Raw genomic sequence first — 72,089 nt, 5'->3', positions numbered from 1 at the left:
AAAAAAGAAATTGAAGAAGATGTCAGAAAATGCTCATGGATAGGCAGGATTAACATAGTAAAAATGGTGATGTTACCAAAAGCAATCTACAGATTCAATGCACTCCCCATCAAAATACCAACACAATTCTTCACAGACTTGGAAAGAATAATTCTCAACTTCATATGGAAAAACAAAAAACCCAGGATAGTCAAAAGAATCCTGTACAATAAAATAACCTCTGGAGGCATCATGATGCCAGACCTCAAGCACTACTATAGAGCTACAGTAATAAAAAAATAGTTTGTACTGGCATAAAACCTGACATGTGTACCAATGGAATTGAATTGAAGACCCTGATATTAATCCACATACATATTAACATATAATTTTTGACAAAGAAGCCAAAACTGTACAATGGAAAAAAGAAAGCATCTTCAACAAATGGTGCTGGCATAACTGAATGTCAGTGTGTAGAAGGCTGCAAATAGACCCATATCTGTCACCATGCACAAAACTTAAGTCCAAGTGGATCAAAGACCTCAACATAAATCCAGTTACTCTGAACCTGATAGAAGAGAAAGTACGAAGTTGTCTTAACGCATTAGCATAGGAGATCACTTCTTAAATATAACACCAGTAGCACCAACACTGAAAGAAACAATCAATGGGACCTGTTGAAACTGAGAAGCTTTTGTAGAGCAAAGGACATGGTCAACAAGATAAAGCTACAGCATGCAGAATGGGAAAAGATCTTCACTAACCCCACATCTATCAGAGGGCTGATATCCAGAATATATAAAGAACTCAAGAAATTACACATGAAATTGCCCAACAGTCCAATTATGAAATGGACTATAGTGCTAAACAGTGAATTCTCAACAGAGGAAGTTCAAATGGCTGAAAGACATTTAAGGAATTGTTCAACATTCCTAATCATCGGGGAAGTGCAAATCAAAGTGACTCTTTGATACCATCTTACACTTGTCAGAATAGCTGAGATAAAACACACTGAAGACAGCTGGATGTGGGATGTGGAGAAAGGGGCACTCTCCTCCACTACTGGTGGGATTGCAAGCTTGTACAGCCACTTTGGAAATCAATATAGCCCTTTTTTAGAAAAATAGGAATCCATCTCCCCCAAGACCCAGCTATACTACTCTTGGGCATATACCCAAGGAATACTCAATCATACCACAAGGGCACATGCTCAGCTATATTCAAAGCAGCATTGTTTGTAATAGCCAGAACCTGGAAACAACCTAGATGCCCTTCAACTGAAGAATGGATAAAGAAAATATGGTATATATACACAATGGAGCACTACACAGCAGAGAAAAACAATGACATCATGTGGTTTGCAGGCAAATGGATTGATCTAGAAAAAATCATCCTAAGTGAGGTAACCCAGACTCAGAAAGACAAACATGGTTTGTACTCACTCATAGGAGGATACTAGATGTAAAACATAGATGACTAGACTGCTGCTCACAATTCCAGGGAAGCTACCTAGAAAACAAGGCCCTAAGAAAGACCCAGGGAGTACTCAATGACAGAGAAATGGATGAGATCTACATGAGCAAACTGGACAACAGTGGGGGTAATGAAGGGCAAGGGTCGAGGGAAAGAGAGCTTAAGGGAGCAGGAGATCCCAGCTGGATCAATAGCAGAAAGGGAGAACAAGGAATAAGAGACCATGATAAATGAAGACCACATGAGAGCAGGAAAAAGCAAAGTGCTAGAGAGGTCCCCAGAAATCCACAAATATACCTTCAAAACAGACTACTGGCAATGGTCAAGAGAAAGCCCATACTGACCTACTCTGGTGATAAGATGGCCAAACACCCTACCTATTGTGCTAGAAATCTCATTCAATGATTGAGGTAAGTGGATGCAGAGATCCATGGCCAGGCCCCAGGTGGAGCTCCAGTAGTCCAATTGTAGAGAATGAGGAGGGATTGTGTGAGCGATAATTGTTGAGACCAAGATTGGAAAAAGCACAGGGACAAATAGCCAAACTAATGCAAACACATGAACTATGAACCAATAGCTGAGGAGCCCCCAACTGGATCAGGCCCTCTGGATAATTGAGACAATTGAATAGCTTGAACTGTTTGGGAGGCATCCAGGCAGTGAGACCAGGACCTATCCTTAGTGCTTAAGATGACTGTTTGGAACCTGGCACCTATGCGGGGACACTTTGCTCAGCCTGGGAGGAAGGGACTGGACTTGCCTGGACTGAATCTATCAGGTTGAGCTGAATCTCCAGGGGAGTCTTTGCCCTGGAGGAGATGGGAATGGGGAGTGGTCTGGGGGGAAGGCGGTGGGAGTGTTGCAGGAGTGTGGAGGACAGGGGAATATATGACTGATATGTAAAATTAAATTATAAAATAAAATAAATATTACAAAAGTCGCCGTGCACTTTGTATAGCTAATGTATTATTTATCATTACTATGCTGTGATAAGCTTATGGAATTGTTCTTCTCCTTTGAAATTAACAGGGAAAAAAATGTAGTACATGTTCACATAGTTTTCACTGCACTGTCCCTCAATGCTCCCAGTAGAAGAGTCAAACACTAAGGCAAGAAGGAAAGCCAAACTTAGCAATGCCCTGGGTTGTTGATGACTTTAAGGATATTGGCCGCATGAGTCCAGGGGCGATTTCTGTCTTTCTTTAGGTCTGTCCTAAGTACTGTCCTAAGACTACTGTCTCATCTCCCCCCACGAAAATAAAATAAAGAGTGCTGGCTTTCGACTCAGAGTCACACACCTGAGGTTTCACATTGGCTCTGCACATCCCACTTCTAGAATCTGACTTTAACATACATAAGATTAATGAGTTATGAGGTGATGGCTGTAGCTTTTTCCCGCTCCGACATCCTCTCCTCCCAGGCTTTCCACTCTGAATGGGGCTCTCTGAGCCTCTCTGTAGCTGGTTTGTCCTTCTCTCATTGCTGTCATCCCCTCAGGATGGGGCATCATCTCTGGCTGTCAAAGGGGTATCAGGCAGCCAGATATTCTCATTTACCCACAACTCTTTCCATCATTGGGACTCAGCATATCTAGTGGCGATTTACCACACATCATTAATATGTTTACTATATTTTGTTGGCAGAATATGAGAGTTCATCAGCAAGCCTGCACACAGGGAAACATATTGAAATGAGCATTTCAGATCTGTCAGGCTGAAGTTTATGGCTTTTCTCAGTAACACACTATAAGTAAAACAAGGCCTGATTGAGGCAGCCTCCTGGTTGACTCATTTGCCAAAGTGTAAAGAATGTTAAGGCTGAATGTATCTAGCTGCATTAGGCAGACAGGGTTGGAGGGTGGGGGTTTGGCAGATTGCTTTGGCTTAAGGGTATTACAGACAAGCTTGCAAGTTCCAAAGCTTTCAGCAGGTTTGGCCTCTTATCTTCTTATCGTCTTATAGATTTTGGAGATGTAGTACCCTGGAGTTTTAATACTCAGTTTGCAAATCCTCCTTTTAAAACCAATGCATTGAAATGCAATGGAGAGCAGAGAGGAAAAATAAATATTCACAAAGGAATGACACTTCAAAAAATCAAATAAATAAATAAGATGAAAGTAAAAGAGGAAGTGAGGTTGATTAACCCCAGTTATAAAGTATGGTGGATGCAGAAATCTTCCTACCTTTCTTATTCCTCCACAGGCAAATCCCACAATGGTCCAGGCCCCTTCTTCATGTGGGAATTACATGCTCTGAACAGAACTTTGTAGTTGCCAACTCCATCTAAAGCTATTGCAAAGATCTGTGAGTCTACATTAAAGAATTTGGAAAATGATTTTTTTTTAATGTTTTATATTTCTTCTCTTAGGCAAAGCATAGGAAGTTTGCATAGATGGACTGACTCCACTTCTGAGCACTAGAACAGATCTGCTTTTATGATTGGGGGAAGGTTGGATATTTTTTCAGTGGGAAATTCATAGGGAGGTTGGTAAGGACTCAGACTCAGGTGAAATGAGTATTAACTGATGTTATCTCACAGCAGGAAGTCAATCACTATCCCTTCAGGAAGGCTTATCCAGAGCATTTACCTTGCCTTCTTCCTGAGCAGTCATTTGGCATTCTAGAAGCCAGAATCTATTTCTCATCCCAGTGCCGTGCAGCTGTGGGTCACCTGGCTAAAGCTGAGGCTATTCCACATTCCAGAGGCATATAGCTACGGTCATTTGACATTCCAGAAGCAATCTGAAGCTGCAGGTCATTTGTTATGCCATGGTTAGTTTGTGGCCTGAGGAAAGCAGAGCTTTAGTTTGTGCTACTTGACATTGGAAGCTGCAAGGAACATGAAACTCTTCTGGTATCTGAAGGATGAAGATGAACAAAAACAGAAGGAAAATAAAATTTAACTACAGAGAATTTTCAATTCGTTCTCAGAGAGCAGGATGGGGTTAGGAACTAATGCATGTGAAGTCAAATATTGAGAGTTTTTAAAGAAAAGGAAATTCCAGAATAAATCTGTCTGATAAATAAACTGTTCTTACTTTCTACATAGATGAAAACTGAGAAATGATAGTCATAAGACATACCTGCTCTAAATCTCCTTATTTCAGTGAAGATTCTGGCTCTTGTTTCTTATTAATTTCTTGATGTTGAATGATTATTCATGCTTTTTAAATGTTAGTTTCAGCTATAAAATATGGCTGTGTCAACCAGGTAAAGTGCCATTCAAACTATCACCCTTAAATGTGTTGAGCATGTGTTGGGGGCATGGATCAGTGAGTGAAGTGTGAATGGTGAGGACCTGCAATGTGAGGGCATGAATTCTGATTCTCAGCACCCATGTTAAAAATCAAGGTGTAGCCGGGAAGTGGTGGCACATGACTTTAACCCCAGCACTAGGGCGACAGAGCCAGGTGGATCTCTGTGAGTTCAAGGCCAGCCTGGTCTACAGAGCAAGATCCAGGAAAGGCGCAAAGCTAAACAGAGAAAACCTGTCTCAGAAAAAAAAAATCAAGGAGTGTCAGCGCAAGTTTATAACCTGTGTGTGTGTGTGTGTGTGTGTGTGTGTGTGTGTGTGTGTGTGTGTGTGTGTGCAGTTTAGGGACACAGATTGATCCTGGAATGGTAGCTAGTGTAGCCATAGGTTTTCTCTTTTTCTGCCAGGTCCTGTAGTCACGAAAAATCTTTCCCTCCTGTGTCCTGCAGCTGTTCAGACCCAAGTAAACACAAAGAGGTTTTATTATTTATGAATTGTGTGGCCTAATGGGTCAGGCTTCATGCTATTTAGCTCTTATCACTTAACTCGTTTCTATTAATCTATATTTGCCACATGACTGTGGCTTTACCAGTCTGCTGGCATCTTCCTCCTTAGGTGGCTGACTGGTATCTCTTTCACTCCGCCTTTCTTCTTTCCACATATCTGCCTAGCTTTCCCACCTGCCTCTAAACTACCTTGCCATAGGCTAATGAAACTTTATTTAACAACCAATCAGAGCAACATATATTCACAGTATACAGAAAAACATCTCCCAGTACTTCCTCTTTTCTGTATAATCAATAAAGAAGATTTAACTTTAACCTAGTAAATTCATATAACAAAACAGTTATCAAGCAAGAATTATAGTTACAATATCCAGTCTATTTATACTTGGCAAATTTAAAGTAGATATTCTATTTATCCTATATTATGATTCTAATGTTTCATATCTAATTTATCTTTTATCATAACCAAGGAAAATTATAAATATAACTATCTTGTCTTCAACTATATTAAAGACCTCAGAAGGATATAATATTACCTAAGTAAATAGGAAATGAATTGTAAGCAACTTCCAAACTTCTGGAAATGACAGACATAGCTTCCTGCCTGGACAGTCACCAAAAGTTCTTCTATAAAGTTAGGGAATCCATCTTCAGCCAATAGATCTAGAGTTTTTTAGTCACTTCTCCTCTGTGTACTGTAGACTATTTGGCAGTCTCCTCTGTGAAGCAGGAATCTGAAGGAGCATATCACGTTGCAAAATTCAATGGAAACATTCCTATAGGTTTTGTACCTCCAGTTTATATAACATATTATTAGAAGTCCAGGAAAGACCAGTTTCTTGCCCAAATGGCAGTCTTATGGGGACAAAAAGAAATTTTTAGGACTATGGTCAAGTCCTGACTGGAGGAATCTATGAGGCTCTATTCTCTGAGACAGTTGCCTAAAAGCTGACTTTGGATGTTGGAATATCTGGAGACTTTTCATGGGGTCCTCTTTAATCAAACCATCTTGGCTTGAAAGCAATCCATAGGTTCTCATCTTCTGTGGAAACAAAAGCAGAAATTCTTTTCCAAAGCAACATATCCGTAGACACAAATTTTGAAGTCAAGATACCTTTAATAAATATATTAAATATATATATATATATGTAGTATATATTATATATATTTAAAAGACAGTATAGTTTAGACTCTGTGTGATTTCCATGTTTATATGGCTTGTTTCTTATATTACTTTTACTTTCTCTTTAAAGACTTTATTTTTTAAAACTATTTCTTTATATAACTACTTATATTCCCTTTTCTCTCTATTCCTATGTACATTTTTACACATTTGTGAACAGTTTAGAGTTTTATTTCATCTGAATCTGCCTTATTGTGAATCTATAATCCTTCTCTGACCAGGAAAGATTTTAAACTGTTAAACTGCATGGCTAGGACAAAAAGCAGCAGCCTTGGCTACTAATTCCACCCACCTCAGATTTCCAACATCAATATTGCAGTGATAAGTTTACTATAAGCTCTTGGGGAGCCATGCTCACCACAGACTACAAGAAGCAGTAGGTCCATGCCTCCATCCAGCAGCCTATAGTCCAGAAATCTTATAACCTTTCTTTCTTTCTTTCTTTCTTTCTTTCTTTCTTTCTTTCTTTCTTTCTTTCTTTCTTTTTCTGTACTAGCAAAAGCTAAATCAACCACACAGTTCACTGTGTAGTTTGTTGATACCTCTGTGTAACTTGGTGGGAATCTGACATGTTGTAGTTCAAGCCTGCACACCAGGAACCAGCCTTAATGTAGCTCACAGCTTTACTGAGAGAGACATTTAGGAAGCTGTTTTTAGATCCATTTTATAACCCTTTCTTAAAGCTTCCTCAGAATTTAGGTGAAATGTCTTACCATCACATCTAGGCACCAAATGTAGCCATAATTTTTCTCCAGTCCTGCCTGGCCCTGTGGCTGATACAAATCTCTCCCTCCTGCATCCTGTAGCCACTCAGACTCACATAAACATACAGAGGCTTATATAATGAACTGTATGGCTTCCTGACTCAGCCTTCCTTTTCCCAGAATTTTCTTTGTCTGCTTGCCCACCTATACTTCCTGCCTGGCTACTGGCCAATTAGTATTTTATTTATCAAGCAATCAGAGCAACATATACAGCATATAGAATGATCTCCCACAGCAAGCTAGTCATTCTAGCCAATTGGTTCAGTGAGAGAACAGGTTAAATTTTTTAATTAAATAATTAAAGAGTTTTAAGGGAAGACACTAGATTTTTATCTATGGCCTACAAACACACACACACACACACACACACACACACACACACACACACACACGCTATGGGACTATGGGATGTTGTTTTCTATGATGTGAATATGTGTTGCTCTGATTGGTTGATAAATAAATTGCTGATTGGCCAGTAGCCAGGAAGGAAGTATAGGCTGGATAAGCAGACTAGGAAAATTCTGGGAAGAGGAAGGCAGAGTCAGGAGTCATCAGCCAGACACAGGAAGCAAGATGACAATGCAGAACTGAGGGAAGGTACCAAGCCATTTGACTAAACATAGATAAGAATTATAGGTTAATTTAAGTGTAAGAGCTAGTCAGTAGTAAGCCTGAGCAAATGGCCAAGCAGTTATAAATAATATTAAGCCTCTGTGTGATTATTTTATAAAAGGCTGCAGGACTGTGGGTGAGAGATTTGTCCTGACTATGGTCCAGGCAGGACACAGGAAATCTTCTGACTATGCATGCAGTGCATACACACACACACACACACACACACACACACACACACACACACCACATTCACAAATACAAACAACCTATAATACAGACAGAGAGGAACACATACATGGTCATACAAAAATAAAAAGATGTGGTTATATATACTGATTATAATCTAGGAAATAAAGCTTGCCTGAAGATCAGAGTACAGAGATAGCCACAGACTGAGCCATAGGAGTCAGGCAGTGCTGACACACACCTTTAATTCCAACACTAGGAAGGTTGAGATAGGAAGTGATATGGCTGAGCAGAGAAAGGAATAAAAGATGGGAGGAGACAAGGGCTGGCTCTTTCATACTCCTTCGAGTTGAGGATTTGGTGAGGTAAGAGGTGGTGGCTCTGGATTGCTCTGTTTCTCTGATCTTTCAGCTTTCACCCTGATATCTGGCTCTGGGTTTTTATTATAAGACCATTTAAGATTCCTGCAACAAAGAGATTTATGGATTTAACTTCATAATTTATTTTTATTAGGAAATACTTGAAATGAGAAAATACTTTTAATATAGCATAAATACCCACTTGATTTTTGTGTCTCTCTTTAAAAATTATTATTAACACAATTTTTGATGATTCTTTGGGAATTTCACATCATGCACTCCAAACCTACTCATTTCTCAGTCCTTCCATGTTCACCTTTCATCCTGTTGCCTCCCCCAATTCACAAAAGAAAATAAAAATAAAAATAAAATAATTACATACAAAAAACAAGACCACACTGCTCAAACAGGCAAAAGACACCCAGAGGGCAGCCAGGATCCTCAAAGACCAGGTCTGTCTGAAGGCATTCACGAACTTACCTAATGCCATGCTGCTTAGGTGGGTGAAAGACAAACACACACACACACACACACACACACACACACACACACACACACACACATCAACCTGGTTCCTCATGGCCAGTCCTGCCTGAAGGTATCCACAGGCCCAAGCAGCACTTTACTGGGTGGTTGAATGTCAATTTGATGAGCAAGTATAAGGAATGAGAGAGAAAGTGAGGTGGAATAGTTCATGTGATATGGTAAGAGGCAGATATGAAGAAGTGAGGGCATTGAGGAATGTGCTTATGTTGTCCTACTTGTCACCTACAACCAGAGTTTTGGTTGAACCTGAGCTGCTGCCTAGGATCATGTCTGGGCCCATGGTCCTACTGTGCTGGGATTTGTGCTGATGTTCATGACCCATTTTTTCTCCAAGGCCATGTAGATGTTCCAGGATCTGGGCTGCCACCTGTGGCCATTTTGGCACCCAAGGGCTGTGCTGCTATTGGGGCCATGTTGATTTGAGTAGCCTGTGCAGCCATCAAAGGGCATGATGACATCTGGGACCAAGCTACTGCCAGGTACTGATCTGAGTGGCCTGCACTGCTACCTGGGGCCAACATGACATCCGAGCTGGGGCTGTTGATGAGGACCATATCTGTGTCTGTGGTCCTTCAACAACTGGGATCTGAGTTGATGTCCATGGCCCGTGGTGACACAAAAGGCCACACAGATGACTGGGGACTAGGTCACAAGATGTGGCCATGTTGGTGTCCTAGGGCCATGCCACTGGAGAAGCCATTTAGATCCAGCCCTCACATGTAACATGAGGCCACAGTGATGCCTGGGCCATGGCTGCTGCTTAGGGACATCTATGGGTATGTAGTTCTACCACAGCCAGGGTCTATGTTGATAACTGTGACTCCTGATACCATCAAAGGCCATTAAATTGCCAAGTGTCTGTATAGCCACCTGGGGTCTTATTGGTATCCAAGGATCATGCTGCCATGGAGGCCATCCTTATCTGAGTGGCCTGATTTGCAACCTGAGGCCATGGTTACATCCAATCCTGAACTTCTACCAAGGACCATGTCTGTATGGGTCTGTGTTCCTACCAGAGCTGAGTTCTGTGTTGATGTCAATGGCCCATGGTGCCACCAAAGACCAAATTGATGCCCAGGGTCTGGGATACCACCTGTGGCCATGTTTGTGTATGAGGGCCATGCTGAACCAGAGTCATGCTGATCTGGGTGGCTGGTGCTTCCATATGGGACCATAGTGGAGTCTGGGCCTAGGCTGCAACTGTGGGCCACATTGGGGTCCATGGGCCACATCTGAGTCTGTGGCTCAACAACAGCCAGGTTCTGGGTTGATGTCCATGGCTCCTATTATCACCAGGGGCTAAGAAGATGCCCAGGATCTGGACAGCCAACTAAGACCATGTTGGTGTCTGAGGACCTTGTTCTTGCATGGGCCATACTGATCTGGGCAGCCTATGATGCCACATTAAGCCATGGTGACATCTTGCCATGAGCTGCTTCCACATTCCTGATGCAGCTGGTGTCTGTAAAGTTGTCCACGGCCTGTGTTAACAGTGAACTTCATAGGAACCATGCATGTTGAAATCTCAGGGCAGTGCTGAGCTTGCTCCACACCTCACAGGCCCTGGAATAGCTGGCCTTGCCCCTTGCTGGACACTGAAGTATAACAGCTGGCTCTGCCAGCTGGCCCCTGTCCAATGGGAGAGCTGGATCCCACACTTGGAGAGAGATGTCTCCACTCCCCAACACAGGCATGGGCCTAGGAAAGCTGGTTCTGCCTTTAGCTTAGGGGTTTGGTCCCAGAGGCCCAGAATGAGCAGCTCAGATAAAAGGCACACACCCTAACATCTTCCCCATGTATGACCTGCTGGAGTGCATGAAATGGACTGTTTCTGCAGAACAGTAACTACAGGATCTCCATGACTCGGGACAACAGCAGAAAATCTAAGAGAAATTTTGGTGAGGGTCCAGTGATGACAGTGTGCCAGAAGCCTTGAACCAGACTCATTGCAATGAACATTTTGTGGATGGGGCTGATTGGACAAAGGGTATACTGCCTAATACACTGAAACACCCCATGCCACTAGGATGAATGAAGAGGTGTTGGAAAGACAGAGGAGTGAGGTAGATTTCTTGTTTGTTTGTTTTGTTTTGAATTAATTTTCTGAGGTAGTTCTTTTCAGGGGTATACGGTGCAGGGGTGAGGGATGGATATGGAGGGACTGCAACTGAGCAGGATTGGGGTGAATTATGTGACACTCCCAAAGAATCAATACAGATTTATGGTAAAACACACACACACACACACACACACACACACACACACAGACACACAAAATTCTTCACTCCTCCATCTCTGCCTTTCGATCACACATTCATTTGTCAGAGTGCCTTGGGAGCTGTGGTGCATCATGCAGCACACCATTTTGTTCAAATAGCTTTACCTACAAATGTTCATTGCAATGAGTGTTTGAACTGGCTCAAGACTTCTGGCATCTAGTACAGCATCAATACTGGACCCTCACCAAGGTACCTCTCAGATATCATGTTGTTGTCCCAAGTCATGGAGATCCTGCAGGTATAGATAGACAGGATGGGTCCCTTTACACTCTGCAGCAGGTCTTAGATGGTACAGGTATTGGCATTGTCCAACTCAAAGCCCTGGATGTAAAGTTCAGTTTGTAGCTAAGTTGGTCAATCTGGGCATCCACCAGGAATGCCCACTTCAGGCAAGAGCTGGGGCCAGTTCTCCCTCATGGAGGACAGCTCTCACTCTGTGGTAGCCAGTGAGGGGCAGGACCAGCTCTCAAGTGCCCAGGACACTGGGGACAGCTCTTCAATGGTGGTAATAGACATCAACATAGACACAGTAGGACCATGGACTGGGACATTTTCTTGACCACATCTCAGATCTGGATATCACCATGGTCTTGAGTGACAACACAGACAATACAGATCAATATGGCCCTGGAGGCAGCATGTTCCTAGGACACCAATATTGCTTTAGGTGACAGCTCAGTCCCTAGGCATCCACATGGCTTTCAGTCGTAGCAGGTCATGGGTATCACCATAGATGCCAACTGTGGTAGGGCCACAGACCCAGATTGACCTGCCATAGCAGCATAGGACTAAACATCAGTTAGCTTATGACCCCAGATGGCAGTGTAGGCCACCCATATTAGCTTTTTCTTTACACCATCTTGTCTCCAGAACACAAACTACTCCACTTCTACTTTTGCATTTACCTGCTCATCACAGTTGCATGAACCCACCTGGGTTCTGGGGCACTATGAGGGCCTATGACTGGCTTCCTGCTGGTTGTGGTTCTTTACAATCTATGCTAAGCCCTGTATTAGACATAGAAACTATCTTCCTAACTGGTAAGATTTATTCTGGACTATGCCTAAATGGAAAGTCTCAGATTTCCTGTGTACCAAGTTCTTTTCTAATCCCTGTTGGTAACATGAAAATCAAGTAACATTCTGTTTTACTCTAAAGGGAACAATGGCATTTATTTCCATTAGGCACAGATATCAAAGAAAGAGAAAATGCATCTTATCTCCATAACATGGAATTCAAATATAAGATTCTGCTTTATAACTTGAGATGAGCTGGACATTTCCCAGGTTTGGCAATCATAAACATCATTCTGATGGAGACAATGGTTATGCAATTCTTAACATGAGCATTCTGTCAATTAAAGGGACAGAATAGGTTTCCCAAACTTGATAGGAATATTACTTACACTCTCAGAGTTAAAACACCATTCTGTAAGGAGTGAAGCAATATATATCAGAAGGGTGTTTGGGTTTTACTTTTCTCTTTGTTGTTGTCTTTAAAAGTGACAGCCTAATTCTTAGTTATATAGGTTTAGAGACCTCCCAAAAGAAGTGACAAATTCAGTAGAAGAATAAGCATTGATATAGCATATAACATCAACCCACATTTTGAAGAAAGGTGATTTATGGGGGAAAAAAAAGGAGCAGAGTCAGATCTAAGGAAGTGTGAAACTGCAATGGTGGGGATGTTGGCTTAACTACAATGTGATATGATTTAGTATAAGAAGCTAGGACCTTAGGGTTGTGCTGCCCACAGTGAAGTCTGACCTAAACCTCAGCCAATAAGCTGAGGCAAACAAGAGGAGATACCTGTGTACATGTGGGGTCACCATGGAGGCTACAGCTTCTACTTCAGAGGGTCTTAGAGGATGCATTGTGAATGCACTGGGGTGCTTGTTAAAGAGGATTCTGTAATCCTCACCAGAAGCAGATCTCCTAGTGGCCTCTAAGAAATAAAGGTCAAAGATTCTACTACATAGTTCTCAAGAGAAAGAGTAAACTAACTTGAAAAGAGATTGGTAAAGAATATCCTGTGATTTTTTTTCCAAGCAAGCTTTGCCCTCTCCTTACTCTAAAACCCAGGAGTAAATCTTTGGAGAAACCTAGAGTTTTCTGCTAGGATGAGCTTACATTTGATGGGTACTAGCATAACAGAATTAGAAAGAGGGCCTTAAGGAAGAATACAGAAATTAAAAATAAATAAATAAACATCAGCACAATCTTTACTTGAAATTAACAAAGACACAAGTTATAATTACTGTTTATTAACAGTACTGAAAGAAGCACAAATATTTTACAAAGAGCAAATAAAATAGAGTATGTTACCTACAAATAACACTTCTACAGTATTACTGTTATATCATGTCTGCATATGATATTTCATATTCTATTCTACACATGAATTTTGAGATTTAACTCAGTTTTCTTTAATAAATATTCCTTGATATGTTGGATATGTTATATTAAGCTTTGTGATATGTTTTTGAAAATAATAATACATGTTTTACATTGATGTGTGTTTGGCAAAAAAACATTCTCAAATTTTCCTATATTAAGTTTTCCTAAGAAGCATTAAGATTTCAACAACTTTCTAGATGTTTTTGTTTTGGTATGCCAATGTAGTTTACATATCTATTCAATAATTTGTATCAGTTTGTGAGCAAAACTCATATGGTGCTAGTATGGCTTAATTTTTATGCACAGTTTTTGTGTCAGTATCTTAGGACAAGTCAATTTAAGAAGTGAATAACATGACTGGTCATGGTAATTTTTGTTGTGATAAATACATAATGGTACAGGCTTAAAGGTATAGAGCCCAGAATGATATATTATATAATGCATAGTGAACAGAAAAGTCAAAAGTAAATGATGATGGTGGGTCAATGTCTCTGTGCCTAAAGCACAGAGTTCAAGTATGAAGACTGCAGTTGGAATTCCTAGGGCCCACAGTAAGCTCAGTAATGTGGCACCAATGGCAAGATGGGAGGTAAGACAGGAGAGTCTTGAAAAGTTCACAGATTGCTAGCTAGGTACAAACAAATGTAAGCAAGTAAAATTTCTGATATCAGACAAAGTAGAAAGGGAGGACTCATAACCAAGATTGTGCCCTGTCCTCCAAATCCACACTATGGCAATTGTGCAGACACAAACCATGTCCCTCTGTGCATGAACAAATAGACAAATGTACACACATATCAAATACTTCATGTATACAAGCAAAGATGGGAAAGAATGGTTAAAATTCTACAAACATATCCCACAGCCAGTAAGGTACAATGGAAAATCATGGTAAATACTTGCAGATGGATAAAGAGATGTAAACATACTTTTAGGTATTGGCAATACATGTCTTCTTATTTGTCACTAAACTCACAGAAGGTACAAAGCTAGGACTTGGGATTATCCACAATCAAGGCAGGTATATTCTTCTTGAACCTGAGCTCTGCTTTCATTATCTATGATATTTTGTTAATTAAAATTTATCTATGTAAAATCATGTTGCAAGTCCAATGCATTATAGACCCAACTAAAATCTCATTAAGCTGGATCATCAAATGTCCACACCAATAGACAGTAATTAGTAAACCATAGTGTGTAATGAATGGAAAGTGCAAGAAGATTATATTATTGACCTGTTATATTATTGAATATTTTCCTTTTAAACATCATGGAAAATCACATGACCACATGACCACATTGCTAAGGCAACTTCATGAGGTCCTGAAACGTACATTTACAAGGTCTTGCCACACCTGCTTATGTTTACCATAGTTTCATGGAATTCATATTCTAGTTAGAGAAGATGGGTGATAAACACTTTGGAACACAATAGTAAATTAGAGGTAGTGATATCATGTAAAGATAATATATGTGGAAAACAAGGCAGTGTATGTCATAGGATTGTAAACAGAGAAACATATATTCTTTAGAAGTAAGCTTGGGGAACTCTCTGGAACAGGGCCCTCCTTCAAGAGAAATGGAAACTTTTGTATCAGTGAGGCAGATCATGGACTCAGTGTGGCCAACCCAGAATCCTATAGCCATCCAGTGCCAGATCAGAGCCTATAGTACAGACATTATAAACTAAGATCTAACTCTTTGATTTTGTTCTGAAATTCCTTACAAAGTATCACTTGAAGTATTTTTGAAATGTGGATATGTAGACAGATTACTACCTCCTACAGTTTCCTGGTAACTGGTAATTAAGAGTTAATTTTTTTCCTTATATCAAAAAGGCAAAGGCAGAGTAGTTTGACAGCTCAGATTCTATTTTACTTCTCACTGATAACCGTGACGATTAAAATAAACCATTCTAAGGACATAAAATCATTAAAGCAAATAGAACTATAAATGTTATGTGAGATCCATGAAGCAAGCCTTTCTAAGTTTATTGTGATTCTCTGTCTCCATCAAAATATATCAATCAATTAATAAATGAATCAAAAAGAAAGAGCAATATATGGAATGGAGATATACATACAATCTAAACTTATTTAATTTATTACAAGCAAACACATAAGGAATACATAATTAAAAGGAAAATGGGAGAGTAGAATGGTATGGGGATAACAGAGGGAAGGTGGTGGATATGATTGAAATACCTTTTGCACATTAATATTTTAAAAAACAAACATATTAAAAATAAAAGTTATATTTTCTGTGCCTTTGAGTTGGTATTCTTTTCCTTCCTCATACCCAAGGAATGCTCAATCATACCACAAGGGCACATGCTCAGCTATGTTCAAAGCAGCATTGTTTGTAATAGCCAGAACCTGGAAACAACCTAGATGCCCTTCAACTGAAGAATGGATAAAAAAAAAAATGTGGTACAGGTACACAATGGAGTACTACTCAGCAGAGAAAAACAATGACAACATGAGGTCTGCAGGCAAATGGATGGATCCAGAAATAATCATCCTAAGTGAGGTAACCAAGACTCAGAAAGACAAACATGGTATGTACTCACTCATAGTAGGATACTAGATGTAAAACAAAGATGACTGGACCGTTCATCACAACTCCAGGGAGACTACCTAGAAAACAAGACCCTAAGAAAGACACAGGGATTGCCCAATGACAGAGAAATGGATGAGATCTACATGAGCAAACTGGATGTGAGGGGGCAGGTAATGAAGGGCAAGGATCAAGGGAAAGAGACCTTAGGGGAGCGGGAGATACCAGCTGGATCAAGAAAAGAGAGGGAGAACAAGGAAAAAGAGACCATGATAAATGAAGAACCCACGTGAATAGGAAGAAGCAAAGTGCTAGAGAGGTCCCCAGAAATCCACAATGATACCTCCACAATAGACTACTTGCAATGGTCGAGAGAAATACCGAACTGACCTACTCTGGTGATTGGATGGCCAAACACCCTAACTGTTGTGCTAGAACTCTCATCCAATGACTGATGGAAGCTGATGCAGAGATCCATGGCCAGGCCCCAGGTAGAGCTGCAGGAATCCAATTGGCAAGAACGAGGAGGAATTGTATGAGAGAGAATTGTTGAGACCAAGATTGGAAAAAGCACAGGGACAAATAGTCAAACTAGTGGAAACACATGAACTATGAACCAATAACTGAGGAGCCTCCAACTGGATCAGACCCTCTGGATAAGTGAGATAGTTGGTTAGCTTGAACTGTTTGGGACACCACCAGGCAGTGGGACCTGGACATGCCCTTAGTGCATGAGCTGGCTGTTTGGAACCTGGGGCTTATGTGGGGACACTTTGCTCAGCCTAGGAGGAGAGGACTGGATATGCCTGGACTGAATCTATCAGGTTGAGCTGAATCCCCAGGGGAATCCTTGCCCTGGAAGAGATGGGAATGTGCTGGGGGGATGGCAGGGGGGGTCAAGAGGAGGGAGGACAGGGAAATCTGTGGCTGATATATAAAATTAAATCAAATTATGAAAAAAAATTAAAAAAATAAAAGCTAAAATAATTGAAACCTTTAGACTTCCTCTCTGTACTTCAATAGATCCTATACTACACTTTCATATATCTTTGTTTCTCTCTGGAGACAATGGATTTAGTGCCTTACTTACAACTTATCCCTAGGGAAATTGAGGCCAGGAAGAGATTCGGAGACTGTGTACAAATATTCAGTAAAGTAAGTGCAAGTAACAGACTAACATGCATTCAGTTTCATGTATATGTGAAGTATTTTAAAAATTCTAGATTGTGTGTTAAAAGTATAAGTTCAAATTTTACTTCGTTTCGTCTTTGTAATTCCTTCCTCAATTCCTTAGAGATATGTGCTTTGCTTCTGAAATCCTCTCTGCAATGGGAAATCCAGGATCAGTATATGTCTGTCACTGGATCCTAACTAACTCCCTGTAACAGTGTACAGGCACAACTTTATCTCAAACCATTTTTGTGAAGGATTCCCTGAGCAGAAACAAGCTCCCAAGCTCCCAGACTGCTTACAAATGCAGTACTGCACTTCTCAATAGCGTTTTATGACACATTTTTCAAATCAAATTTAAAAGCATAACTGAGTGGAATTAAATTAATGCCATCTGGTAATGTCAGCAACACCAGAACCTCAATAGCCAGGCTTACTTCCTAAACCTGCTAAGGCTTCATGTTCAGTCTCTATTATTAGTGAGAATTCTATGTCAAGCACACAAGTGCATGCATGTTCATGTGTGTGTGTGTGTGTGTGTGTGTGTGTGTGTGTGTGTGCAAGTGTATATAATAGGAAAATAGGGCTAAAATGTCAAGCTAACAAAAGCAGTGGCTTTATTTAAGGACATATGACCTTGATGAGTATAAGTTGATATTTGATGTATTTCTGTGTCCCACAGTATAGAGTCAACTTAATTATGTGTTTTGATTATCATAATGTGAGAAAAATATTTATGCTTTTGTTGTTTTTTGTTTATTTATACATGCTGTTTATAAATAGATATAATTCCAATTTCTCCCTGCTTCTATCACTTAAGTCCAATACTACCATCACTGATTAGCATTCCAAGGTTTCTTCAACCCACTATTCCACCTACAACTCTCATCCAAATTGACTCAGAAGAATCTTTTACTCAAATATCATTTCCCAATTTTGGAATCATGCTCTCTTTATTCTTTATTTGATCTCAAAATGTGCATCCTTAATTTTCCTACCTCTTGGGTTCTCACGGTTTCTCTTTTCTGAGTTTTCATTTTTGTTGTTGACTTTCTTTAAACTTAAGCTATCTCAAGGATCTTTTACTCTATAATAACTCTTTTGGTGACTTCATGCAACAGAAGTTTCTAGTGCCATCTTTTGTTTTCCAATACAATATTCTCCCTGTCCTCCTGCAAGGACTATCTTCTTTACAACAGGTGATAAAACTGGGCCATTATAGCAGATAATTGACAGATACTGATAAAGTAATTATTTATTTAGAAATTATTTTGGAAAGAATAGCTCACTAAACAGGATAAAGCATAGTCATGGCAGAGTCCTGGAAGGCTGATGTCCTATCTCACACTGTTCTGGCTATCTAAGCTAGTCTGCCATCCATGCACACCAGGGAGAGAAGAGGCAGAGTGTACATGCCCCTGAGGCCTTAAGATAGCCCCCAGGCCACGCTATAGGGGCTGGTATCTCAAGGTGATAGGTAGAACAGGTACCCACTACAGGCCATGACACTTGTAATAATACTTAAATATGTAGAAAGTATACAAACTGTTTTTCATTGTGGGAATGAACATTTGTTCATGTGTCATGGCCTTGATACAAATTTTATTCAAAAGTATTATCCTGTGTTGGGACCCATATATTAGGGAATATCTCTTAGATATTAAAGGAAGAAATTGAGATTAGCCACTCAATTTCTATAACTACAGGCTATTTCTTTTTTGTGATCAATTGATTTCTAACTTAGGAATATATATGTACTTAATTATATGGAGCATTATCTGACTGCTCAAGTACTATTTCAAATTGAAGATATTTCTATATCTACAGCGTTATTCAAACTACCATCTTTTCTACAGTGTCTTTCTTCATCATAGTGTTTTCCAAAAAACCAGATCATTGAAAAGTTTAAATGAGATAAATATATACAAAATGTATAAAGTAAACATTAAAAAATTTAATGATGACTGTATATAATTACTTTTATTCAGATGCTTATGAGTTTGAAGATGAAAAAAATGGATGAATTCAGAAATGTGCTCCATTCACCTAGTATTAATATTACTGATTCGAAGGATACATCCTATTGTGAGGGAGAGATATTAGCATGGGAAGCTTCCTCTCCTATTTCTAATTGCTCAGATAAGCAGAGATCAGTCAAGGAAACTTTAAGGTTGATTGCTAACCTATAAAGTTCACAGCTGTAGGAATCTAAAAACTTTTGTATCTACAAAACTCCTGGAGTATATCTTTAATTAAGTAAAGTTGGACATGACTCAAATTTGACAGTTTGATGTGTTCTGCAATGTCTAATATAAACCCTTATATAGGTAGCACATATAAATATTTGTTGAGTAAATATAGATATTTGGTTACATAAAAATTGGAGATGAAAACAAAAAGCATCATGTATGGGAATGAGAAGTTTGAGGGTATAGAGAGTATATTAATTGTTGATTTCTGCATGACTAATTATCTATTAACTACATTTATCATCCTTGGGCAGCTGGTGATATGACAGATGATCTTCAATCAATATTAATATAAGAACTCATCACATATAGGATGCTGATTCCTATGGAAATGGCTATGTTTTCACTCCATGTATCAGAAATGTTCAAAATCCTTGCACATATTAGCTAAATTTTTGTGACCACATAATGACATAGCTGCTACTATATGATTAACTCAATTGCTAATCAATCAATTTACTAAGCAACTATTTATTGATATTTTACAGAAGGAATGCTGTCAATTCAGAAGGAAGATACAGATTCAATATCTGAATCACTGAAGTTTTATACTGAAGAAAAAGAAAATGAAACAATAGCAATATATATATATATATATATATATATATATATATATATGTTCATATGTTTGTTTGTGTATGTATAAACATAAACATATATACTAAAATCTTTAATTTTGTGTAAGAGTCATATGTACTGTCAGAATAATGAAGCAGAAGGAAATGAATGGGGTTGTGAATCACAGAAATCAAGTAATTACCTGACATCAAAAAAGAAATCCTCTGAGTTTCAACACACATTGCTAGTGACAATGCCCTAGATCAATAGTGATAGTTTTCAGGCTGTTTTCTCCCTTTTTTTCTGGTTCAGGACCCCAGCTTGTGGAATTGTGCTACCTATATTTAGATTGATTATTCCCATTTCAATTAACCCTATCTGGAGTCTCCCTCCCAGTTATGATCAAAGAGTTATTTCCTGGGTGATTCTAGACTCTGCCAAGTTAATAATAAATTCTAGCCATCACAGCTTACACCTAGATATTCTAATTAACATCTGATACAAGAAAATGGAGCCCTGCTCTGGAATCTTGTAGCCAAAGAAACATTAACCAGAAGCCTAAGTAGACCTTGTTCCTCTGTCCAGGGTGTGAATAAATGACCCCAGATAAGCACTTCCCTGTTAAAGACATATATACAGGGTTTATATTAGACATTGCAGAACACATCAAACTGTCAAATTTGAGTCATATTCTTGAGTTAGGAGTTAGTTGAGAAATGCTTTTCCTTACTATTGCCCAAGAATCAGAGTGTGGTGTGACTTGGGACTCACCATGTAACTTCTCTGTGACTTCTTGTCATAAATAGCAATTCTAGCCCGATAAAACTTCTGAGTAAGAATTACAAAAACTAGAAAATTTAATAAGATGCCCTTGTTTAGTGAAATATAAAACAGCATAAGAATTTCCCAGTTAAAATTGAAGTTGCTTTCCATTTACAGATCTGGAAAGAATTTTAAAAGGCATGACTACAAAGCAAAAACAATTAGGTTAGTCAAGCAAATGATTCAGAGTAAAAATACTCATGAATAGACATATGCATTAACACAGATTTTATAACCATTTCTGATAAAAATATTATTATTTATTCCTTGTTAAGAATCTAGCATTTTCCAGGTACCAGAAAAGTAATTTATGAGCATTTTCTCATTTAATTTGTCAGCAACTCATGAGTTAGAATTTTCTAAATCAATTTTCTGGATAGTCTTCAAATTTCCACCTGTTTTAGATATACACACTTTCTCTTTATCTCTTTGTGGAGGCCACCCCAGTGATGGGAATGCTCCTCAATCTGTCTTCTCATTTTAAAGTCTAGCTTCTGTGCTTACCAAACACCAATGAACAATTGCATGATGCTTCAGAGATGACTAGGTCAAAGCCCTATCTCACACAGCATCCTATGAGTTGAGCATATCTGGTTGTTACTTGACCTCTCTGTATTTGCTCATCCATTTTCCATACCAGTAGTCAGTACCTGTTCATCACTGGTCATATGCTCTTATTCATTTCCTCCTCAAAAGCTTGGAAGAATATTAAAAGAACAAAGCTCAGTACACTATCACATGGGAGAAGTGGAGAAGCAGAAAGCAGTTTAGAGAACTGGGTGATTTTTCACTTCTCCCAAGAAGAATTCCATGGGAAGGACTCTGATCACCCCAAAAACAGTAATTACAGAGGTAGGTGAGGTAGTTACATGGCCACTGTTCTTCAAACACTGTTCTAGGTGCTCTGGGGCAGTTATTTAATAACTTTCAGTTCCATTTTGTTCACTGGTACAAATGAAAGAAGAGAAATAGGCAAAGACTAGAATGTATCTGGCATCTGTGCCTGTAGCAGACATTAAAAATCAATCACTGCATTTTCCTACTGAGCCAGCAATGGATGTCCCTATTCTAAGCACATACTCTAGGCAGTTCTGAATGATTAGATTTGGCACATTATTTCAAATGTGTCTTCCATTTCAGGATAAAATAATCTCTAATATGTACTCTGGATCTAATATTTTAGCAATATATTGTTCCTGTGGAAAGAATCATGAACTTAGGATCAGAAGACTAGGTTTAAATTCTGGTTTTGACGTTTATTATTTCTGTGACCTTAAGCAAGTCAATTCATATCTATGATCTGTTTTAGCTTTGTATGTAATCTGAAAAATGGGAATGAAATATCAGTGACCTAACATCAACCAGAAGGTTGCATATTGTATATATTTTAATAATTGCTTAAGTTAAATATTGGCAAGACACTTGCAAGGGTTAAGGGGTTCTCAGGGTACTCAAGCTAAAGCAAACTGCAGGAGGAAAGGGAGGTCATTATTTCTGTGATGTTTTCTTTTTTCTACCCTTGTTAATTGATCATAATCAGCTGTATTAAAGTCAATTCCATGTGCTCCCAAGAGCTCCTTACCATATATAAAGTGAAGTATATATGAATGGCGTGAAGCTGCAGTGCTCTTTAGCGCCATACCTCAGTGTCCTGGTGAGAAGTTCTTAATTTTATGCTACACAAGGCACATTCTTTTTAATGCCATAGCTTTTTATCTTACCCAACCTACAGTATCAAATGTGGTCTTGAATATTAATGTGAAGGGGCAATAAGTAATTATGAATGCATATTTTATCCATTCTTCTTATACTAGAGTTTCTGTATGTCCTGACACCTTTAATTATTCAATCCAATCATGACATCACAACAATTTGAGTTTCTAGATAGGTTCAAAGCTCATTAATTAAATACTTTAAGATGTTTCCAGTTAAAAGCCAAACTCATGGTGGCAATTAGATTTTGAGCTTTGATCTTAAGGTTATGGAGTCAGACTAGAATCCCAGGTGCAGTGAGGAGATGGCAGCCATTTAGAGGTCCAACTTGGATAAAGGCATTGTGACAGACTGAGACTAGTAATCTATGATCAAGGTTGAATACTACACTTCAGCTTGCTGCAGGTTCAGTAGATGCTGTTAGATTGAGAGGTACTAAAATTATAATGTACCATATGGCTCCTGTGTTAAAAGTATCATTAACCTTGAAATAATCAACAAAGAAACAAAATTTTCCAACCTACTTTAAAGTTCTCATTTCAAAAGTAAATTGTAAGCAGCTATATCTGTGTCCTCATTCCCAAACCTGAGGGAGCTTCCACACCATTGTCAGTATTTGAAAAGATTTTTATCTTTTTTTTTCAATAATATGTGTGAAAACTCTCTGTCCCTCCCTATTCTAATTTGGCCATGGGAAGATGTTCAAATTGATTGTTGAAAATCAATTTAAGGGACCATTAGTCATCCAGAGGCTAATTGCTGTTATTATCTTATTATTCATCATAATCTCAATAACACAAGAATAATGCAAAATTGAAAAGGTAAATCCAATTTGCTATGCAGTCATCAGAAAAGATCATAGTGATTTCTAAACAAAGGCAATGAAAGGGAACTGCAGGTTTCTTAGCTTTCTGTGTGCAATTTTGCTACTGTCACTAGGCTTATCTTAATATACCAGAGACACACCTAGGTATGATGATGGGAGCTGTGAGTGATAATGTAGAGACCTGAGGATACAACAAGAAGAGAATATGAAAATTGACATTTGGAGTCTCCACAGGAAAGATGGGACCCCACAACAATTCCAGTGTGATTATGGTAATGCCACTAAGCTGACAAACACTATGCAAAGATCAGTGTTGGACTACAAACAGCTCAGGAAGATTTCAAAGTGGCTAGCTTAGGTAGTCCAGCTCCAGAACCAACTCCAGCACTCAGGCTCTCCCCTTGTACACTACTCCAGGAAGGACTTCAGATGAGCTCTACACTTTCCCATCACACAGAGACTGGCAACAAATGATACAACTAACTCTCCCAGGCCTTGACAAATATCCTAATTTCCTCAGGTCTCCTAAAGATGCCACTTCCCTTAGACAATAGGGGGATTTTAAGAACACAGCATCCACATTTCCAAGACATGTGGTGTGTAGTTTGAGGTTTTTCAGTGGGATATGGATATTTGTCATGTTTAGCGGGGTTGGTTACAAGTTGTTTATTGGTAATAGAAACAAAGGAGATTAGATTCAGGGATCATGTTATGAAAAAGTGGAGGGATATAGAAATAATAGAACAAAGGGTCTTAATTTTTGTATATTGATACAGATTTGAGTTTATTTTTGTTATTCTGTATTTATATTTCTACTGATTTAAGGTACTTTTGTATATTGATACATATTTAATGTTATTTTCACTAGAACATAATGCCCATACATTTCTACTTTTGTTTAAGGCATTGTACCTATTTGTGCACCTTATTTAACAATGTAATATAAATTTCTTATCCTTGAAAGTTATAATTATGGACTATTTTGAATAATAGAGAAATAGAGCTTAGTAATAGTTAGTCAGCTATTACAATCAAACTTGAAACCATGTTAGATATGTTTTTAAGGTCAAGTAGATATTTTCAGGTAGACAGGTGGTCTTCAAACATTTCAGAGATCTATAGAATATGATGGCATTTAAGATGTTTTAATAAATAAGGCTTTTTATGAAAATGATACATATCTGCTCCCAGTAGCACCAATCTACTTCAGAAAAGATGAAGGGCATCAAAGAAACATCATATGGAATTTACTTTCTTTGTGGCAAAAGTTAGCCACTGGGTAAGGAACTGCCCTTACCTAGACTGCTGACAGTATGCTGTCCAAATTGGACAAGCAAGACACAAAAAGAAAGTGACTGCTAAAAATTTCCAAGATAAGGAAGGACAGTCTTCCAAAATTCTTGCTTCACAGAAAAGTCTGTCAGATATTCTTGGCCTGTAAGCCAAATATGGATGCCACAATGTTACAGCTGAAGCTTGGGTGACTGTCCAGGAAGCCAGTTGTTTCTGTCATTTCTTAGTTTTAGAGTAGTTTGCTCTGCACTTCCTGTTTACTCAGGCAATATTATGTTCTTCTCAGATCTCTGATAGAATTGAAGACTAGGTAGTTATAATTATAGTCTTTTGTTGTTGTTGTTGTTACCAAATTCAGAAAAGATATTCACAAAAGAGGTATAAAGCATATAAGGTTTAAAGACAGAAAGATATTTGGGGGTTGATGATACAAGTTAGGATAGAAAGTGAATGAGGTACAACACTTTGAACTCACCAAGATAGGATAGATAACAGAGTACTTTTTTTGAATTTGACAAATGCAAGTGAACTGGACTATGTTAATGTAATTCTTACCTGTCTATTTATATATAGTTATTGTATGTATTTATTGTATATAGTTTTGCTATATTAGAAATAAAACCTTCCCTTTTCATTTTGACAAAAAGGGGAAAATATGTGATATTTTGTTTGCATTCTGATAATAAAGTTGTTGTTGTTGTTGTTTTTTAATCAGAAGTCAGAGTTAGCCATTAGCTGACCAAATTAAACTATAGAGGTTTTTGAGGACTGAGGAAGTAGAAGGGTGGGACTTAGAGAGGATCTCAGCCCTTTTGGATTGAGAAACAGAAGAGAGAGGAGGTGACTGGTGGCCTTTCTGCTTCTCTGATCATTCAGGTTCTTGCCCTGATATCTTATTCCTGATTTTTCATTAATAAAGAATAATTAAATAAATGCATCCAGATGTCATATAGAGTGAGATAAGACATCCCTTTAATATTATAAAAAAGGGAAAACTAACAAATATAACACCACTTCACCAATTATTAAGGATTACAGTAAAGGGGACAGTCTCTGATCCCAGGTGTCTACTTGACTTTAACTTAAGTTATTGATAATCTGTTTTATATGTGAGGGCATTTTTGCCTGCAAGTATGTCTTCACACCATGTGCATGCAGTGCCTGTCATGGCCAGAAGGAAGAGTCAGATGCTCTGGACCTAGATTTACAGATAATTGTGAGCTCTAAGGTGGATTCTGGGAACCAAACCTCAGGCCTCTAGAGGGACAGCAAGTGCCTTTAACCACAGAGCCATCTCTCCAGCCCCATTTTATATGCTTTTAAAGTTTTGTGTTGAAAGATATTTGATACTTCATTGACATAACAAGAGAGAGGGGGAGGGAGGGAGGGAAGGAAAGAGAATATATAGATATTAAAAATAATTGAAATTTCATAGTCAAAATCCAGAAAACATGTAGATGAATTTCTAAATCGTCTTATTAAATAAAAAACATGGAGCCAGATATAGGGGTGAAAACTTGAGAGAGATCAGATGAATAGGAATACCCACATACTAACCTCACCTCACCAACCCTGCAGCTTCCAAAGAAAAGACTTCTTGTCTACCCATGCCCATATGCCTTGCTGTTCTGCCATTGATTTGCTCTCTCTGTCCAGCTACATCACTTCTTCCTCTTCCTGCTCAGTTCTGTCACTTCTTGTCTGTTTGTACAGATTTCCAGACCTCCATGGTTAACTAGTGTTGGAATTTCAGGTGTGTGCCACCATGTCTGGCTCTGTCCCCAGTGTGGCATGAACTCACAGGTAGATCCCTACCTCCCAAGTCATAGATTTAAAGGTGTGTGCTACCACTGCCTGACTTCTATATAGTGACTGTCTTTTTCCCCTGATCTCCAGGGAAGTTTTATTGGGAGACACAGTATATTGGGAGACACAATACATCACCACAAAGACATTTAGGTATTTTTAGAGAATTGTATGGTTCTTGGTTTCTGGACTAGGAAAATTTGGATTAAGTGAAGTAGGAGAGTGAAGTGACAGATAGAAATAAAATTAGAAAGAAATGCTTCCCTAGTGTTGTGATGGACCAGGGAGTCAGACTGAATTTCATATTAGAGCACAAGACAACATCCACAAAAACACTAATACTGAGACATTGGAAATAGTCACTAAAATCTTCTGACACATATTCAGGAAAAGATTTTATTACCAGAAAGAAAATAATGTGAGTTATTGCAAGAATTTGTTGAGCTCAAGCCATATCTATGCTCTGAAAACCTTTACTGTGAACAGTCTACATGGTTCTACACAGAAGAATGTTATATAGGAATGGAAATAAATGCTTCTTTTCAGTAAATTATACAAATGAATTTCAAATAATCTACAGAGAACAAAAAATAAATATATGAAGTGTTAGAGGACTGTCCACAACATATAGCATTATTAAAAGCAGTTCAATAATCAGGAAAAACAACATATACTATGTTTAAAGTTTAGGTACATATGTGGTGCCACCATATCTTTATAATGCAAAAAGAAATTCTAAACAGAATATTCCTTATAATGGTTTCTGATAAGGGAAAAAGTTCTGAAGCTGCCCACAAGGTGCTTCAATGCTTCTGCTGTTATTAGAGTTTAAGGTAGGCAGTAATATGAAATATTTTGTCTTATAATACTGTTACATGCACACATATATACCTATATATGCATACATTTTCATTTGGCAGGTCTCTGTACACAATAAAAATGTACCAAAAATGCATTAACAAAAATTTATTTTTCTGAAAATATTAAGTTTAAGACATTATATCCCCCAAGCAGTGGGCAAATGAATAGTTTAACGAAAATACTCTAACTCCAGACTTCTTCATACCTTACTATTCCAAATTATTTAGGAAATTTCTCTGCTTGAATTTTTTATGACCTAAATAATTTGAAGGTAGATAAGATTTATAATGGTTACCACACTGTCTCTGTATTTTAAATAAAATCAAGTATTTCATATTGCTTGTGGGAATTTCATAGAATAACATTGTGGGCCAGAAAGTGTAATTTTTCTATCAGCTTCAATTGAATCTACTGATATTCTAATTACTATCCTGGCCTCCTCTCTCCCCACCTCCCAGTCAGTGCCCTGGGCCAATCAGGCTATAGCCTGGAACATCTTTAGGTCCTGCTTTGCAATGGACCCAATATGTAGGTTTAAAGTAAATCTCCATCTTTCTATTTACCAACAAAGACTGGGAAGTGATGAAGGAGTGAAAACCTGCTAGATTGGAGAAGTCAACTTTTTGGCAGGAGACACAGCAAGAGATGTGTAACATCTTCATTCCCCCAAATCCTAAAACCAAACCAAACCAAATCAAAACAAAATACAATAAAAGAAAACCAAAATAAAACCCCAACCCAACTATAGTCCCACCCTTTTCTTTGTCTCATTTTCTCTAACCTAATTCCTGGTTTCTTTCTTTCTTTTTTTTTTTTAATTTTCTTTTTTACATCTTTTTTAAAAAGTATGTAGGTTTTTTTTTTAATTTAGAGACTTTTCTATTCATTTTACATACCAACCACAGATTCCCCTGTCCTCCCTCCTCCCATCGCCCAGGCTTCTCCCCAGCCATCCCCTATTCCCACTTCCTCCAAGGCAAGATCTCCCATGGGGAGTCAGCAGAGCCTGGTACATTCAGTTGAGGCAGGTCCAAGCCCTTCCTCCCTGCACCAAGGCTGTGCAAAGTGTCTCACCATATGCACTAGACTCCAAAAAGCCTGCTCATGCACTAGGGAGAGATCCTGATCATATTGCCTGGGGCACCCCTAAAGAGCTCAAGCAAAACATCTGTCTTGCCTATCCATAGGGCAAAGAGGGTGCCTGAACTGGCCTACTCTGGTGATAAAATGGATCAATACCCTGTCATCATAGAGGCCTCATCCAGTGACTGATGGAAGCATATGCAGAGATCCACAGCTGGGTGCCAGGCCGAGCTCCAGGAGTCCAATAGACAAGAGAGGAGGGATTCTATGAGCAAGAAATATTGAGAACATGATGGGAAAAAGTACAGATACAACTAGCCAAAGTAGTGGAAATGCATGAACTGTGGACTAACAGCTGAGGAACTCCCATGGTCCTCAACTAATTCCTGATTTCTTTATGGCCAATTCTAGTCAGCTAGTCACTGGCTCTGCCCTCTGATTCAAGATTTAACTTTATTGTAAGTCTCAGGAGTGTCAGAGTGCAATGAAAATATCTCACAAGAGAGGTTTCACATATTCCATTTCCATACTCAATCCCCTGCTCTCTTGTCCTGCTCCACTTTCTAATAATTGTTTTTATGACATGTTCAGCAAAGCTACTGAAGGGCGCATATGCTTTTAAAAAGCATTTGAAGCATTTTCTAAAATTCTTATGATTACAGTTCACTAACAGTCTCATTTGACATTGTAATATCACCTTTGCAGATGAAGAATACAGGGCTCATGGTAATAAACTGGTAAGGTAAATGACTAGATTGGTCTTGAACTCAGTCATCTAAACATATAGTCTATGTTCATATGCTTTCTCACACCACTATGGTATGTATTACTTTATGACTCATTTTACAAACTGGCTTCCTCTACCTTTGATTTTGATGAGCCATTAACATTGTTTGGGAGACTAGTACTACTCTGTTCACTCTTGACAAGTCTAGACTTTCGTGGAAGGAAGGGAATGATCAGATAATGTCATTCAAAATAGTAAAGACAGTATTATAAGAGTACCTATCTCAGATTGTCAAGGCCTCTTTTCTAGACGTATTCACAGTGATATGATAGTTCAAATACTAGACAGCGGGCCTAAGATATGGTCTGGGCACAATATTAAATCAGGTGAATGTAGAATTGAAAAGTAGGCAACCAAATCAAAGTGCTCCCAAGAATGCTACAATCCAAGTCTCTTTTGGATCATTCCCAATTAAGTGTTACTCTCTAAAGAGGAACAAGATCTTATATATTAGCAAAAGAAGATATAAAAAAAAAATCTAAATTTCACATATTCTGTTCCTCAGAGTAGTGACTTAGCTGTGGCCGCTTGCCTCAGGACAAACACTTAGCAAAGGAAAACAAAGTTCCTTAAGAACAAACACAAAGAACATGGATTTAGTCTTGGCAGTACAAGTTCATGATTCTAATCTAATTCTGCTGAGCAAGTGTGTAGACTCTAGTGGCCAACAGCCTGGCTCACAGGTCAAGCTTAACAATTCCTACTCCATTTCCTAGCTCACTGGAATAAGTGTAAGCTAAATAATATAGATCAGAGCTTCAAAGCATTATTTCCAAAAAAAATAAAAATGGAGAAAAGCACAACTATTGGGGTGCTGAACAGATAGATTCTAGAAATTCCTATGTTTGTAAGTCTACTTGACTAGAAACAGGTATTGAGATCTACACTAACTTTTCTACTTTAGTACAAATAGTATCATCTTTAATTATTTTAAGTGAAAAATCATCCATTTAATTAAAGATTGACTGTCCATTAAGGGAGCAAATTAAAAATTTTAGGACCTATTGGAGACCACTGGGTTTCCTAGTGGCTATAACCAGCAGGACTGCATAAGAGGTTGATTGGATCACGAGCCTGGGTACCAGGTGACTGTAACTTGCAAGAGGGAGGTCTTTTGCTCCACCCCTTGGCATTGTTATAAATAGACCTTTAGAATAATGTTCTGCGGCCTTTTGGATAAGAATCCAGACCCACACAAGTCTATCCTGTGTTTTCTCTGTTTCTTTCCCCTTCTATTTCTAACTAAGTCTCTTATCCCTCATTTCTCAAGGTTTCCTATGGTAAATAAGGGTGTGGGCTGATTCTCTACAAGGACCTAGTACAAGGTGAGAGAAAATACATTATAAATTTTGAAGTATTATCACCAGGAAGCAATTACCAGTTGTCCCCCTGAAAACAAACGCTATTTAAAGAACTTGGAAAATACATAATTGAGCAAGCAAAGATCCCAGCTTTGGGGCTAAAAGTGTCTACCTTTCAATTTTAGGCTTGTTTCAACATGCTATGGGAGTTTGATAAAGGACATCTTGGAAATTTGTTTTCTTGTAAAATGGTCATAACAATATTTACAATGAAGACTTTATAGAAAGAATTCATGAGATAATATGTGTGGAGGTGCCAGATTAAGCATTTGATATTCACTTACTTATTTGTATATTCACATAGCATTCCTCACATGTTCTTTGTTTAGCAATAATATCAGCTGTGTGGATGAGCACATAGATATAAAGCAATATAGGGAAAGAGTTTGTTTTTTTATAGGAAGATACACAGAAAATAGCCTGATGGTTATGAGGATAATCTTAACAATGGAAACTAAGCAAATAAGAATAAGATATGAGCTGTGACTTAGGTAAGAGTTTGATCATTTCAGTTTTGAAGACCTTTAGAAGGTAAGGGAGTGAGACAAGACAATATCAGATAGAATATCACAAGAATTGAAGGATTAATATAAACTTAATGCGAATACAGACCCTTGTGCAGAATCAAGTTTTGGAAGACCAAGGAAAGAAAAGGGAGGAAATGTCTAGAAGCAGGTGTTCAGGAATGGAAACAATAGGCAACAAGCTTAAAGAAGTGATATGGGATCTAAGAGATAGGGAACCTTGCACACATTTAATGCTTCGGTTCACTTACAGTGGTTTGGGAAAGTTATTTCTCTCTTTCTACCATGCGTGTATTGGATATACAATGCAGGTCACCAGGCTTGGTAGTAAGTGTTTTTACCTGATAAGCCATCAAGTTATTCCTACCTGTATACTAAAATTATTATATTTATTTATATATTTGATTATTTGTGTGTGTGTGTATGTTTGTGTGTGTGTGTGTGTGTGTGTGTGTTTCATTATGTGCGTAATCATGACAGTCACAGGATTACCCTGGCATGAAGTCAGTTCTCTCTCCCTACCATGAGGATCCTAGGTACTAAAGTAGGTTCATCACGTTTAAAAGAAAAAAGGTGACTCTACACACTTAGTCATTTCATTATGTAGACATTGCACTTTTCCTTTCAATTGCAAAATATCTAAGCCAGTAGTTCTCAAACTTCCTAATACTGCAACACTATAGAGTTCCCAACCATAACATTATTTTTGTTGCTACCTCATAGCTGTAGTTTTGCAACTGTTATGAATCATAATGGAAATATGTTGGAGATAGAAGTTTTCCAAAGGGGTCACAACATACAGCTTGAGAAATGCTGATCTAAGCAATGGCTTTGTGTATGATGCCAACCTAAGGCAAAGATATGTGTGGTATTTTTTAGTATGGCTCCAGAGCCTATCAGATAGGTTTCAGAGCAAATAAATTTTGATTATTGAGTGCCCTTTGGACCATGATTATATTTGTCTATCTTTCACAGGAGCATTGTTTAAGGAACATACAATTTTGTCATATATTCTGTAACTACTAACATAACAAATACTCCAAATATGCATTCGTCCTGATTATTCTTACTAATACTCAAAGGCTGAGTGAGTGTATGAGTAGGCAGAAAAATAGATAAAGAAATATTCAGTGATCTATTGTCCATCTATTTCTTATTAAAAATCACTTTCCTTGATGAGGATTTCCTGTTCTTTGATCTGCTTTGGCAGCCAATTTGAAATGGTAGGGATTCTACTTTTCAGCTCTAACCCCCTGGGTTATCTGAATAGAATGGCTGAAGCAGAGAAAACGGTCATTAATGTTAACAGACCATCTAACAGAAATGTCTCCAGCTGCAAGATCATCAGCCCCGGAAATTATTTACACCATTGTTGATCTAGAATCTACTACTACAATTTTAAAATTAATTTAGTCTAATTATCCCCACTTAATAAGATAACTTGTCAGTTATCACCACTCCCATAATCTTCTGCATTTTCATCTCCTTTTAGCCTAAATTATCATCGTCTAAGCTTGTTTTTAATGTATTGCAAAAAGCCCAAGATCCTTAGAGGTATAATTAACTTTTTCATTCAGAATCCTAATTTCCTCTCCAGCTCTCTTCCTGCAGTATTTAAACTATTTATTATGCAAACTTGCATAACTTTAACTATGAATTATGTACAAATCTCTGAACACAAGCTCTGTCCTAATCATGGCATTTTGGTGCCTTTCTAGTTCATGGTAAGCAAACGTGGGGGAAATGAATGTTTCAATTCACAAGTGGAATTACATTTGAGACTAGGTTTTTCAAAGAATGACAGAGTTAAACACCAATTATTATTTTAAAACATTTAACATAGACCATTATATAATATATTTCTATCATTTTATTTTTCACTCAAAAAATTACGAAGTTTTGGTATAGCATCTTGTATGCCAGTCTAAGAGGTAACATAACTTTTCACTAAATAATTCACTCAATCAATTGTTTTTGACTCATCAAATATTATTGAAGAACATCCCAGAGACCAAGGAGAGAATAATAGAATTGAAATAGTAATCACAATGTACTCTTAGCTCTCAAAGAGCTTTTTATAATTAAGTAAGGGAAATGATAGTTGGACAACTATAAAACAAATCAGTTATAATGATAACAAAGAGAAAAAGTAGACAACTAGGAGAAAGTGGTAGGATATATCAATATCTTAGGGAGAAAACCTGGGAAAACTCTCCAGAAAATTGCATACTAGAGGAGATAATAAATTGTATGAAGAGATATATTTCTCTCTGGGTATCCCTTCTATGCATTCTGGAGAGGGAGGCCAAGACTGTAGCAGGCAGGAAGAAACAGATGCACAGGTTATGACTTAAATAGAGTATGACTTATTAAAGTATCAAAAAGCAAACCAATTAGTGTTGTTAAAATTTAAAAAATGAGGAAAAGCAATATCTTGACCTGAGAAGTGTACAAAAGAATGACACGTGTTTCTATCACTTACATTAACCTTATGGTTTATCCATTTAGTCCAAATTTTCATTCTAGCGATTTTATTCACTAAAGTAATTTGGCAACTCAGTAATATTGAAATGTTCAAATGATGAATGTACATGTACACATGTAATTTTTTAGCTCAAATCCTGGACAAATAACCCTGAATCTTTTCGTTTGTATTTCTATATAAGTTGTACAAAGTTCTGAGCTTCAGTATCCTGATGTGTTTAAGAATAAAGTGCTAGGACACACTGCAGAGACTGACCAAGATATGTATTGACTTAAGTATTAGTCTGACTTTGTAATAATATATTTCAAGCAATATTCTGATTTTTTTTTGAGACAGGGTTTCTCTGTAGCTTTGGAGGCTGTCCTGGAATTTGCTTTGTAGACCAGGCTGGCCTCGAACTCACTGAGACCCACCTGCCTCTGTCTCCCAAGTGCTGGGATTACAGGCATGTGCCACCACCGCCAGGCTAATAATTTTAATCTATTAGATCAATTTTTTCTTACAAAAAAAAAAGAAAAAAGAAAACAGAAGGTAAGCATTACTCTGTGCTCTGTTTTCCAGATGGAGAATGGAAATGTAGAGTGTGTTGTCTAAAATTTACTAGTGGTCTGAGCTCGGACCATACCATCTGAGTTGATAGCACTCTTACCTAGCATCATGTGGAGTAATGACTCATTGGAGACAAATTAATGCACAAAAGACAGTAACTTATTGTCTATTGTGTGTGAACAAGGACTGCATTTCCATGTGTTTCTTCATGATTTCAGAAATAAAATACTACCTTTGATATCAATGTGTATTACAAAATAAGGTAGAATACAGAAGAGTAAAAAAGCTAATTAATATTTTTCAAGAGGAAAAATTTATAGGTGAAAGAATAAAGACTAGTGTTGAGTATTCCAGTAAAATGGGGAATAGGTTCAACAAAGTAATGAGATCATTGAATCTTTCTACCTAACCACACAACAATCTTGACTTTTACAAAGATACTTCTGTACAGAAGTTTGCTTTGTATCATTGAAGACCAAGTAGGCTGTTAAAATTAATCACTCAGGTAACATTCATGATGAGTATTTAACTTTAATACCTTTGAATGAGTAGCCCAACTCCTTAAAATTATATTCCTGAGATGTAACTTGGTATTGAACAAAAGACTTCTTGGCAACTTGCCTAATAACTTTGGAAGCAATTAAAACTAAAAGATTTTTTTTCTTGAAATCACATTTCATTGCACCAGCTGTGGAGTTTATGTGTTTGCTCAAGTTCGCCCAGTTGGAGTTAATATCTTTGCTTTATATATCTATTGCACTTTCTCAGTCCCTTTGTTATTGCACTTATAACAGTCTGGCTAATATTAAGATTGTTTGTACATGCCTGTCTCTTCCATTGAATTAGGGAACCCTAAAGGCAGGGGCTGCTCTTATGATCTTCTTATTTCCCACTGTGCCTAGCATTGTGCCCAGCATGGCATAAGGACTCAGTGAATATTCATTGACTTGAATGAGCTCACATTTCTGCAGCTTGACTCAATTTAAATTTTAGAAACTATTTCAATTTCTTTTCTGTTGACATTTTCTATACAATAGCAGAAATAAGCTAGCATTTTGCAAAAGCTTTGCAATTGAACTTACTATTTCATAGTTGACAAAAGCTATGTGGAAAAAAAGAACAAAATTTCAATGAAATAAAAAGGCAATGGCCATAATAAGATTAATCTATGCAAACAGCAGAAATAACAAAAACACAAGAGTTTTTTAAATATGTTTAAATGCATAAGAATCTATCAAGTTTAAGCATTGCTAAATTACCAGGTATTATATTCTTATATATCCAAATGGGTTTATATGATTGCTTACTCAAAGTTTCTGTAATGGAATATGTATTATTTGTCCTGTATTATACTTTGGAAAGAAATTAGTATCTAAAATAGAAAGATAAGATATATTTTCTGTGCTTTGCCCTTTATTTATTGAGTGATCATGTGCAAAGAAGTAAACCTCCTTACCTAATTTACTGATCTATATACCGGAATTATAATTATGTTGTATGATTCTATGGTAGATAAAAGTACACACACACACACACACACACACACATACACACACACACACACACTGAAATTAGATTTTAAGCTTCCCAATTTTTTGTTCCAGTTCTAATTAGATGAGTGACTTCAGGAAAATTCCTTAATTTTTTAAATGTTATTTGAATGTGGATAATAATAGTACTGTTTTCAAAATGTGACTGTGTATTGCAATACAATAAGTATTATTATAATACCTACTAAGGAATATGTTGCATAAATTTTTGTTTGTTTGTTTGTTTTTGTTTTTGTTTTTGCTTTTTTTCAAGACAGGGTTTCTCTGTGTAGCTTTGTACCTTTCCTGGAACTCACTTGGTAGACCAGGCTGGCCTCGAACTCACAGAGTTCTGCCTGGCTTTGCCTCCCGAGTGCTGGGATTAAAGGCATGTGCCACCACCACCCCAGCTGCATAAATTATTTTAACTACTATTCTTGTTGTCATAGTTTTACATTGCTACATTAGGATAAGAATCAAATAAGATAGTTTATATTAGACATTTTGTAATTGATAGGCATTTAAAAGTATACAAATGTATAATTATCATTGAAATATTTACATGTTACATACTTGATTATATTATTCAATTTTTTGTTCTTTTCAATGCATGGACTCATCATATATCTCAAAATTAGCATTTAGGAAAGTGTATGCCAGCATGCCTAACTCTTATCATTTCTCTTAAGAGAAAGTAAATGTGTTTCTCAGAAATGGGTTGAAACTTGTCCATAAAAAAATAAATTTAAGAAGATAGCTTTCAAAATGAGCAAACATGTTTTGAATTTGAATAATAATGAGGGTATATACCACATGCTCATGTAATAATATTTCTCATCAATAACTTATGATTGTAAAGAGGTTCAAATAAATACAGAATTTGGATGCATATGAACATATAACTAGAATTGATATGGGTTGTATTATGTATCACTATCTGTACAACTAAAAATCATATATTTTGGGAAATAGTGGATTAAGCACGTGTTTTGTATTGTTTTGGTTTTTGCTGAATAGATTAGGAAAAACACTTATTCAAGGTCTGAAAAACACTGGTGAACCATAGGTTTGGTTATGATCATTAATGATAAGGAACATTATGAATCAATTCTATGATGAGTTAATAAATCCTAGAAAACAAATTGGTGAATGATTGACTCATCAAGGCTTACACGTTTTCATGGATAAAATGATCATGTAGGATACAAATAAGTATCCTCTCTCACTGGTACATTCTGGAGAGGAAGATATAAAAGAATAAGACAAGGGCACATGGAGATATAGGGTATGCCTTTCTGTACAAGCTGAGATTGAAGTAATAGATGTAAGTATACTTTATTCTTTGAGTCACTTATCTCTCCACTTTCATTCTCTCATGAGACAGTAGTATTCAAGTTTTCTCTGGAAGAAGAAAACCCCATTGACCAGAAATCATCATAACAAGGCGCACAATGGTGCTTGAGGTTAAACTGAGAGAAAAATAGACAACAAAAGAAAGAACAGGAGGAAAATAAAACTTCACTCTAAAAGACTAATATAGCATGAAACATATAATCATGTATTTGTGAATATGTCTTGCACAGTCTGATTCAAAGACAAAGGAACATAGTCTTGTGTTGGGAGATTTGATACTGTCAATTTCCATTTTCCATTAAGTAATGAGTCAGAGAAAAATATCAAAACAGAATGTAGGAAGGAATAAAATTCAAAAAGGCGGTTATAAGGAATGTTGATTTAAAAATGTGACTATTATTGTATAAACAGAAGCCTAAAAACTTGAAAACAAAAATAATAAAAGCTCATAAACAATAGAAAACTTTGGAAAATAATCAGCAAGTAATATGTATTTTTTAATACAGACTTAATTAAAATAAGATAACATAAATTCATATATCTTCATGAAATTGAGGGAACCTAACTGAAGTTTAAAAAATACTTAAACTTTCCTTAATATTATATATTTAAATATGAAATAAATTAAATTACAAAATATGTCATGTGAAGAAAATGAAAGTAATGGCATCTATGTATATTTTTCATCCCAAGACATCATCAGTATTCCAACTAATATCGAATAGCATGAACATCAATTTTTGCACTATATATTTAAAAATGATTTAAAGCTGTCTTTTCTTCAAGAGAATGACATGCATAAGGTAAGGAGTCAGGTATGATGGCAAGAAGCACTACCTCTTTCAGGCCTTATAGCACAAGGCCATGGGTGGAGCAAATACCACTGCATTCTAAATAGAAAGAATAATCAGAAAATATAATAAAGAATGAGGTTATAAAATAAATGTTGCATATGTATGTATTCATGTACATACAGTCTTAGTGGTCTGACTATAAAGATGAAAACAATGTAGAAATGATAAAAGAATCACAAAGAGATAAACAGGAACTAATTTAAGAAGAAAGGGACAGAACATATAGCTGAAAATCTCATATAAGAGCACTGATTTGTAGGAACAAAATAAAACCAAAATTTGCTAAATCCAATTTCATGCCTTTGGATAGAAAGATAGTAGCTCCAAAATGGTTCAGTTTTCAAGTAAGTAACTTACAACATAATCATTATGGAAAAAATCTCATTTAGAAAGCATAAACAAAAATAAATATATAAGAAAGCATTTTTAAATCCTGCATTCAAATCAAAGTAGTATATATTAGAATAAAACTGAAAATCAATCCCTTTGTGGAAAACTAATGATAGCTAAGTAATTCTGATAAATTATGGTATCATATTAACTTTCCTACTTAGGGATTGACATGTCACACACACACACACACACACACACACACACACACACCTTGCAAATACCTTCATATCCCTCATATTCATTTATGCTAATTCAAAGGCTGTCCTATGAAATATGTATATAAGTTGCCCTTCTACATTCAGGTTTATGTTTGAGTGTTGCTTTATAACAAGAAAATAATAGACACTCAATACAAACTCAACACTCCCTGTTTACTGTTTTACTTTATTATCCTCAAACATTTCTTTCATACTTACTTACATAGTTACTTAGTAATGTTACTTTTTGCTTTTTCTTTCAAGAATATAAGTTCAATGAGAATGGAGATTTTAATTGTTTGACTCTGCTTTTATAACTGCAGAACTGAAATTTTATGGCACACAATATATATTCAAAAATCCTAAAATAAGTCACAATATTTATATGAGTATTTAAAATGGAACAAAAGCATCATTTCAGTGTGGGAGAAAGGATGGTTAAACTAAATGGAGTTGGAGCAACTGGCTACCCATCTGGAAGTAAATTAAGTTGGAGCCTGTATCAAACAGAGAAAAAATAAATTCCAGATGGTTTAGAAGCTTAAATACAAAAATAAATGATTAAATAAATAAAACAAAAGCATCACAAGACATTCCAAGCATAGGAATAACAATCATGACCAAGAAAAAAAAGAAAAGAAATAATAAATAGGAACACATTTGTCTGCAAAAACCAACCCATTAGAATGGATGTAATGTCATTATTTCTACATGAAATTAATATATTTTAATTTTCTATACACACATAAAATATAGAAGTAGTCACTACATAGATAAAGTAAGTACATGGCAGATTAGTGAAAATAGAAAATATTTATTTAATAGATGACAAAAATATTTGATATTTCTCCAACCCTATTACTATTTAAATTTAAAAAATAGAAATATTATACTCTTAAGCATTAATTCTGAAGGATTAATATCAATATGAAGGAATATTAAAGAAAATAAAACTTGTATGTTTAGTGAAGTATGTCATTCAGAAAATTTAACAAATGATTCTGCCTTTGGTCAAAGAGGTAAGGGAGAATAATTCATCTCAGAAATTTGCCTGGCATCATGAGTAATGACTTTCAGTTGGATATCATCTACTAACATCCAGTATTAAGGATTTATCATATTTAAAAAATCAAGTGTTTGCCATATGAGACAAATTATAATTTACTTTTAATTGTTGAAGGAAAAGAAAATTATATGCATGCAGTTGATGCTAAAACGCAACTCTCAACTCAAAGAGAATATAAGATTGTTCATTATGGACCAAATACATGATTACCACAGCCTGGGAACATGGAGTCGAGTTATTCCAGGCCCCAAGCTTTATTAGGAAAAGTTTTTTATTGAACAAAAAGTTATGAATCAAAGCATTAAAAAATACATTTATGGGACTGGAGGGATAGCTCAGCTGTTGAAGGCTAGGCTTACAACCAAAAAATACATTTATGGTAATATCAGAGAGGGATGTTATGGAAGGTGGGAGAATTTCAAATATAGGACTCAGATGTTTTCTGACAAAGATTCTTGACCCTTTTGTTGTTCAGACATTGTTTTTTATTCATTTTACATACCATGTACAGATCCCCTCTCTTCCCTCCTCCTGCTTCCCCCTTTGCCTTCACCACCAGCCCACCGCTCATTTCCTTCTCCTAAGACATAAGTCCTCTCATAGGTGGACAGATAAGCCTGGTACATTAAGTTGAGGCAGGACCAAGCCCCTTCCTGTTACATCAAGGGTGAGCAAAATGTCTGATCATAGGGAATGGGAATCAGAAAATTAGCTCATGCACCAGGGATAGATCCTGATCACACTGCCAGGGGCCTCTCAAACAGAAACAGCTACACATCTCTCTCCCATATGCAGAGAGTCTACTCTGTCCCCATGCAGGTTCCACAGTTGTTGGTCTAAAATTTGTAAGTTCATATGAGCTTGGTTCCGTTGTCTCTATACATTTCCCCATTATGATCTTGTCCCCTTTTGCTCATGTACTCTCTCTTCCCTCTCTCTGACTGTACTTCTAGAGCTCAGCCTGGTGCTTGTTGTGGGTTTCTGTATCTGCTTCCATCAGATACTGAATGAAGGCTCTATGATGATAGGTTATTCACCAATCTTCTTTCCAGTGTAGGCCAGATCAGGCACCCTCACCACTATTTCTGGGATCATCAATTGTGGATTCCTGGGAATTTCCCTAGCACCAGGTTTCTCCTTTACCCCATAGCATCTCCCTCTATTAAGCTATCTCATCCATTCCTCTCTCACTCCATCCTTCCACTAGCTCAACCATCCCATTTCCTCATAAGTGCTGTGGGATGTTCTGTATGTCACATGTGTTGCTCTGATTGGTTAATAAATAAAACACTGATTGGCCAGTAGCCAGACAAGAAGTATAGGCAGGACAAGCAAAGAAGAGAATTCTGGGAAGTGGAAGGCTGAGGCAGAGAGACACTGCCAGTCCCCCGCCCCCATGACAAGGAAGATGTAAGGTACCAGTAAGCTACAAGCCACGTGGCAAAGTATAGATTAATAGATATGGGTTAATTTAAGATGTAAGAATGAGATAGCTAGAAGCCTGAGCCATTAGGCCAAACAATTTAAATGATATAAGCATCTGTGTGTTTATTTTATAAGTGAGATGTGGGACTGCTGGGGCTTGACAGGACCCAGAGAGAAAACTCTGGCTTCAATATTCTCAACTCCTATCCCCTCCATTCTATCCCCCCCATCCCAGTTTACTCATGAAGATCAACTCTGTTTCCCCTTCCCAAGGTGATCTGTATGTCCTTCTTAGGGTTCTCCTTGTTTCCTATATTTTCTGAAGCTGTGGGTTGTAGTCTGCTTATCCTTTGCTTTACATCTAGTATGAACTTATGAGTGAGTATATACCATGTTTCTTTTTCAGAATCTGGGTTATCTCACTCAGGATATTTTCTAGTTCCATCCATTCGCCTAAAAATTTTGTGACATAATTTTTTGAGTAATACTCCATTGTGTATATATACCACATTTTCTTTACCCATTTTTTGTTTGAGGGTTATCTAGGTTGATTCCATGTTTGAGCTCTTAAATAATGTTCCTATGAACATAGTTGAACACGTGTCCTTGTGGTATGATTGAGTATCACTTGGGTATATGCCCAAGAGTGGTAGCATTGGGTCTTGAGATTGACTCCCAATTTTCTGAGAAACCTCCCATACTGATTCCTAAAGTGGCTGTACAAGTTTGCACTCCAAACAATAGTGGAGAAGTGTTCCCCTTGTTCTATATCCTCTCCAACATAAGCTATCAACAGTTTTTTTTGTTTTTTATTTAAGCCACCTGACAGGTGTAAGTTTGTTATCTCAGAATAATTTTTCAGTCATTTGAGATTCTTCTGTTGAGAATTCTCTCTTTAGATCTGTAATCCATTTTTTATTTGGATTGTTTAGTATTTTGATGTCTAGTTTCTTATGTTCTCTATATATTTTCGAGATCAGCCATCTGTCAGGAGTGGGGTTGGTGAACATCTTTTCCCATTCTATAGGCTGTCATTTTGCCTTATTTACTGAGTCCTTTGCCTCACAGAAGCTTCTTAGTTTTGGGTGGTCCCATTTGTTAATTGTTGCTCTCAGTGTCCGTGCTACTGGTGTTATATTTAGTAAGTGTATTCATATGCCGATGCAGTTGAGGCTACTTCCTAATTTCTCTTCTTTCAGGTTGAGTGTAGCTGGACTCATATTGAGGTCTTTTTGTTTTGTTTTGTTTTGTTTTTTGGGACAGGGTTTCTCTGTGTAGCTTTGCGCCTTTCCTGGAACTCACTTGGTAGTCCAGGCTGGCCTCGAACTCACAGAGATCTGCCTGGCTCTGCCTCCCGAGTGATGGGATTAAAGGCATGTGCCACCACCGCCTGGCCTATGTTGAGGTCTTTGAACCACTTGAATTTGAGTTTTGTGCATGGTGATAGATATGGATCTATTTGCAATCTTCTACATATTGACCTCCAGTTATGCCAGCACCATTTGTTGAAGATGATTTCTTTTATATATTATACAGTCTTGGCTTCTTTGTCAAAAATCAGGTGTTCATAGGTGTGTGGATAAATGTCAAGGTCTTCAATTTGATTCCACAGGTCTACATGTCATTTTTATGCCTATACCAATCTTTTTTTTTTTATTGCTATAGCTCTATAATAGAGCTTGAGATCAAGGATGGTGATGCCTCCAGAAGATGCTTTATTGTACAGGATTTTCTCTATCTTCCCCCCCGCCTCAGGTCTGTGAAGAATTACATTGGAATTTTTAGGATTGCATTGAATCTGGATATTGCTTTTGGTAAGACTGTCATTTTACTATGTTAATCCTAGCTATCCATGAGCATGGGAGATCTTTCCATTTTCTGATATCTTCTTCAATTTCTTTCTTCATGAATTAAAGTTCTTATCATAAAGGTCTTTCACCTGCTTAGTTAGAGTTATACCAAGGTATTTTTTCCTTTTTTAAAATTTACTATATTTGTGTTTTAATTTTACACATCAGCCATGGGTTCCCATCCTCCCCCTTCCAGCACCGCCCCCACCTTCCTCCCAGCCATTCCCCTCCATTCCCATCTCCTCCAGGGCCAACAATCCCCTGCGATTCATTTAAACTTGGTGGATTCATTACAGGCAGGTCCAGTCCCCTCCTTCCAGGCTGAGCAAAGTATCCCTGTGTAAGCCCAAGGTTCCAAACAGCCAGCTCATGCACTAAGGACAGGTCCAGGTCCCACTGACTGGATGGCTCCCAAACAGTTCAGGCTATTCAGTTGTCTCACTTATCCAGAGGGCCTGATCCAGCTGGGGGCTCCACAGCCTTTGGTTCATAATTCATGTGCTTCCATTAGTTTGGCTATTTGTCCCTGTGCTTTTCCAATCTTGGTCTTGTTGGGCATTTTGATGTCTGATTTCCTGAGTTCTTTATATATTCTGGATATCAGCCCTCTGTCAGATGTGGGGTTGGTGAAGACATTTTCCCATTCTGTAGGCTGTCACTTTGTCTTGCTGACTGTATCCTTTCTTCTACAAAAGCTTCTCTGTTTCAACAGGTCCCATTGATTGATTGTTTCTCTCAGTGTCTGTGCTACTGGTGTTATATTTATGAAGTGATCTCTGGTGCCAATCCATTCAAGACTACTTCCTACTTTCTCTTCTATCAGGTTCAGAGTAACTGGATTCATGTTGAGGTCTTTGATCCACTTGGACTTAAGTTTTGTGCACGGTAACAGATATGGATCTATTTGCAGCCTTCTACACATTGACATCCAGTTATGCCAGCACCATTTGTTGAAGAGGCTTTCTTTTTACCATTGTACATTTTTGGCTTCTTTGTCAAAAATTATATGTTCATAAGTGTGCGGGTTAATGTCAGGGTCAATTCGATTCCATTGGTCCACATGTTGGTTTTTATGCCAGTACCAAGCTGTTTTAATTACAGTAGCTCTATAGTAGAGCTTGAGGTTGGGGATCGTGATGCCTCCAGAAGTTGTTTTATTGTACAGGATTCTTTTGGCTATCCTGGGTTTTTTGTTTTTCCATATGAAGTTGAGTATTATTCTTCAGATCTACAATTACCCTGATTCCCGTATATAAGCATGGCATTACTCTTAGTTACTTCAGTAAACTAGGATTCACTAGCTCATCATGCTTTCTAGCAAATATTTGTATCAAAACCTTAGTTTTTAGAAACATCTTATGGCTGTTTTATTCTTTCCCAATTTTATTACATACATGTATAATATACATTTATCACATTCTTCACCATTATCTTCCTGTATCACCCCCCACTGCTGAACTTCTTCTTCCAAAGTTTCTCTCCTCTTTTCATTTCTTGTTTGTTAATTAGTGTTTTGTTGTTGTTGTTGTTGTTGTTGTTGTTGTTGTGGCCAACTACATATAATTTGAGCTGTCTATACAAACATGATTGTGATGCTATTTAGTTGAGCAGGGGCTATGCATTGAGGAAAAGTCCTCCCCTCTCCTTCAATGACTACTATAGCTCATAAAGGAATGGCAGGTACATATTAGAATGAAGACAGCATGTCTGTAATTTGGCCCCAACTCTGGTTGCCATCTGAGATAGAAAATGATGCTGAGACTTTAGTTTGAAACTATTTTTGCCTCAGTGATGTAAAGCTTGGTCCCACTGGGAGGTCAGGGGACCAACAGAGAAGCCCTATGCATAGCCAGGTGACATCTGGCTCTATAACTCCTCTGTAGATATTTCTTATTTGCATTAAATTAAAGACCAATGTCAGTTCAGCAAGCCACAAAACTCCCTCACTCTTCAGGTCTGGTTTAGCTTTGCTGTTGTTTGTCCAAATCCTTCTTCAACTTCTCCCAAGGAACACATAATGCTCTAGTTATGGGACCTCTGATTCAGTCTTCTGGATGATGGGACTGTTTCAGTTACCAAAGTGCATATATATATTACTTTTAACTAAAATTCCACATCTTCGCACATACTTTATTTGGCTTTACCATTTCTCCTTCTATACCTATTCTGTACTTGCTATTAGCAACTCAAGTGTAATTTTTAATCCCACCATAATTTATTTCTTCTTTCTCTTTATTTTCTCCACTCATATCCACAATAACTAATACAACAGTATGCACCATATAAATACTGTCCCTTGCTGCTTTAAAAAATGGAACTTATATTTTTGTCTGGAAATACAAAATGATGGTATGTATACATTTTTATCATTTTCTTCTTTTTTATTCTTATATCTGAGATGATAAAGATGATAATTAAAATGATGATGATGATGATTATAATGATGATGGTGATGATTATGATGACAATTCCTCTCTTAATAGTTGATTATTCAAGTGATTGGAGCCTCAGGATTAATAATTTCTCAATACCAGGTATGTTTATTGATAATATGTTACTCCTATCATGACACAATTTTGTTATTTAGAGTTCAATGCAGATTTTAGCCTTTTACTCTTGAAGATCTTAAAATCCACCAGGTATGCAAGACAGACAATAAACTCTGAAGCCTGTTGTGCATTCCACTACAGTGTAGCATTGGAGATGTCAGTATCTCACGTCTTCATTTTCTACTCAAGAGAAGCAAAAAGTTTAACAAAATCTACACTTCATTCTTACCTAATAAGACCAAAGAGATAATTTAGAAGGCAAACACAATACAAAAAAGTAGAGAGAAAATAAAAAAATTGGGACTCTTTCAGCTTTTCATATAACAGTACAATAAAATTTCTAAAACTCTGTAATTGGATCCTATAAGACTTTCACTTTTATGCTGTGATTTCTTAATGCTTAAATTACTACATAACAATCTATAATCTCTTGTTAATACAATTATCAGTAATTCCCATCTGGCAATTGTATTCTCAAAAATGATCTTTATTTCTCTATTTAATATCTTCATTTTAGTACAACTGATACATTAAACACTGCAAATATTTAATATATGCAGTTTGGTGAGCTTTATTGTGTTCATATACCTGAGAAGCTGTGGCCACAATTGATGCAATAAACATATGGATCACTGGTAAGAGTCAACAACCCTTTCTATAAGTATATGTAGGCAAGTCAATCAATAATGTACCTATACTACTGTTACCCTGTTTTCTGTTTAAAACAATATTACAGTTTATCTAAAAGCAGTTAACATACAAATTACTAGATTCCATTATAGCACTTCCACATATATGTGAATCACACAAATACACAAACACACACACACACACACACACACACACACACACACACACACACATACCTGATGAGACTCTGTTTTTCCCCATTCACACTGCCCTTCTTTGTCATCTCTGCTCCTTTCTAGCTGTCTCTCTTTTTTTCCCCTCAGTTAGTCCTCATTTTACTTATATGTTTCTTGTGCTTTCATTATTTTGCATCTCACTAAATAAAACATATTAGACTCTAGGACTACAAAACCATCTTGCTCAATTTCCAAATTGGAAATTATTGGGAACAAATGGGAAGCAAAAATTTGTTCAGAACATTGATTCCTTATGATGGATATAAAAATGAGAAAAAAAAAAAAAAACTATTCTTGATCCAGCTGGGATCTTCTGCTCCCCTATGCTTTCTTTCCCTCAAATCTTGCCCTTTATTACTCCCACTGTCATCCAGGTTGTTCATGTAGATCTCATCCATTTCTCTGTCATTGGGTGATCCTTGAGTCTTTCCTATGGTCCCATTTTCTAGGTAGCCTCCCTGGAGTTGTGTAGCAGTCTAGTCATCTTTGTTTTATATCTAGTATCTCCTATGAGTGAGTACATACCGTGTTTGTCCTGAGTCTGGGTTACCTCACTCAGGATGATTTTTTCTAGATCCATCCATTTGCCTGCAAACCTCATGATGTCATTGTTTTTCTCTGCTGTGTAGTACTCCATTGTCTACATGTACCATATTTTCTTTATCCATTCTTCAGTTGAAGGGTATCTAGGTTGTTTCCAGGTTCTGGCTATTACAAACAAAGCTGATACGAACATAGCTGAGCAATTTCCCTTGTGGTATGATTGAGCATTCCTTGGGTATATTCCCAAGAGTGGTATAGCTGGGTCTTGAGGGAGATGGATTCCCAATTTTCTAAGGAAGCACCATATTGATTTCCAAAGTGGCTGTACAAGCACGCATTCCCACCAGCAGTGGAGGAGAGTTCCCCTTGCTCCACATCCACTCCAGCATAAGCTGTCTTCTGTGCTTTTGATCTTAGCCATTCTAACAGGTGTAAGGTGGTATCTCAGAGTCGTTTTGATTTGCATTTCCCAGATAATTAGGGATGTTGAGCAATTCCTTAAATGTCTTTCAGGCATTTGAACTTCCTCTGTGGAGAATTCTCTGTTCATTTCTATAGCACACACTAAACAAAAAGGGAGAATGAGGAATAACAGACCATGATAAATGAAGACCACATGAGACCAGGAATAGGCAGAGTGCTTGAGAGGTCCCCAGAATTCCACAATGATACATCCTCTGTAGTCTGCTGGCAATGGTCGAGAGAAAGCCTGATCTGACCTAGTGTGGTGATCAGATAGCCAAACACCCTAACAGTCGTCTTGGAACTCTCATCCAATAACTGATGGAAGTGGATGCAGAGATCCTCAGCCAGGCCCCAGGTGGAGCTCCAGGTGTCCAACTGTCAAGAAAGAGGAAGGTCTGAAAGAGCATGAATTGTTGAATCCAAGATTGCAAAAAGCACAGGGACAAATAGACAAACGAATGGAAGCACATGAATTATGAACCAAAGGCTGTGGAGCCCCCAGCTGGATCAGGCCCTCTGGATAAGTGAGACCATTGAATAGCTTGATCTGTTTGGGAGGCATCCAGTCTGTGGGACCAGGATCTGTCCTTAGTGCATGAGCTGGCTGTTTGGAACCTTGGGCTTACACAGGGACACTTTGCTCAGTCTGGAAGGAGGTGACAGGACCTGCCTATACTGAATCTATCAGGTTTAAATGAATCCCCAGGGGTGCCTTGATCTTGGAGGACATGGGAATGGAGGGGAGGGGCTGGGGGGGAGGCAGGGGTGGGGGCGGGAGGGGGGAGGACAGGGGAACCCATGGCTGATGTGTAAAATTTAAAACACATAATAATAAAGAAAAAAATATTTATTTTAAAGAACTATTTACAGTGCATTCCAAATGGTTGCCTAACTCAGAATATTATGCAGTCAAACATTAAGATATTGATGTAAAATATGCTCAATAAACCTATGTGGCAACAATGTATAGAAACCTTTTCTCTAATATATGTTTATAAAAATGAAATCTAAGCAAAGCTAACATTTAATGAGATAGAGAATAATGTAGTACTTACTTACTTGGAGTTTATTCTATATAGACACAACTTTACACTTGCTGTTTGTCATATCCATAGCATCCACCACAGATCAATCCTCAACCTATAAACTTCTACATGTATAAAAGGCTATAGCTTATGTCATTCTTTTACTTTCATTTTTTTTTAACTTATGACTAACAAATTATTATTAATTTAAAAACTGTTTTCTCTTGTATACTTTCCCTTGAGTCTTGTCATTAAACAAATGTGTAGGAGCCAATTTTCATGACAATATCAAAAGCTGACTTCTAATGTGATTTTCATTTCTATAAGGAAGGGAATAAAGATGTCAGTGAAAAGTGTTTTAACATCACTGTATGAAAAAACCTTTGAAGCTTTGAACAATGATGCCCCCTCCTCCCTCCTCACCAATTTCCAACCCAAGCTCAAATTAGTACTTCTCCTTTAAGTTACTGTCATTTATTTATTTATTTATTTATTTATTTATTTATTTATTTGAGACAAGGTTTCTCTGTATAGCTTTGCACCCTCCCTGGAACTCACTTTGTAGACCAGGCTGGTCTCAAACTCACAGAGATGCACCTGGCTCTGCCTCCCAAGTGCTGGGATCAAAGGCTTGTACCACCATTGCCCAGCATACTGTCCCTTTAATATCATGGGACTTTAGCTTGCCTTTTCTGAAATAAAATGAAACAGAAAGATAGAAATTGAGACTCCACTTACGTGAATGTTCCCTTTTCCCAGCCCCTTGTACCATCCACTCAATTATGTATACATCTCCAGCATGGATTATGTGCAGTGAATGCTGGTAGCACTTTTGTGGTGGAACACGTTTACTAAGATAATTATTGGATTTAAAAGACTCATCCATAGTACACAGGTTAAAAAGAGGCGTGAAAGAAAGGAAGGAAAAAGAAAGAGCATATTCGAGTGTTGAAACTAGCACAAATGAAGTTAACTTCTCCACTTTTACTCCATGAAGTCGCTCCCTCATGAAAATGAATATTATTGAAAGAAATCTCTAAAAATCCTCTTCAAGAAATACAAATGTTGTCATTAGGTTAATCTTGTGGAGGGCATGGAACAGTAGGAATCTGGCAGATGTGTGGTCCTGTGGAGACAGAAGACATATAATGCCAATAACATTAATTATAGCTTCCTACTTTCTTTGAAAAGTACCACTTTACTAAGTGTGGAGTTCAAACCCAGCAAAGTTACTGCTGGTCCAAAATTCATACCCTTATAGCCTGATCTGTATTTTTGTAAATCCAAGCTCTTTTTCACACTTCTTTGTGTACAACACAAAAAAACAGTTTATGAAAGAATTCATTGATGTATTCCTTCATTGTTCGCTGAATTATTTCACATCATTTTTAGTGAATAAGGGAGTGTATACCAAAAGAGATATAGATAAGATGAAATTGCAGAGACAAAAAAATATACTGAATTATTTTAAACAGAAAAAATTGAGAAAATTTAGGCTGTTTGTTTAGATACCCACCTTATTCATATTCTGGAGTAACAAATTAGTAGAAATATTTGGAAATTTGGAGAGGTAGGATGACTTACATGTAATATTTGGTTGTCTTTACAATAGTTAAAGGTTTTTATGGTAGTTTGCTGTGGATATCACTCTGTGTTAATAAAGTTCTGATTGTCCAGTGGCCAGCTAGGAAATATAAGTGGGACAAGAGAGAAGAGATTTCTGGGAAGTAGAAGGTTGGGGGGAGACACCACTAGCCACTGCCATGACAAGATGTAAGATACTGGTAAGCCACGAGCTATGTGGCAAAGTATAGATAAATAGAAATGGGTTAATTTAAGATAGAAGAAGTAGATAATAAGAAGCCTGCCATGGCCATACAGTTTGTAAACAATGTAAGTTTCTGTGTGTTTACTTGGTTGCTTCTGAGCTTCTATGGGCCTGGCAGGTGAGAGAGATTTGTCCGGACTGTGGGCCAGGTAGGAAAACTCCAACTACAGTAGTTTCAGTAGCTACAAATTCTGGGAGTAACTGAGATGACCAAGATAGACCATATCTGCTTGTATTTCTCAGAATCAATCTTTATCATAATTTATTAGTTACGAATCTCATTGCTGTAATAAATATCTAACAAGGAGAAACTTTTAATGGAAAACTTTTTAATGGAAAAGGTTTATTTTGCCTAACTGTTCTGGGTGGGGTGTTAATTATCACTATAACATCATGGCACAGAAGGATTGGGACAGTTGGCCACACTACATCTTCAGTCAAGAAGCAGAGAGGGAGAAATGCATGTACTCACCACACTTTCTCCCTTCTGTGTAGTCCAGAATACCAGACTTTAAGGAATGATACCTTCAAAGTCTGTGGTTATATATTACATCAATTGACTTGATTAAGATGGTCCCTTGCAGTCTAGGGTTATACACTGCTGTGGATATCACTCTGTATAAATAAAGTGTTGATTGGCTAGTAGCCAGGCAGGAAGGATAGGGTAGGCAGGACAAGGAAGAGGAGAAGGCTGGGAACAGGAAGGCTGGGAGGAGACACTTCCAGCAGCTGCCATGAGAAGCAACATGTAAAGACAGCGGTAAGCCACAAGCCATGTGGCATAGTATAGACTAACAGAAATGGGCTAAATATAAGTGTAAGAGCTAGAAAATGGTAGGCCTGAGCTAATGGCCAAGCAGTTTAAATAATATAAGTGTCTGTATGATTATTTTATACATGGGTTGTGGGACCACAGGGGCTTGGTGGAACCTGGATAGAAGCTCTCCAACTACAACTGGTGCCCAAAGTGTTGGCAAGATTTTCCACCTAAAACCTGAAAAAAAAAGATTCTAAAACGGAGCTAAAAACAGCTTACTAGTTGTCTTTCTCAAGTTAGCGGCAGCCTGCCAGTTTGAGTTACTATGGTGGGTTCCTGGCGTGTGCATCTGACCTGCAGTGTGGTGGGAATGAGGAATCTATAAGTGGCACTTTACTCTGCTGCATGGTGGATTTAGCCTTTGCTAGAATTAAAAAAAAAAAAAAAAAAAAAAAAAAAAAAAAGGTTTCTGGGCTATGCACTGCTTTGATAGAAATGCTTCTGATAGTTGATATTGTACACATGGCTCCAGACCCAGAGCTGGCAATAAACTGTACCACCACCATGTTGGGAAGCTGAGGTGGGTGGAGCCAGCAGCCACAGCAGTGTTTCAGTCTTACAAAGATGGATATTACACAGAGAATCTGGTTTGTCTTGTCTTTGGGATTTTTAACTGCAGAAAAAGATTTGATCATAAAAGCTGTTGAGTTAAACAAATATGTAAATTTTAAAGGTACCTGGACTTCAAAATTTGGATATAAGGATATGTTGCTTTGGAAAAGAGTCTCTGCTTTTGTTTCCACAGAAAGCCAGAGGCTATGGATTTGTTCCAGATTAAGATACATCAGGTTTGATCAGCCAAGACCCCCTGAAAGGTCTCCAATGACACAATGGCCCAGATGATCCGTCATCCAAAATGGTTTCAAGGGAACTGGCTCAGAGGTTTACCCTCATGGACTACTCCATAATCCTAAAATTTTCTTTATGTCCCCATAAGATACAGCACCCCCTTACAGCAGGAAGTAGTAAGAGAAACTATGCTCAAATTCCCAGCTTGCTTTGGAGATGGAATTGGCTCACTCCTTCTCTAAACCCAGACATATTGTTAAAAGAAAAGGTTAAGAGATTCTTGTGTCCCAAATCAGAAGAGCCCTCTGGTGTGGGACAGAGAAAAAACAATATTTTATTTAAAACAGGTTGATTATAAATGTAATCTCTTTCTAAAGATAAAAAGGGGATATGATATAGATATGATAGGATGAAAGGGTAGATTAAAGAACTTACTTCTAAAGAGCAACAACTCATTTAAAATGTTTTACATTGGTATAGATTTTAGTCTATTGATACAAACTTAAAGTTAATTTTGTTATACTCTGTGTATATTTCTACTCTTGTTTAAGGTATTATGTTTGGACAGCTCATTTAAAATTGTAATGGATAATTAAAAATAGATTAATAACTGGTCATCTATGATAATCATACTCATAGCCATGTTAGTTAAGTCTTCTAGGTATACACAGAGATATTTCAGATAGACAGGTAATCTTCAAACACTTCAAAGGTCTACAGAATATGGCATTTAAATATTTTTAAAATTTAGACTTTCTGGACAGTGAGACATGTCTGCTCTTGGCAACACCAATTTACTTCAGAGAGGAGGATGGGCATTGAAGACACTTCATATGGAGTTTATCTTCACCTTGGCAAAAATAGCCATTTGGGCAAGAAACTGTTCTTGCCTGGACTGCTTGATCGACTGTACGTGCAGGACCCATAGAAAGGTGACCACTAAACTTTGCTTGACAAAATGGTCCTTCAGGTTCCTGCTTCTCAGAGGAAACTGCCAGACATTCTACAGGACACTGAGAGAAGTGACCAAGAGACTCTAGCCCTGTGGGCTGAAGACAAAAGTCCCAACTTTACAAAGGAACATTAGGTGACTGTCCAGGCTGCCAGCTGTCTCTGTCTACCCTGCAAGACTCCTGAAAGTTGCTTGCATCCTTCTCCCCGTTCTCAGATAATATTATATCCTTCTGAGGTCTTTGATGTGGTTGAAAACTAGATAGTTATAATTTCCTCAGTTATGATACAAGATAAGTTAGATATAAAACTTTAGACTCACAAATATAAGATAGATAGGATATCTTCTTTAATATTGTAACTATAATTCTTGCTTGATAATTGTTTTGTTATATGTAATTTTACTATGTAAAAGTTAACCCTCCTTTTTTAACAAAAAAGAAGTGCTGTGGATATCACTCTGTATAAACAAAGTGCTGATTGGCTAGTAGCCAGGCAAGAAGGTTAGGGTAGGCGGGACAAAGAAGAGGAGAAGGCTGGGAACAGGAAGGCTGGGAGGAGACACTTCCAGCTGCTGTCATGAGAAGCAACATGTAAAGACACTGGTAAGCCACAAGCCACATGGCAAAGTATAGACTAACAGAAATGGGCTAAATATAAGAGTAAGAGCTAGACAATGGTAGGCCTGAGCTAATGGCCAAGCAGTTTAAATAATATAAGTGTCTGTATGATTATTTTATACGTGGGTTGTGGGACCACAGGGGCTTGGTGGAACCTGGATAGAAGCTCTCCAACTACAATACACTCATTGCCAGAAGCCATCTTTGAGGTGATCCTAGATTTAATCCAGTTGATCATTAAAAGTCACCATCATAAACCTCTCCTAGTTATTTATGAAATACCAACACATCTCCTACAAAATTATTTTTGAAAGAATTCTCTTGTACTCAGTTCTCAAAATTAATTGCTGACTCCCATCTAGAATTTTTAGAACTGCTTCTGTATTAAATCAATCTCATTTCCTCCTATATTAAGTTTACTAGACCAGAAAAAGTTAGTAGAAAAGATGTGTCTGGAGGAGAGCAAGACATTTATCAAATGTCTTCTCTTATATCCCTGTGGAAAAGGCTAGTATAATTAAGGGAACTAGTGACCGGTTGAAAAATTTTGTCCGAATGAATTCATAGAAATGTGGAGGGAAATTTCTGTTAATGTGGCTTGGAAGAAGGTAGAGAATAATTCATCTTTCTCTTTACAATTTAATTTCACAACAGTAATCACGATTTTAATAAGTATTACTTCTGCTTTCCTTCCTTTGATTAGTAATGATTTCTCATCCTTACCAAACAAATGCATATCTCCAATGAAGACATACCTTTCCCTTCATCTTATTAAGTCATCGATTCTTTCATTTCTATTTGTCTGTGTGTACATAAAAGAAAGCATTGGAGTAATTAGGACAGACCATACCTATGGACCTAGGAATTAATGAGAGCCTATTAATGCATTTCAATGTTTGTTCTATATTCACAGCTATCTTTATAATATAGCAAACTCAGGGTTTACAACACTCAAGTTTTCAAAGAAAAAATATGAGGAGCAGAGAGTTCTTTTCATTTACTCAAGGTCACCCAATTGAAATTTCTGCACGTAAATTCATATCCTGTGACATTTTGTTTCCTGGGCTCTTCACCCAGGGTCAGTGTTTCCATTAGGCAAAGGAGGCACAAAGGCACTTTTAGGGATCCACAAAAATGTTTTGATTTTCATTACTTTTTAAATAATAAAATTTACTGAATGCCTGGGAATGTATTTAGCATTTTTTTTATCCAATTTTAGTTCACTGTGATCATAAAGTACATGTAAATATCTTCATAGGGGGAAAGATTCACTTAGACAAAGTATTTAATATCTAAAAATGCCACCTTCTTTCTTTCCTGTCTTACTCCCGTTCACTAAGTAGATAGAAGTATAATGTGTTTGATGGGTTGTGTGTGCAATGTGGGGTGGGGATGGGGGATGAGACTTTTGAGAATGTTTGCAGAGAAATTAAAATATAGATAAGATTTTTGCAGAGAGGACCTACCATGGTGAGGCTATGCCTTATGTTCCTGCTTGTTTTGTCTCTGCAGCCTCATACCATGGTAGGAGATGCTCTTTCTTCACCATTTTCTACACAGATGTGGGGAAGTTCATGGAATCAATTTGAAAATCATCAGAAAAAAACAAGACAATGGTCTTTTTTCTGTAATGACCTCAATGCAGCTTAAATCTATAATAAGTAGCAGTGAAAACTGATGCTTCTGTTATGTTCTGTGGTTAAAATCTACTAAAGGATTTTGTTTACATTAAACCATTGTACATATTTATGAACTGTGCTTCTCCACATGTTTCATAGTCTGGATCCAGCATTCCATCTTTATGCCAATGAAATTTAAAAATACAGGATTCAACTGTGTCTTAAGGAAATGAGTGATGAATGTAGTGGCTGTTTTGCATGCTAAGCATCAATATTCTTGGCTGTTAGAGGCACAGATAAAAACCTTTGCAATTGGAATATCTTTCTAGCATTGGGGTCATAGTAGCTACTATCTTCAATTGTATGTACATCCACTTTTCAGATGAGAAAATAGACTAAGAGACTAAACTTGAATTGCCAAAAATTGTAATCAGAGAGGCAGGTTCCAAATTTTGTAAATACATGACAATGACATGTTTCTCTGAATTCAGATTGTTACAAGCGGTTAAAGATTAATAGAAATTTAAGACAAAATTCTACAACCTGCAAGAAGACAGGATACTATCTGGATGATCAAACATTGTTTCTGTCTATGGTAGCAGGCTAATGATTTAAGACAATGAGTTGCATTACATTGGGAAATATCCAACAGAACTAAGGAATAACAACTATTGCCTTCTTCTAGGACTACTACTACTTTGTGTCTGAGTGTGTGTGTGTGTGTGTGTGTGTGTGTGTGTGTGTGTGTGTGTGTGTGTTTGTATATGTGTAGGCCACAGTGTTCAGTCTCGATTGTTGTTCTTGAGGAAAAATTCAGCTTGTGTTTGAAAGCAAAGCCTATCACTGTAGATTTCCAATGAGCCCCTGGGATTTGCCCTTAACCAGTTCCTTCATGTTGGGTTTATAAGCACATGTTACCTATGTCTGACAGCTTTTGTGAGAGGTTTCATACCACTCAAACCTCCAACTTTACCAATGTTCCTCCTATTGACACTCAAATTCATGACTTCTTTAATTATTATTATTGTTGTGTGTGTGTGTGTGTGTGTGTGTGTGTGTGTGTGTGTGTGTATGTGAGAATGCATGTGTGTAACTTCATGTTCAACCTACTGAGTCCATTAACTGTTTCTCATATATATGTTTTTATGGCTAATAGCTTGGTATTAGCTAACTTGTCAGGGGGCTTATCTCCAGGAATGATTGAGTTTCCTTCTCTCAGCAGCCATTAGTTTCCTAGAGCACTTTACCCAGGAGTAGGTCCTTGTGACTTCCCTTATCCATATTCACATGTAAGTTGAGGGTGTCAATGTACTGGTGTTGTTTAGGTTATTGTGTTGTTAAGATTTCATGTGACTCTGTTTTACCATTTGTAAAGAAAATCTTCAAGAATCTTGCTTACTTATTCCATGGGAGAATTTAGATATCAATGTTAGCTTAATGATTACTACAATTAACTAAATATTATTCTGCTTTATGTTATCAATAGTATTATATAATTTTTAAAAGTCTTTAAAAAAGCAATTCAATTCAATATTTAAAAACACCACTGATCAGAAGGTATTCCAGCTACTGTCATCCTCAATGCACAGATGAAATCAGTAATGTCAAGAAAAGTGAATTGGTTTCCCATTGACTCATTCCTGAAATGAACTTTATATTTAAGACATCAACTTTCATGGCCTTGGTTAAAAAAAAAATGTTGAATTTCCAAAGATTCCTGCAGTCAATAACTAATGTACAAATAGTCTCCGACATGCTTTAGACTTCATGTCTGAAAGAACACATACGGTGTTTGGCCTCAAAATTTAAATTGATTCAGTCAGTGTTGAATAAGAACTTTATGCAAAATAAATTGTGTGATTAGGATGGAAGAAATAGGAACAATCAAAACAGAGATTTGCCCAGAAGTTTGTAATTTAGAACTTTTTAGTAGAGGAGATACATGCAATGAGTGCTAATCACATATAAGAGCCTGCTGAAGTAAGGATCATTGCAGATGCATGTGAAAACTTTAAGGGTGATGAAAAAGAAGTACTTCTTGCTGTGAAGTTGGTGAAAGATTATCAAAATGCTGCATGAGGGTTTTTGACAAATGATAACAGTCAGAGAAACAAGATAGAACAGATCCAAAGAGTGATGAAAAAATGTATGCCCTGTCGAACATGCTTATAGATTATCAAAAAGTATAACTCTTATTTTGTCCTGGGAGCAAATAAAGTTTTGTCAGGTTCTCTCAATTTTTAGCTCATGAAAGCGATAGATGTTACCTGATTGTCAATCTGAGACTCTTAGTAATTTGACCAAGGCATAAGGGTTCAGAAGTGCCTTGATTCTGGATTCACCCACTGAAGTTTTTAACATGATTGCCACTGTTTCTCAGCAGGGTAACAGTAACTAACACTTGTTTGCAGCTAGTGTCTACTTCCCAGTTTAAACCATCTGTTCACATCAATGAAGGAATCTCTACCTTACCTCTGCTTCCTGCTTGCACCTACTTAGGACCCCACAGAGTAAATGGTCTTGTTACATTCTAGTTATAGGCAATGCAAATGCATTCTGTGTCTGTCAGTCAGAAAGAGTAATCTACAAGAAGAAAATCTAAGGAGATTCATAGGGATGGTAGAGAGATAAGCAAAATGGGTCAAGGAGAATTATCAAAATGTATTCTATACATTCATGCAATTTTCAAACAACAAAACATCAATAAAAAAGATAGAAAACAATACCAAATTTAAGATTGTTTTATCATTGAGTTGACCTACAAGTAAAGTCTCAGGTTTGGGGTAAGAAGAACTGGGTAAGCTGTGATTTCAGTTCTGCTGTGTGCCTTTTGCTGTGCCATTTCTTGTGAGCCTCTGGTATCTGTTATTGAAATAAAAGCAACAAAATGAACCAAAGCTCCTAACATTCTTTTGAATTACCTAAAAGAAGGAATCCAAGGGCATGGAACACAAAGATGTAGTTACAATTTTACAATTTAGATTTCCTTTGGAAGTTTAGAATAAATGGCCACTCTTCTCAAAACATTTTTTTTTTAACTTTTGTCCTTTTGACCAACTGCATGTGGGAAATAAATCTGTCTTTGAAGTGTTTTGTCTTGATCCAAATTCAAACCTTTATCTGAGCCATGCAGTGGTAGCGCACGCCTTTAATCCCAGCACTCGGGAGGCAGAGACAGGTGAATCTTTGTGAGCTCGAGGCCAGCCTGGTCTCCATAGTGAGATCCAGGAAAGGTGCAAAGCTACACAGAGAAACCCTGTCTTGAAAAAACCAAAAAAACAGCAACAACAACAACAGCAAAAAAAAAAAATAAAAACCATCTTTATCTGTGCCTCTAATATGTGTATAGAACCAATGTTACCAGCCGTCTTTTTTTGCTCCTTGGTTCCTTATGAGTTATATGAGTGTACATTGAATACTGATAAGCATTAGGGCCAGAATGCCCCGAGGCCTAAGTTGTTTTTTTGTTTTTTTCCTTCATTTGTAACTTTCTTGTCATCCAGCCTTGGCTGAATTGTTTTGTTCCTTAATATTTCTGTTGAATGAAACCAGTTACCACTCTCCATCTAGGTCAGAGAAGGTCCTTCAGATGGCAACAGCTGATGAGAAGACTAATATCTGTTCAATCTAGGGACAAGAAGTGAGGGTCAAGTGCTCACTCAACACTGAACCTGGCATCTATATCACTATTCTGAAGGCACAGAGAATATCACACAATAGATGAAAGAAGAACATTTTAAAGGATGTATTTATTATTGTTAGTTGTGTGTATATGCATGCATGTCACTTGTGTGCAGGGTGCTGGGAACTGGACTCTAGCACTCTGGAAGTGAAGCAAGAGCTCTTAGCCACTGAAGCGTCTCTCTATTTCATGAAAGAAAGAAGAGCTAGAAGATAGCAATGAGTTTCCTGAAACGTTGTCTTTCAGATATATCCTGACTATTATAATCATGAATACATAGCAGTTATGAATGTCTGCACAAGATTGAGCTTACCAGCATTCAGTCATGGATAGAGGAGGTGCCTGAGGCCATGTACCTTCCTGAGGAACTATCAACTGTTAAGAGTTGCTAGAAGAGGAATTTTCATTTATTTTAAGATGCACTGTGAGAGTAGTTGAAAAGTAGGGGACAGAGGGAAAAGAAGGGGAACAGCAGAGGTAAATGGGAGACAATGTAATCATAATACAAAATTATTATATAGGTATAAAACTGTGAAAACACATAGGAAAATTACTTAATACAAAATCTTTTAAAATAACAAAACTTCTATTGCTTCAAAATAAGTAAATATCAATCTTTGTTAAGTTGTACAGATTAAATAGGACAAAGTACTTGACATTGAGTAGTATTGCCCAACCCACACAAAAGACATACTATAAATGATAATAAGCAAACTAGGATGAACATTTTCTTCTTTAGTGTTTTGGAGTCATTCTAAAAAGAAACTACAAAAGTCAAATTAAAAAGATGACCTTGCCATCTGAGTTATGCCCCCAATCCTGTGCTCCTATGCTTCATGGAAATCTCTCTAACCATGCTACTGTAAGTGTCAAATAAGGTAATGCCCATGTAATGTATGCATGATAAAGAATAAATGAATTATTAGCATTGTTACTGATTGGTTAATTATTCAGACTCTCTGTCATCAATAATGTTGTCCTCCATGAGATTTCCTGAGTGCTGATAAGATACTAGGTCCTGTGATATATGCTGGGCACACACCAGTTACTGTTTTACTCACTCAGTTCCTCATAACCCTTTAGTCTCAGAACTAAAACAAACAGACATATAGATGTTTCCAAACCTGTAATCTAGAGTTTAAACAAGGAGATGATTCCTATTTTGAAGGAACATAGAGTAATAGCTACATTTGGATCAGTTTGTATGATTTTTCTGAAAGAAAACTGTAATGAAATGGTTTTGTATCTATTAGAGTCACCTTTCCAGCTTTGAAAGGACACAATCCCCAAGCTTCTTCCCATATCATTGAAAATAAAAGTCCTAGGCAAGAGCACAGACTTTGGTATTCCTGATTTTGTTTTTCATTTTCAAATATTTTTTGAGAATTTCATTTATGAGCACTGTATTTACATTATTTCTTCTCCTTCATTTTCTGCCTCCAACTCTTTCTATGCCCCCCTCAAGTTCATGATTTATAATTATGAACTTAATTATGATTTGTACACGCATGTTACAAATATTTATATATATATAGTATTGCTCATGAATAGATGTGTTGGGGATTGGAAAACATATCAGGGAGTTCATCCCTGAAGAAAACTGATCCTCTCTCTCAACAGATATTGATAATAGCTCTTCATTTACAAGCATGAGAAATTTCCCACACCCAAGTTGGCATATGTGTTCATCCTGTCTTTATCCAGATCATCACCATCTTAGTGCTGAGATGCTGCATGTGCAGCTTCATTACATGGTGATATCAAGCATTGTCATTACTCATAGGCTTGCCAGATGGGTAAGCCTTTGGGTTGTTTTTCTCTCTTGGCAGCTTGCATAGCACCTCACAACACGATGAGAGCAACACATTGTGGAGCTGACTTACAGGTCAGTTCCTGCTCAATTCCTTCACATCTTTTGTCCAACATGCATGGTGTCTTCAGAAATAGAGCCTTACCTTCAAGTTCTGAGAGACAGCAGAGAAAAATGGCATTATCCTCCTGAAGAACAACTCAAAACAGTTTCCCATACTTGACAATGATGTTTTTGTTAGATAATCTATGGCTTTGAGAGACGGCACTATAACCTCTCGAAAGATAATTCCATTTAAAAATACACACACACAAACACACACACATACATATATTATGTATATATTTTTAATAAACATTAACTATGCTTCCCTAGAGCTTTCAAAACTTCTTAATATGTGTTATTAACTTCTCCTTCCTCTCACTCCATCTGTATTATTTTTCTCCCTCCCCAGTTTCCTATTTTCACTCACAGCATTTGTGTGTTCTTAAGGCTGCCTCCATGATTTCAATGAAGACTGAATTAAAATATGGTAGTACAAATAGTGTGTAGATAGAAAACAACCATTATCTGAAATAAGCTGGGGCAAATAGCAGGCTTTGGTAGCCCATCAATGAATCTGTACTTACCTTGAATATAGGAGTCAGTTATTGTGGAGTTTAGGAGAAAGAGAAAAGTAGTCATGCTTTTGTTTTAGAAGATCTTTTCAAGAAACTGAGTAATAAATACCAGAGGGATCAAAAATTTAAAAAAAGTTGACACAATCTTGCAAAATATTGGGTTAATAAACTGATTAATCTCAACTGAAAGCTCTCCATATATTTTCTCAGGAATATGTGTCAATTTCATGCATGCTGCTCCCCAGATCTTGGGTTCTGGAACTTCAGCATTTTCAGTCTTAGAAATGTCTACAATTGATAATGAAATTCTTACCAAGGACCCTGGTGAAATTTCAGAGGCTACTCAGTCCTCAGGAGTAACTAAAGATGGGAAACACCAGAGAAGATGAGACAGGATGATTGGTAATTGGATACTAGTTTACATAGTACAATCATGTCTTCAAAGCTCCTTATTCCCCAAGAGGATCAGATGAGCTTACTAATAAGATCAGGTTTCAGACAGACATCCCTGGGTCTCCTTCTCGAAAATTCTCTTTTGTTCATCTGTTTGTTTGTTTGTTCGCTTGTTTGTTTTTCTCTCAAAATACTGGCTGCCTGCAATTCAATTTCCCCATTTTTATTTCTGTTAGGATCAGCAATCTTATTCAACACAAAATTGAAATGTGCTACTGATTCTCAACAATCATTGGAGTCACCTTGAATCTGAACCCTTGCTGAGGAATGGGATGATTTATCCACTGTGAAAAGAGCAGTTAGGCTCAGCAAGTCTTGGGTTTGACTGCTGGTAGGGGTGTGATCACTTCCTGCACAGATGCATAAAAGCAGAGCCCTGTCACAGCACTTTAGGGAAGATCGAGGACATATCAGCTCATTAAGCAATAGCAGAGGAAGCTGAGGTCCACACTGACATGCACTCATCTGACTGGACACTTCTCACAGGGAAGCAGGGAGAAAGATGACCTACCTTGACCCTAATGAAGACACACAGCCCAGGAGGAGACAAGCAGCCACCCTCAACTTCCTGCTTCTGTCTTCTAAAGACAGACAGTCCTTAAAAGCTAGCTGATAGTTGCTTTTGTGTGACTCAACAGTGACACCCAGTGACTCTCTCCATCAATCCCAGGTGACTGCTCCCTGTGGGTCTTCTGGCAAATACATTTCAGGCTTACATTGGAACAGTGGCAGCAATCATGTCAAATTCAGTCCTAAAGGAGAAAAAAACATAATAATAAATTCCAGTTTGTATTATCATAATTATCTAACTGGTGAAGCATATTCTTTTCAGTTCTTGACTCATGTCTAACGTCTAACACAGCATCACAGTGTAGCTGTGTTCCTCCTTGAATTTCACATCAGACGGACTGATTATTTCCTTCATATTCTTGGCATAGAAGGGCTCTTATTTTCTGTCATTGTGGAAAATTCAGATAAGCTCACATACATTCACACACATACATATTCCACATATTTGGGTTAACAAGATTTAGATATGAGCAAGGGAAGAATTATGTGGAGATAGGAATATAATCCTCTGAGATTTTTTATAGGAATAGACAAACATGGATAGAGAGATAATTTTTAAATTAATTTTAATTATAATAGAATTATATCATTTTCCTCCTTATTTTCCTAACTTCAGGCCTTCTGATATACCATTCTTCAAATGTCTCTCATGCTCCCCACACTTTCAAGTTGATAGCCTCTTTTTCTTTGATTGTGTGTGTGTGTGTGTGTGTGTGTGTGTGTGTGTGTGTGTGTACATGCACTCACACATGCAAGTGTGCCCATATAGTCATGTACACTCTTGGGGAAAATGAAGTTATGGACATCCTAGAAGAATCTCCTACTCTCACCTTGCTAGACCAGCATAATTCTGTACTACATTTTAAATCTTATCATATACCTATAGTACATCAATACCTAAATGATTACAGAAAACCACAACTGGGCACAATGCAAAGATCAAAGTATTGTGGGAAGTCCAGCCCCAATTAATACACATACACTGAGACAAATTTAATAATTTATTATATGTCATAAAGGAAATGACCAGCATTCCCTGTGACATTCCAAAAGTGACATATGTTGGAAAAGTGTGAATCTGAGGCTTTTTAGTGGATGATAGAAAACTTGCTGTTTGACTAGTGAGGAAGAGATATTTTCTTCAAATATTGAAGGGGCAGGTATTCAGAGAAAGAGCTTACTGCTTTTATTTGGTCCCATAGGACAGAGATTAAATAACAGAGGGAAGTTAGAAGGGAACTGCCTACCACTCAATGTAAAGGAGCACTTTATAATGATTGGATCTACTGGGAAATGAAAGAATCTCAGAGGGCAGAGAATTTTATGGCATCAAAAACGTATCCTAGATGCATCTATCATAAAAATTTCTACTTTAGGAAACAAAGGTAAGGGGTGAGTGTATATGGAAAAGTTATAGGAAACTTTAATAAGAAAAAAAGGGAGGAAGTAGTCAAGAAAGCAGAAAGATATTTGGTTAAAATATCAAGGACACTGAAGTAATTCTGTAATCATCAATTAAAATTTAATTTAATATACTTTATTTCTTCCCTCACCAAACTAGCATCCTTTTTTCTTAATCTATATCTTAGGTAGACATTTTCTCTTTCTACTTATGTCGGTGCATGTACTTCATTAAAAAAAATTGCTTCAAACCACAAACCATCCATACATCATTTAACACTTTTTACATTCCCTCTTTCTTTCCCAAGGGTGGCTAAATTAACCACAATGATCTGGCAATTGGTAAAGCTAACAATGAGTAGCAGAGGGAACTGCATTATAAAGATACCTCATTGGAGGGAACCATTAGGCAGGTGCTCTATTAAAGCCCAATGCACAGAAAGATCTAGAATGGGGGAACTTAGAAGGCCTATGGAGATGAGAATGAGTAAGCAAAATGATGATACTCTCTCTTCAAAATGGATACCAAAGTCTCATACCTACTGTGATTGTGAAGATAGGGGAAGCCTTGAAGAGAAGATAAAGTCACCAGAGATTGGATTTTGTGAATATGATCATGGTTCTTACAATCTGAAGGAATTCTTCTGGTATGTGAAGCCACATGGAGTCATCATCTCTGAGAAAAAGAAGCTGAACAGACATCTAATCTGCTAATGTTTTGATGTCAGACAGTCTACCTTGCAGACTGTGAGAAATTAATATCTATTGCTCAAGGGTTACTCAGTACAAGGATTCTTATGGAAATAGCATAAAAGGCAGACTGATAGAGTAATACAAGCTATCTCTCTTTCAAACACCAAATTTGCTGATTCTTTACTGGATATCAAATACCATCATTTGATATCTCATCTGGTTTAAACTTTCCTGATATTCTTTGTCATTAGATAACTTATCTATTATTGGATTATGCACTCATTGTGGAAAAAATAATGCAGAAGAAAACAAAGAAACAAGGGTTGAAAAGACACAGCATAAATTTATAAAATAATCAAAGATTACTTGGGAGCACTAACTCAGTTGTAGGGTGTCCTTCAATAAGAATAATAAAATAAAAGCACACAGGGTTAGATACCCATCTGAGCTGGTATATGTGTAAGAGGGGCAGAGGGAAGAGGTCAAGAGTGGCAGATAAGTGGCTAATTATGAGAACAAGGCTCCTAACCATTCACAGACCAATTCAAGTTGACTCATGAGATTTATTTGGAGTTTCAACATTGGATCTAAGAGAGATCCCTAGCTCTCTTGCCCACTAAGAAAGTTCTAACTACTGGAAATGGCCTATGCTTTGATATATGAATTTTAATTCAGGCTTTTATATAATTCCAGTGATATGAATTGAAATAATTAACTTCCCATTCCAAATCTTTGTCTCCCTAATTTGTAAAATAAGAGTGTGTGCATTACCCTAATGCAATGACAGAAGAGGCAGTGAACATAAAACACCTCAGTATAATACCATGCATAGTGTAAATGTTTAAAAGTAACCATTAGTGTTATAATGAAACTAAGCAAGAACTGAGACAGAGGTGGACCACAGACAATCTTTTGAATGTATGGATATTGGAGGTTCAGATCACTGTCTTCATAAATGATTGATATAGATTCCATTGGCAGAGCAGCCAGCCACTAGTTATGTTTATGAAATTCTCATCATAAAGAGAGTGAGTTTCTGTTTCCTCATGCCTTATATACCTTTGTCTGGTCTGCCATATTACTTCCTGAGTTTAAAGGTACATGTGCTTCCCAAGCAAAGGCATGAGATATCAAGTGATAGGATTAAAAGTGTATGCCAACACTGCCTAACCTCGAAGTCTAATTTACTGGCTGGTTCTGTCCTCTGACCTTCAGGCAAGTTGATTAGGATTAATAATGTATCACCACAGTTATATTTTTGTGTTTTCTGTTGTTCGATTTTTCTGTTGTGTTTTGTTTAAAACATGGTCTTATTTTGCAGTCCAGGCTGCTCTTGAACTTCTGATTATACTGTCTCAGCTTTCTGAATTCTGAGAAAACAATTGTGTATCATTGTGTCTAGCTAAAAGTCAGCTCTCAAACAACATAGAAACAGGCAATGGCTTTTGTGATTCTGTGCTGAGCAACTACTTTCCCTTCATTTCATAGTATCTGGTCCTGTCATGCTGCCTCTCATCTTTGCTATAGCAACCAGCCAGAGTCACATGTGTCCTAACAGGACCTAATATCAGCTGCCTGAATATCACTTGCTTTTCCTTCTAAATAATATGTTCTGTAACTATTAATCCCCCACAGGAATCTGTCTAGCTATTCTTGATCCTAAACAAACTGAAGGAACCTTCCAACCTTATGGTTTCCCTTTCTGCCTTGCTTCAGTTTACAGATTCACTATTCTCATGGTATATAGAAAGATTGAGAACAAACTACTTCCCTAAAAAAAATCATTTCATCAGACTGATTTTTCAGGATGAATTGTAAAGTTAAACCAGATTAGAGTACAAAAAAAATTATACAATGTTACCACCTAAGAGCTATATAAAACATCAAAGAAAATTTAGTGTATTCTCACACTTTATGGTTGGTTATCAAAAAAGAGATTCACTGATTTCTTCAGAGTTATACCTATATGCACCTTGTGTGAAGAATTGTGGGGGTTGGTATAAAAGAACTGAAAAAGAAAAAAGTTGCCTGGGTGATATCGGTTAAGAGCAAGCCATTAAAACATCTTAGCACAGTGGAGATGACATGTATTGAATCTATCCTGTCAGCAGAGCACAGTGCAGCACCCACCCTGATAAATGCCAGGTTGCCTTGCTGACACTCAGTAAAGGTTCCATCCAGTGACAGAGCAACAGTGAAGAACAGGCTCATGGTGCTGATCCTTGCTTTCACCTCCTCTGTTCCTCTGCTTATCAGGAGCCAAATGAGTATCTGTTGGAGAAAGAGGGAATTGGTAAGGTAAAATCCCAAGTTTCCATTGTGAATACACAACCCTGACATTTATGCAGCTAACTATGTAGAAGAACATGTTTTTTTCTTTCTTTCTGATTTTATGTGTGTGTGTCTCTAACCATTAAAAATATTTTAAGTATGAGTATCAAAGGTGATTCTTGACTTTCTGTAGATATGTGAACATATATGTACAGATACACATATAAAGTATCATGTGTATATACATATACATATGCATGTATGTGCTACACACAGAATATACTATGCATATCACATAGATATGCAGCATACATATATAATATATGTACATTTCAATTATAGTCATTCCAGTATTTGAAAATGTTACCAGAACTCATTCTTTCATTTTAATATTTCTTCATTTTTTTACACCAAGATTTGTGGGTACAGTAATTAGGACATACATTGTGTGTATGTGTGGGGTTTTTTTTTACTTACTTTTCTTACCATCATGCAATTTGTGTATCATTTTCTTACTGCAGTATGATTTGTTTTTGTGTATATACATACATGCAGGCAGAAGTGCGCGTACGTGTATGTGTGTGTGTGTGTGTGTGTGTGTGTACAGGAATCAGACATTTGAGGTTAGGTTCTTTATTCAACTGCTCTTCACCTTAATTTTTGAGACAGAAACTTTCACTGAACCTGAAACTCACTAATTTGCCTAGAGTGGCTAGAGAACAAGCTCCAGGTATTTAAGTATTTCCTCTCCCCAGTGCTGGGATACCAGTTTCAATGCTCCCATTAAAAGGTTATGCATGTATATATGTATGTATGTATGTATGTATGTATCTCTATCTATCTATCTATCTATCTATCTATCTATCTATATCTATCTATCTATATGTCTATCTACCTGCCTATTATCTATCTATCTATTCATCCATCCATCCATCCATCCATCCATCCACCCATCCATCCATCCATCAACCTACCTACCTACCTATACCTACCTATCTACCTATCTATCTATCTATCTATCTATCTATCTATCTATCTATCTAGCCAGCTAGCTAGCTATCCATAATATAGGAGCTAGGGATTCTAAATTAAAGTTTCTGTGCTCACACACAAGCATTTTACTGACTGAGCCTACTCTTTCCAGCCTCTAATGTTGTTCTCATCAAATCAATACTATTTTTAAACAAGTTGTTGAAATTATTTCTTATAATCATCCAAATAACAACACAGATATCAATGAATAGCCCAGTAAGTACTGAGTCTAGACACTGCTATTTCTTAGAGTTGAACAAATAAAGGCAATCTTTACATTTAGACAGATCCTTGTGATCAAACCTTGTCATTAAGTTTGAACCTCGTTTGTAGAGAGTGAGAAAACTGACTTACTGACTTTACTTGTTAGACAATAACTCGATTGGTTCTAACATTTCTCAACATGTGCTGCTCAAGTGTTACAAAGTTATCCAAAGCTGTGCTCTGTCTCATGGAAAGAAGGGTCTACAGAGCTAAATTAAGTGCTTTCTCTTATGAAAACTATATGTTCTCTCTTATTGTCACCAAACTGAAGAACGTATGATGCAAATTTGTCCTACATCATCTTTTATAATTCTTAATACATTTTTAATTATTTGGCTAATATTTTTCCATCATGATAAATGACAGTATTGAAATCAGTTTATTGGAATAGCATCTAAGACCTTTGTGTGGGGTTTACAAACATTGATCAAATAAACAAATATTTATAGTGAAAAAACAAATATATGCTTCTGAAAACTACAGTAATATTTCTATAAATAAATACATATTTCATGCATGTTATCAAATGACTTAAATCATTTTATATCATGCTTATTTAGCTGAGAAAAGCAAGGTCAAAAAAGTTTTCAAGGAAACCAAGTTTTTCCTGAACTATTAATCCTTTTGGAATGTTAAGAAATAAGTGTGTGTTTTTACATTATGGAGTAGAATTTTTCTTTTCTTTTCTTTTCTTTTCTTTCTTTCTTTCTTTCTTTCTTTCTTTCTTTATTTATTTATTTATTTATTTATTTTCCAGAGCTGAGGACCAAACCCAGGGCCTTGCATTTGTTAGGCAAGCACTCTACCACTGAGCTAAATCCCAAAATCCCCTCTTTTTTTTTTTCCTAATGTTTTTTATTTGTGCTCTCATGTAGCCCAGGATACTCTCAAACTTGTTAGATAGCTAAGGATGACCTTTAATTCCTGATCTTCTTGACTACATCGCTGAGGTGCTTAGATTATAGATAGGGGCAAACTATGTCCAACTAGGATCAATGCTTTTCTAGCCTCAAGATTTGAATATGTCACTGAAGGTATCCCAATCTACAAAACGTGAGGAATGAATTCCTTTATATTTGTCAACTCCATGATTACCTATTGAGAAAGTACAGTCCTAGTAGCAATGCATTAAGACAAAGGCAGAGATAAAATATTTGTTGAAAATACTGGTTCCAATTAGCTTCAGACCTATTGAGCAAAAGAGTCTGGGCAGATTATAATATTTCTCCCAAGAATTCACTTCTTCTGAGTGGAAAATAGTATCATAAAAAGTTTCATGATTGGTTGGACCCTTTTGATAGTTTTGATAGTTTTCTGTCTTGTAGTCACTCTCCAGTGTTTTGGTCATAAAAAAAACAAACAAACAAACAAACAAACAAACAAACAAAAAAAAAACTTGTGCAAGAACACTACACCAAAATGGATTATTCTGCCTGTCAATATACTCAGTCCCTTAAATTATGTTTACTAAGCAGCAAACAAAGAAATTGGGCCAGACACTTACACTGACAGAGTGACCAAGACAATATGAATACCACCCTAGAACCAGTAAATAAATGAGATGTTGTCTAAAGCACAGGTAATAGAGGAAAATAGTGAGATGCAGTTTATGAGAGTGATAATAGCATTTATGGTCTCTCAGATTCTTTTCTGATGTTTAGCATGCACTATCTCATTTAATATATGATACAGATATGTGTTTTTGCCACACACTCTCTATTTATTCCAACTAACTTCATCTGCATATGGGATGGATAATTTCAATTTTTAGAGCTCATTTCTTTAAGCACTGGCACTTTTCTGTTACCTAACTACCTGTAATGAGACTTCAAAGGATATTCCCAGTCTGTAGTGAGAGAATACTTAAAATATCATGGAGCTAGTATCTTCGGGAAAACTACTAACAAATGAGGATTGTTATTAATGGATGAGTGCCCTACTTTTCATGCCCTTTAGTGGGACAATTTTGAGTAGCATTCTACAGGACTTCTAACAAATTAAACAGATTCCTTACTCATTTATTCTTATCTCACTTCCTAACCCCTTCTCCTAACTCTTTCTTGGCCATACTGCATATTGTTTCCCAAAGATGCTACCTGTTGACAAGACCAAGTCTTAGCATTTGTTTTTGAGAAACAGTAGATTTGGTAAATGAGGACTTTCTTGCTGTATTATCCAATGACAGAAAATAGGATGGAAAGAAGGTATACACAATGGAGAAGCAGAAGAGCCAAACTTCATCATTTTAGCATTGTTTTGGTGACAGCTAACTAATTGCTACAACATCACTAGTCTCTGTTTTAGTAATGGTTCTCTAGAGTCATAGAAATTATGGTATCTCTCTCTCCCTCTCTCCCTCTCCCTCTCTCTCCTACCCCACTCTCTCTTTCTCACACACATTTATTGGAATTACTTACAGGATACAATCTCACAATGGCTAGCTGTAAATGAAAATTGCAAAGTCCAAAATCCTAGTAGTTGCTCAGCCCCACAAGGTTGGTGTCTCAGCTGGTCTTCTGTTTATGCTAGAATCCTTAATATGTAGGCTCAGGTGCCAGTAAGGAACTGATGTGCTGACAGAGCAAGGGCAAGGAGGTAAATAATGAACCTATCCTTTTTCCAATGTCCTTATAAGGCTTCCAGTAGAAGCTATAGCACTAATCAAAGGTATGCCTTTCTGCTTCAAGATCTGAATTAAAGTCATGTGTCATCCTGCATCAAAATCCAGATGAAAAATCTGTATCTTCCGACCTCATGATCCAGATCAAAAACATGTTTTCTTCCTGCCTCAGGATCCTGATGATCAGTGTGTCCCTCATTTCATGATTGTGGTTCATTCCAAATATAGTCGAATTGACAAATAACAATAGCCACCACAGTACTTTCAGGTAGGTAGAGCTCTTGTGAATTAATTGTCTCTTACAATCTCAACTTCCCATCGTTTTACTGGAGAATCAGTGACCAGCATTTAAATTTGTGAACTTATATATTTCAACCATGTGACATGATTATAGTCAATAACTCAGCTATGCAGCAAATATCCTTGTGATATTGGGAATCAAGTAGAAGCTTCTAAAAAATCATCCACCACTGCTGGCTGAGTAAGTGATTCAGAAGTAAATTCAGTATCCATCAGAAATTTCCATCATAAGAGATAGTCACAAATAGTTATAGTATGTGGTGTGAAATTACTACACTCCTATTTAACTCACTGAGATGGTCTTGGCAAGACCTAATGAGTCTTGACAAAGGTATATATATTTCCTTATATTTAGCCAGAGAGACTCGACTCATGACAGAATTTGTATTTACACTATGATTTACAAAGAATAACAATAATTAATTGCATTTCTAAGAAACACCTCACTTATAAAAGAACCTATACCCAATTTCTGTTTTAATGTCTTGAGTGTTAAGGAAGTACGTCTCACGGAGATTAACTCCAGATATTAATAATGACTTAATATAGTTCATGTAAATTCCCAAAACCACCTATAGAATATGGTAACATTTACCAAAAAAAATTATGAGGATGGAGGACAATATGAGTGAAGCAACTATGCCCATATGCTTGCTCCTTGGAAATACACATTGTTTTGTAAGAATATTTGCATCCATGTTCAGTCTTCTCAAGTTGAACATGCATTTCCTCTTGAGAAGATTGTCTTCTCAAGTTGAAAATGCATTTCCTCAGCACAAATGGCTGAAAGACTTTAAGGAATTGCTCAACAACCCTAATCATCAGGGAAATGCAAATCAAAATGACTCTGAGATACCACCTCACACCGTTCAGAATGGCTAGAATCAAAATCACTGAAGACAGCTTATGATGGAGAGGAAGTGGAGCAAGGGGAACTATCCTCCACTGTTGGTGGGAATGCAAGCTTGTACAGGCACTTTGGAAATCAATATAGCTCTTTCTTAGAAAATTGGGAATCCATCTCCCCCAAGACCCAGCTATACCATGAATATAGTTCATGTAAATTCCCAAAACCACCTATAGAATATGGTACATGAACTCTTGGGCATATATCCATGGAATGATCAATCATACCACAAGGGCACATACTCAGTTATGTTCATATCAGCATTATTTGTAATAGCCAGAACATGGAAACAACCTAGATGCCCTTCAACTGAAGAATGGATAAAGAAAATATGGTACATATACACAATGGACTACTACTACTCAGCAGAGAAAAACAGTGACATCATGAGGTTTGAAGCAAATGGATGGATCTAGAAAAAATCATCCTGAGTGAGTTAACCCAGACTCAGAAAGACAAACATTGTATGTACTTACTCATAGGAGGATATTAGATGTAAAACAAAGATGACTAGACTGTTACTTACAACTCCGGGGAGGCTACCTA

Source organism: Onychomys torridus, chromosome 2 (genome assembly GCF_903995425.1).
Source record: "Onychomys torridus chromosome 2, mOncTor1.1, whole genome shotgun sequence".
In the NCBI taxonomy this organism is placed as follows: Eukaryota; Metazoa; Chordata; class Mammalia; order Rodentia; family Cricetidae; genus Onychomys; species Onychomys torridus.
Note: the sequence above shows the minus strand (reverse complement) of the source record.